General features: G+C 42.8%; 2 protein-coding genes and 1 long non-coding RNA gene across 4 annotated transcripts; 2 read left to right on the top strand and 1 right to left on the bottom strand.

The window, feature by feature from the left end:
• The first annotated feature begins 24,514 nt into the window (after positions 1-24,514).
• Positions 24,515-29,411, top strand: S100a11 (S100 calcium binding protein A11). 2 transcript variants are annotated; one of them, XM_070013978.1, is made up of 3 exons: positions 24,515-24,619; positions 28,299-28,454; positions 29,102-29,411. In XM_070013978.1, the coding sequence occupies exons 2-3, from the start codon at positions 28,308-28,310 to the stop codon at positions 29,258-29,260; spliced, it is 306 nt and encodes a 101-aa protein (XP_069870079.1). In that variant the 5' UTR covers positions 24,515-24,619; positions 28,299-28,307; the 3' UTR covers positions 29,261-29,411. The 2 variants fall into 2 exon arrangements, with proteins under 2 accessions (XP_069870079.1, XP_069870080.1); XM_070013979.1 differs by lacking the exon at positions 24,515-24,619 and adding an exon at positions 24,710-24,771.
• A 14,082-nt stretch (positions 29,412-43,493) lies between these two features.
• Positions 43,494-56,299, top strand: S100a10 (S100 calcium binding protein A10). The gene is made up of 3 exons (XM_070013710.1): positions 43,494-43,609; positions 51,409-51,561; positions 55,896-56,299. The coding sequence occupies exons 2-3, from the start codon at positions 51,430-51,432 to the stop codon at positions 56,055-56,057; spliced, it is 294 nt and encodes a 97-aa protein (XP_069869811.1). The 5' UTR covers positions 43,494-43,609; positions 51,409-51,429; the 3' UTR covers positions 56,058-56,299.
• On the bottom strand, positions 46,635-60,162 carry LOC138821465 (uncharacterized). The gene is made up of 3 exons (XR_011370159.1): positions 60,003-60,162; positions 53,489-53,584; positions 46,635-47,016 (listed from the first exon to the last, which is right to left on the bottom strand). It is a non-coding gene; the product is annotated as an uncharacterized lncRNA (long non-coding RNA).
• Positions 60,163-71,809: the final 11,647 nt, after the last annotated feature.

The following is a 71,809-nucleotide window of genomic DNA, read 5'->3' as shown; positions in this document are numbered from 1 at the left end:
CAAACACATGGTTGTTGTTTTTTGTCAGTTATGGGACTTGAACTCAGAGCCTGGGCACTGTCTCTGAGTTCTTTTGTTCAAGGCTAGCACTTTAAGCACTTTTGAGCCACAGCTCCACTTCTGGGTTTTTAGTAATTAATTGGGATAAGAGTCTCATGGGGACTTTTCTTCCCCGGGCTTGCTTGGAACTGTGATCCTCAGATCTCAGTATCCTGAGTAGTTAAGATTACAGGCATGGGCCACCAATGCCCAGTCTCTGCCCCACATATTTAACTCACCAAAAAAATGTACTCACATCTCAAAATGCTGAGATATTCATCCCAGCACTCAAGAGGCTGAGATTGGAGGATCATGAGTTCAAGGCCAGCCTAAACCTTTTTTCTTGCTATGCAAATAAATAAGACATGTTCTAAAATACTCATACCATCATGGTTTACAGCTGCTCAGAAAAGAAGAGAATCCAAAGTCCACTGACTGAAAAGAAACAATATATGGTGCTGATTTGTACAGTGGACTATTGCACAGCTATGAAAACAAAAGAACTGAAGTACATATATGTCGCTACCGCCTCGACCAGCAAGGAAGACGCCACACCGGACTCTTCTCTCTGCAGTTTATTCAGGACCTTTGAGTAATCTTCTGACCCCAACCCCGGGGAGAATTCCCCACAGCCTTAAGTACCCGCTGGGTAGCCAACCCTGATACGCCACGTGGGAACCACCAATAGGTTCAGGTGCGCGGAAGCAAGCCAGATTCTTTGCCTTAGCCATATAAGGAGTTGTTTACCACGAGAACACTCGCCATCGGGAAGGCGGAGGGCGGAAGCCGGCGCCATCTTCCAGGTGTGGCCTCTCGCAGCTCTCTATACATATAACAACATAGAACTTCATAAGAATGATGTTGAACAAAATAAGGCCAGATCAAAAGCCTTTACAGTAAGTGATTGCATTTACAAAATACTCAAAAAGAGAAAAACTAATCTGTGTAATCAGAAGTTGTGATGATGGCTAGCACTGGAGAAGAGAACATGGATGGAATACAGCGGATACTGGGGTACCAGTTAATACTCAATTTCTTGACTTGAGTGGTGATTACATAGAATTGACCACTTTATTACAATTTTTAAGCTGTACAATTACAATTTATTATATATCAGTAAGAAAGTTTGCTTAAGCCAAGTGCTGGTGGCTCATACCTGTAATTTTAACTACTTAAGAGGCTGAGGGTTGCAGTTCAAGGCTAGCCTGGGCAGAAAAGTTTGCTAGACTACATCTCCAAAATAGCCAGAAAAAAAGCAAGGCTGTAGGTATGGCTCAAGTGGTAGAGGGCCAGCCAAGCAATTATGAGGCCCTGAGTTCAAACCCTAGTACTATCCAAAAAAAAAAAAGTTTAATTTAAAAAAAACAAAGGGAATATGTAATTATCCAGCAAACTTCCAGGCATAAGTCAGTGTTCAATATACATGTATTATCTGTTTGACATTGGACTTAGAGAGGTATCAAACATGGGAGGAACTTATTTGCTTATTCATTAAACAACTGATCATCTATTGAACTACATACACAAGTTATATAGTTATGAACTTATATAGTTATGACAGCACAAGCCAGGTGCCAGCGGCTCACGCCTGAAATCCAAGCTACTCAGGAGGCTGAGATCTGAGGATCTCGGATCAAAGCCAGCCGGGGCAGGAAAGTCCCTGAGACTTTTATCTCCAATAAACCACCAGAAAACGGGAAGTGGCGCTGTAGCTCAAGTGGTAAAGCGCTAGCCTTGAGCTGTAGAGCTGAGGGACAGTGCCCAGGCCCAAAGTTCAAGCCTCACAACTGACAAAATAGCACACACACACACACACACACACACACACACACACACACACACACACACACACAAAACAAAAACAAAATATTATTTCAATCTTTGATAAGCACAGCAAAAGAAATAAGAAGACAAAAAATAAGGTTCACAAAAGACCTTTCTGAGAAAATGGCATGTTGCCATGATGATTACTAAATCCCAGAATAGCAAGGTTGAAAAGATCAACCCTTGGCGATCAAGGAATCAGAGAGCACTTGAAGGCATGTCTATACCAATTCAAGGTATATTACTACTACCTACTTATTCCTCCTACTCCTAGTTTGACAATGATGAATAGCCATTCATAATTACTCCTCAAAGTATCAGAAGACGAGTATCTAGGCAGAGAGAAAATGAGAAATAATGGCAGAATGGAGTAATGATTAAGACCACAAACTCAGAGTCATACTGTATTCAGAGTAGACTCAGTACTACGGCTACTGACTAGATACAGTATATCCATAGGCAAGTCCTTTAACCTCTTTGTGCTGCATTTTTGTGTATCTGTTATAAATGTTACACAAAATCTCAAGTTTACAAACTATCCCTGAATATAAGTTAGAAATCCCTATCTTAAGATTCCTGAATTTCAAGCTCGGTGCTCATGGCTCATGCCTGTAATCCTAGACACTCAGGAGGCTAAGATCTGAGGATCGAGGTTCAAAGCCAGCCCGGCCAGGAAAGTCCATGAGATTCTTATCTCCAATAAACTACCAGGAAACTAGAAGTGGTGCTATGGCTCAAGTAGTAGAGCTCTTGCCTTGAGCTGAAGAACTCAGGGACAGCGTTCAAGCCCCAAGACAGGCAAAAAAAAAAAAAAAGATTCCTGAATTTCAGTTCACAGTCTTCAGGAAGACTGGATGAGGATGTTCCAGAGAAGGGAAGTGACAAGCCCATTCCTCTTGAGGGGCAGAGCTGAGTCCAGTCTTCCTGAATTCCCAGCTCCAGCTTCTTCTAGATCTTTAGTTTGGTATCTGGGCACAAAATACCTCAGTCTATTACTTCATTGTCCCATCTTTGGAGGGTGGGAGGGCATTCAATTTCTGGATCCACATGTTTAAATCAAACACAACCCAAAAGCCCAGGAGTAGTGTAAAGGAAGTTGCCCTACAAATCCACCTTTTTTTCCAAACCAACTTCCTCTACAGGCATCGAGCTGAGTCAGTGACTGTACCAGGATGCTGCCCAGGATGCTGACAGCCCTACAGAAGATACCAGTGGCCTGAATAGTCCCCCCTAATCAAAGACTTCAAAGAGAGTAGGTGGAGGCCAATTTCCCAAAGCCAATCAGAACCACCTCATAATTACTTCTAATACCCGTTCTACATGCCCTGCTGATCTACACACAAAAAAACCCACACTGCTTTAAGTCATTTCTGATGCTGATTACTCATTGAATGCAGGAAATCAAGGACTCTACTAATGAGAGAAAATCACCCTTATAGCCCATCTCTGTGCAGAAATGTGGCTCTTTTATCCAGTGCCTTGATTTTCACATAATCATGTCTGACATTTATTCTGTTTCTTAATGTATAAAGTCCAGTTTCCAGGACAGCATCAAAAGAACAAACACATCAAAGATGACAATCCTGGGCCCTCCTATGGAGAATGGTGTTTATGGAAACTTGTACATGACATCTAAATCCCTTCACTTCTCACTACGCTAATTTTCTTTCCTTGTTTGAGTTTAAGTCTTGAGGCAGCCAGAAGAGGAACCATATTTATCTATGTTTCAGTTACATGTTAAAGTCATATGCTCAACAAAACTCCCCATTTTGTGTAAACTAAAAGAAATAGGCATGCCCTGAGTTCAATCCCCAGTACCACCAAGAATAAATAAAATAAAATGAACGTGTATAAGAAACTGAGTGAATTCAAAGAGGCATAAATAAACATGTGAATGAATTTAGGAAATTCAAATGAAATGAAGAAACATAGTAGGATATGAAAAAAAGAATTCAATAAAGATCCTGGAAAAAATCATATTGAAATCCTGAAAATGAAAAGCTCAATAACACAGATAAAAACTTTAATTAAGAGTCCTCTCCTGGGGCTGGGAAGGTGGCTCAGTGGTAGAGCTCGTGCCTTGCATGCTCGAGGCCCTGGGTTCGATTCCTCAGCACCACATAAGCAAAAAGAAAAAAAGCCAGAAGTGGTGCTGTGGCTCAAGTGGTAGAGCGCTAGCCTTGAGCTGAAGAGCTGAGGGACAGCGCCCAGGCCCAGAGTTCAGGCCCCACGACAGGACCCAAAAAAAAAAAAAAAAAAAAAGAGTCCTCTCCTCTGTACAGTATTTTTACAATAAAAAAAAATTTTTTTAAAGAGAGAGTCCTCTAGTTTTGGTACAACAAAGAAAATAATCACTAGAATCAAAAGAAAGCCTACAGAATGAGAGAAAAAATTGCCAGTAATCCATCAAAGAGTTAAAAAAAATAAACAGTTCAAAAAATAAACAACCCAATTGATAAGTGGACAATTGAATTGAACAGTTTCCAGAAGATATACAAATGATTAAGAAATACATGAACAAATGTTCAACATCTTTATCCACTAAAGAAATGAAAATCAAAACATAATTGAGATTCCATCTCCCTCAGTCAGATGGCTATCATCAAGACAAACTAACAAATACCAGTGAAAATGTGGGGAAAATCAACCCTTTGTAAAAGTGTAAATGTAAAGTAGTGCAGCCACTATGGAAACTAGTATGAAGGTTCCTTAAAACACTAAAAATAGAACTCCTATATGATCCCTATACCACTCCTGGGAATATATCTGAAGGAATCTAAGTCAATAATCCTGCAGCCAGGACATCCACATACCATGTTTACAGCAGCACAATTTACAACAGCCAAAATATGGACTCAGCCTAAGTTCCTACCAACAAATGAATGGATAAAGAAAATGTGGTCTTTTGATATAGGATAGAGTACTACTCAGCAATCAAGAGGAATGAAATTACATAATTTAGAGGGAAATGGCCAAAAGTAGAAATCATGATGTTAAACAAAATAATCAAGGTAATATCTTGAGTTTTCCTATGATGTTTGTCATGAACATTTTGATGTTTATTTTATGTAGTTTCTCCTCTGAATATCTCCATTGTACCAGGCAATTTAAAAGAATTCACAAAGTATGTTATTTACTCAAAAGAATACAAAAACAAAAGGAGGCATTGACCCAATAATATTTCATTATTTCTGAGTTTGTGTAGAAAACTTTTTCCTGCCCATAATGAGAGGGTTCCAGGCATGGGCTCAAATATTCTTGCTACTGAAGGAAAAGAAGGGATATTGGGTGGCTACTGTGTGACCACAGAGGAGATGGTGTCGAAAGGGAAGGGCCTCTGTGGTTATGACTGGAATTGTTGGAGCTAATTAATGGCAGTAATACAATTATAATTTTTGCTTTGAAAAATCTTCCTTTGAAAGGAATTATCCTTGTATAAACATCTCCCCACCTTTTAGGTAAATCAGTCTCTGGCAACAAGCCCTGCCGCTTCTGGGTTTTTTCATACAGTCACGGGCAGTAGCTGTTGGTGACGCTGTGGACTGCTGACTTGCTCTTTTAAGTTTGAATATCTAATACCTAGTATCCTCTTGCTGTTTCTCTCGCAGTCGCTTTCCCATTCTCTTATTGCTACTATCGATTTTCTTTCTGTATTCCTCTCCTTTCAGCATTTTAACCTGCTTCTCATAGTCCTTTTCTTTATGTCTACCTCTGTTCCTCCCTCCCTTCTTCCCTCCTCCTCTCCCTACTCTTTCTCTTTTTCATTTCTTCCCACCTCTCCTTGCTCCTCCTCCAAGTTCAGAAAGTCAAATATCATGTTTTCTGCCATATACAAAATCTAGACATACACACATACATATATGACACTTATGTGTAGGACTATTTGTAGAGGGCAAACAGGAGGGAGAGAGGAAAAGAAAATGATGTGGGTTGAACAATATTATTACATTATGTCTGTGTATGAAGATAGCAAATGAAACACATTATAAATTGTTTAAAATAGGGAAGGGGGAAAAAGAACATGATCTAAGGGGTTAATCTGGTCAAAGTACAATAAATTCATATATTGAAATAGCAATCAAATCCTTCTGTATAATTAAAATACATTAAGAAGATGAATAAGTTATAGAGATCTAGGAACAATGTCATACCTATAGTTATCAATATGGTATTGTATACTTCAAAATGTATTAAAATGATAGATCTCATGTTAAGTGTTAATAGCAAAACTGAATAGTAGAAGAACACACAGAAAATTTTGGAGGTAGCTGATATGTTTAATGTCTTATTTATGACAATGGCATCACAGTTTGTGAAAATATCCAAATGCATTGAGATGTATATATTAAATCTGTGTTGTCTTATGTATTAGCAGTTTTTAAAAGAAAGTCACCACCTGCAATCGTAGCTATTCAGGAGGCTGAGATCTGCGGATTGCAATTCCAAATCAGCTGAAGCAGGAAAGTCTGTGAGACTCTTATCACAAATTAACCACCAGAAAACTGGAAGTGGTGCTGTGGCTCAAAGTGGTAGAGCACTAACTAGCCTTGAACAAAAGAGCTCAGGGACAGCGCCCAGACTCTGAATTTAAGCCCCATACCAACAACAACAATAAAAAGGAAAATCAGAAAAGAGAAAAATATATTTCAAAGTAGACATTTATGGTCTAGAAAAATGAATAGTAATGAAATTTAGTAAAAAACAAAAGAACTTACACATTTGGTAAATAATTAAAATAAGCAAGAAAAATACTACACAGACAGATAGACCATAAACAGCTATAGAAAGATACAAATATAGGAGAATACAATTATAATAACTTTTTAAAAGGTGATTTTTTCTAGAAAAACTGATGCTAAAGAAGATAGGACTATAACCATTAATAAAATCAAGAAGGTCACCAAATAGCTATCATTCCAAAAGCATTACGCAAGTGTGCTTCACAGTGAATATTTTCAAACATTTATAGAATGAATCACTTCTATGCTATTTAGATCAGAGAACATAAAAATAGTTTCTTTTCAAAGACATCATAACCCTAATATAAATATCCCAAACTCAGGGAGGGTACCAGTGGCTCATGCCTGTGATCTTAGCTACTCAGGAGGCTGAGATCTAAGGACTGGGATTCGAAGCCAGCCCAGGCAGGAAAGTCCGTGAGACTTCCATCTTCAATTAATCACAGAAAAATCCAGAAGTAGTACTGGCTGGAGTAGAGTAGCATGTAGCTAGCTCATGTAGCAGAGTGCTAGCCTTGAGCAAAAGGACCTCAGGTAACACTCAAGCCCGAGTTCAAGCCTCAGGACCATAAAAGAAAAACTCCTGTAAAACACAGATCAATCCCATATATAAATATATATCAATATATAAATACATATATAGATCAATCCAGTATATAAATATGTATATATACATATATACATATATGTATATGTGCATGTATATATACATATATACTTATATATGTGTGTGTACACATATATATGATATATATGTGTGTATACATACATTTATACATATATATTCAAGCACCATTGTTACTTTAACAAATGAGTCCTGACTTCTCTCCCTATTTCTTCATGCTGCACAACCCCCACTCCCCTTCCAGCCTCTTTCTGGAGTCTCTCTTTACCAAACTGAGCCAGCCCACAGCCATTCAGCTGCTGACTAATCATCATCCAGAGAGGACCTGCTCTGGGCACTTGGTGGGCCTGGGACACCTGTGTGTCTTCATAGATAGGGTTTCCCTGCCACCTTGTGGTAAATGAGTGCAATGTTATGAGCAGACTCCATTTGGCAGGAGGGAACAGAGAAAGAACCTTATTTTCTTCCCTAGCCCTGCCTGAGTTAAATGTGAAGAACTACATCTTCAGTTCTTTTCTTGAGCTACACAGGAAACATGTACAAGGCCATCTAAAGTGACTATAATCCGCTGCAAAGGGAGCAGAGTGGCCTCCACATTTCTTAAGCCAATCATCAAGCCTGTAAATAGCTAAGAAGGCAGTCCAGGGACTCTCAATACCCCAATAACTCTTTCTAGTTCAATACCCCACTCCCCTTGGGCCCTCCTATACCTGGGAGGAAGAGAAGGATCTCCTTTCCCAACAGGGAACTAAGGAGAATAATTGGTGGTATCTGCAGACTCATCTAGCTTTATCAATCCTCATCCTCTATCCCCAAATATTTACACTGCCTATTTCAGCCTAACCTATATTCTTTAACTTCCTTCCTAAAAACTCAGGTCCATCTGAGCCCCATGGATAATACAGGGTTGCAGGAACTAAATCTTGCTCTGTGTGTCAAAGATCCCACGCTAATTCCATCTAAAACCTCCTTCCTTCCCTACTCACCAGGCCAGAGCTTTCCTCCTCACTGCAGACCGGCAGCTCCCTTTTACTCACATACTCCCAGCAAAGAGGTTTAAATATTTACTGGTCCTGGTAGACACATACTCTTGGTTGGGTGGGGGCATTTCCCACTACCAACAAAAGAACTGCTACTGTGGCTTCTTTTTCTGTTTATGTAAAAATGTATCGGACCAAATACAGAGGGAGAGAAAGGGAGCAAGCAGGGAAAGAGAATTGGGGGGGGGAGAAGAGGGGGTGATTAAGTTGCTCAATTGTTTGTGCAAGTTTCTTTCCTGGTGTTGTGATGCTTATTAACAATAAATAGGTGTTGGATGGGAGTCGAAAAAGCTGCTAGAAGCAGGGTGACTTGATGTTGAGTTGTAAACTTGAGCTAGCCTCTCCCCCCCACCCTTCTCATGCCATTGTAATGCTTGGGTTGTGAGATGTCCATTGAGAAATTAAAAATAAAAAACAAAGCCGAAACTAAAAATCACATAGTACATTAAAAACAACAACAAAGAAAAACCTCTTGTGTCCGTGTCTTAGAGTTCATTTTGCTTAGCATCATCTTATATGGTCATATCTACATAGCTATTGAGCTTTTCTGCTCATATGCTAAGATTCTCCTAGACATGTACTACTTATTGCAAATAAGGGAAACCATGGGAACCTATGTTTCTTTGGGTCTGGCTTACTTCACTTGATATGATTTTTTCCAGGTCTTTTCGTTTCCTTACAAATGGAGTGGTGTCATTCTTTCCGATGGAAGCATAGAATTCCATTGTATACATATACCACATTTTCTTGATCCATTCATCTACTGATGGGCATCTAGGTTGGCTCCATATTTTAGCTATGGTGAATAATGCTGTGATAAATATAGTTGTGCTGGTAGCTTTAGTATGACCTTGTTTATGATCGTTTGGGTAAATGCCCAGAAGTGGGATTGCTGGGTCATAGGAAACTCTATGTGTAGTCTTTTTTTTTTTTTTTTTTGTCATGGGACTTGAACTCTGGGCCTGGGCACTGTCCCTCAGCTCTTAAGCTCAAGGAAAGCACTCTACCACTTGAACCACAGTGCCACTTATGGTTTCCTGAGTGGTGTATTGAGGATAAGAGTCTCACAGACTTTCCTGTCCAACTTGGCTTTAAACATGATCGTCAAATCTTAGACTCCTGAATAGCTAGGATTACAGGCATGAGCCACTGGCACCTGGCTGTTTGAGGAACCTCCATACTGCTTTCCAGAGTGTCTAAACAAGTTTACACAGTAATGTTCACTTTTCACTATATCCCCTTTGATTTTGGTATCCTGGTATTGTATATACGTTTATTTGAATTAGAGAAGGGAAGGGGAGGGAAAGTTGAAGAAAAATGAGGGAAGGGGTAACAAGTTTGACAAGAAATCTACTTACTACCTTACTTATGTAACTGTAACCCCTCTGTAACATGACCTTGATAAAAAAAAAAAAAAAACAAGGTCGAGTACAGGGTCCCCTACCCCCACACCTGGGCCTGAGAGGTACCCCAGGGTCCAGGTCACCCAGGTCACCAAGCTTTTATGAGCTTGGTGCAAAAGGAGGAGTTGAAACACTCAACTTCCTCTTCTCTAAAATGAAATCTGACCAATCCCATCCTCTCCCTGAAATGAGATGAAATTTGGCCAGTCCCTCTTCATTGGGTCTTTGATTTGGGTCTTACAGGGGGAGGGGGGTTGTAGAGATTTGAGATCAGGGCTTTTGGCTTAAGTTCCCCCCTCCCCCAATATGTCCTCTGACTCCAGACACTTCTTTCTGCTATTTAGTAATAGAGGAAAAAATGCTTTTGTACACAAGATGCTGAGGCTCCTGTAATCCCTGCTACTCAAGAGGCTGAGCTCTGAGGACCAACATTTGAAGCCAGCAGGGACAGCAAATTCCATGAGACCAGATTCATCTCTCTGGGGTTTTTGATCCTAAAATCAGGGTTTTTAAGGAATCCTGGAATTGTCTTCAGATTAGCTTGGCAAGAAATATGGTGAGCAAATGATGAATTCATGACCAAATATTTTGTATCAGACAAGCTTTGAGCACAGCAGATTCAACTATATCCCTTCCTTCCTTTCCTCCCTTTCAATGGTACCAGTTTTGTTTTGCTAGCTCTGTTTTTATTCCACTGCATTTCTTCCTTATGCAGGGTTGATTTATTCTCTTCAAATTGGACTGTGAAATGGTGAATATTATACTGTCAGGAACATACCAACTGGAGACTAGAACCTTTCTCACTGCTGGCAGTGAGCAAGGGGTTTGAATTAAGGATCTTGTACTTGATAAACAAGTACTCTTATCACTTGAGCCATGTTACATATACAGTTATTTGGTAACAATCAATTGTGTGCTCTCTTTTGGGAAGGGAAAATAGTACTGGGATTTGAACTCAGACATACATTTGCTAGATAGACTGGAGACATGCCCTAGCTTTTTCTTTTTTCCTTTTGTACAGGCACTAGAGCTTGAATCTTGGACTGAGTTCCTTAGTGTTGTTGTTCAAGGCTAGCACTCTACCACTTGAGTCACAACTTCACTTCTGGCTTTTTGCTGGTTAACAGAAAATAAGGATATCATAGACTTTCCTGCTTGGGCTGACTTTGAAACTCGATCTTCCGATCTCAGCCTCCTAAAGTGGCTAGGTTTATAGTTGTGAGCCATAACTTAAAAGTTATTTTTGCCAAGCGGTAGTGGCTCATGCCTGTAATCCTAGCAACTCAGGAGGCTGAGATATAAAGATCGAGGTTCAAAGCCAGCCCAGACAAGAAAGTCCATGAGACTCTTACTTCCAATTAACCACCAAAAAATGAAAAGTGGAGCTGTAGCTCAAAATGGTAGTGTTAGCCTTAAGCAAAAGAGCTCAGAAACAATGCCCAGGCCCTGAGTTCAAGCCCCACCACCATCAAAAATTTTAAAGTTGTTACTTTTTATTGTTCTTTTAGAAATTATTCATAGAAATTATGAGAGAGAGAGAAAAGGAGGAGGAGGAGGAAGAAGAGGGGGAGGGTTGGGAGGAAGGCTAAATAGTACTTGTATATTGAGGATTAAGACCTGTCAAGAGTCCTGTAACTTGCCAAGTTCCTCATTTGTGAAGAAAACCAGAAACTCTATGTGGTATAAGACATGCCCCCCTTGCCCAGCCAGGGCAGGGAAGCTTAGTTCCTCATTTCTGCTCTGCAGGTGAGACCATGCAACAGCTTCTAGAATCAAAAGCCATGAATGTGGGAATCACAACTCCGTCAGTTTCTGGAATGGGGGTTTCTTGGCATTTTTATAGCCTCCAAATATCTGTCAGAGATCAGGCTGTAAAAGTCAATCTCAGGACAGCCCAGCCTACAGTACTGTGGCCTGCAAGCCACATCCCAGCACCCACCCACGCACTCCTCCCCCCTCAGGAGACTGAGCCCCTGAGCACCCTCAGTGGGTCCCTGAGTCATTTCCTGGGAGTGGCCCTGAGCCCCAGCTCTGCTGCAGGCCCCAAACCTTACAGGAACAAGTACATTTTTTTCCTGCTATGTCATCAAAACCCCTGCAGCTTCCTGCTCACAACTAGATCTCCCTGCTGACAGCGGCTCCCAGGAGGCACATGGCAGCAGACCTTTCTCTGAGGAGAATAAAGTTGGGAGTTGGGGTAAGGTCAGAAGTCCTAACCAGTCCTGATACATTTACTGGAAGCCCAGGCTTCAGCAACCACATGCACACATTTTGTTCCTTGGCCCACTGGATTGGAACCCAGTAAGCACACAATGGATATTTCCTGAATAAATCATCTTCCCATGCAAATACTGTGATGCAAACACTCTTTCATCTGCTTTCTTCTGTGTCTTGTTTGCCTTTTAAAATTCAAACCACCTTGCTCAGGAGGGCATTTTCTTTTCTCATTTCCTGGAGATGACGCCCAACAGACCACAAGAATACACTGTCTGAGTGAGGCGCTGGCTAGGACTATGTGTTAATAAATATTGAAATGCAACTTTAAAAAAAATAACCGAAAAGTAACAGATTGAGAAACAGGTAATTCCTGTTCATGGGCTGACTGGTTTTTTCCTGTTGTGGTTTGCTGTTTTGTTTTGGCTCTGTATCAAGGGGTGACTAAAAACAGCAGGATACTACCAAGTGCTAAGGGTGCCGAGTGGAGCCCAAGGATCTTCAGGGGACCAATCCAGAAATGAGGAGGGGGAGATGAAGGAGGCAGAAAGTACCAAAGCAGCACTCCAGGGAAGGATTGCCCCCCCTCCCCCAAGAAGTGTCTCACTGGATAGCACCTCAGCATAGAGCCCTGCCCTTCCATGTTCACTGTCTCAAGTGAACATATGTGACTTATGTAACGAAAACAGTCTTTTCTATCAAAGGGTGTCGCCATCTTAACTATTTTCAGTTCCAAGCTCTTCTGGATTCTTGTTAAGCCCCACTTGCTAGGGGAAGCTTGCCTGTCAATATGTAAGTGTTAATTCCTCTCCTTCTCTTCAATTCTAGCCAGTCTCGAGCCAGTCTCCAGGACCTGAAGTTGGCCAATCTGAGTAGAGGAGCCGGGGCCTGCTAGGTTAGGGATAAAAGGGAAGCAGACAGCCTGCTTCCTGTGCTTACTTGCCAGATTTTGGTTGGTGGTGCACCCTTCCGCAGAAGTAAACTTTGTCTTGCCTTCCCAAGTTTCTTTTGAATTGTTTCCTTCTTTCCTACCAGACACACCAATATCCCCAGGCATTTTTAACACTTACAAGCCTAAGGAAAAACTTGTTTTCCTTCTCAAAAAGCAAAAACCCTTGAGGAATTATTTGGCAATGGCTGTCAATACTCATATCCCAGAAACTATTAATACAGTTACCAGTTTTTCCTCAAATACTCCTGTGCATGCACAGGATTTCTGGAACATTTCTTAGGGGAATAAAATAAAACCACCTAGTTCTCTTTCAATAAAAACCTATTAAAAGACATAGGCTATTATATCTGTTAGAGTATATTAGACTTTTCCAGAAAACCATGCAGACATCCAGGTACAAAGAACAAAGAAAAGGTTTATTGCCAGTAAAGGGACCAGCAAGACCCCTTCTCACAAGAGAGAAGTGAGAAGTAGTGCTGGCTCAGCTACTATTATTACAGTCGGTATGTGTTTGATCTGTTTGTGCTTGATGCATGACCTAGTCCAAATCAATGGCCTCTCACTGGCTCTGTATAGCACCGAAAGAGCCCAAGATACTGGTTACAGAGGATAGAGAGAGAAAGATGTGCTAGAAATTGCCAAGGCATCTGTGAACACTGTGGTGTTTCCCTTTGGCCTATCCCAGTGCCAAAGCTGCCCCAAAAGGGTTGGCAGGACAATTCCCACAAGACAATACCCTAAACCTTCCCAAGATTGACCATTTGAGAATTAACATGAAAGAAAAGGAAGGAAGGAAGGAAGGAAGGAAGGAAGGAAGGAAGGAAGGAAGGAAGGAAGAAAGAAAGAAAGAAAGAAAGAAAGAAAGAAAGAAAGAAAGAAAGAAAGGGAGGAAGGAAGGAAAGAAGGAAGGAAGAAAGAAAGAAAGAAGGAAAGAAAGAAAGCACGCACTACTTCCAGGGCATGCTGACACACAATTGTAGTCCCAGCTACTTGAGAAGCAGGGGCAGAAGGACTTTTCAAGCCCAGGGAAATCCTGGGCAACATTGAAAAACCCTGTCTCAAGAAAAAGTAGAGGGGCTGGGAAGGTGGCTCAGTGGTAGAGTGCTTGCCTTGCATGCATGAGGCCCTGGGTTTGATTCCTCAGCACCACATAAACAGAAAAAGCTGGAAGTGGCGCTGTGGCTCAAGTGGTAGAGCGCTAGCCTTGAGCTGAAGAGCTGCGGGATAGCACCCAGGCCCAGAGTTCAGGCCCATGACCCACAAAAAAAAGAAAGAAAAGAAAAGAGAAGCAAGGAAAAGAAAAGAAAAGAAAGAAAGAAAGAAAAAGGAGAAAGAGAGGAAAAAGAAAAAAAGGAAAGAGAGAAAAAAGGCAGGGAGGAAAGGAGGGAGAAGGCAATCAACAATAAAGTTGCTCTCCCTAGACACACAGGAATACAGATGTCAAGAATAAAGTTTAAAGATTTGGCTTAGGGCCTGGGCCAGTTCTTTCAGTGTCTGGGATATCTATAGGGACATATTTATTTGATCAGTGCGTGGAAATACTCAAGGTCGCAGCTTGGGCTCAAGCTTGCCTGGAAAGGCATGCAGCTGGCTAGGTCATAGAGTAGCTGAGGTTCTTGGTAGTTCCCATCATAATATAAAAATATATAGGAAGGGACTGGGAAGGCAACCTCACATACCAGGTCAGTAGTCAGCTTGACAAGATGGAGAGAGGAACACAGAAGCTGTGTAGGAAAGCCTCTAGAAAGGAAGGGTTGCTCCACTATCTTAAGATGAGTAAGTATTTTCCTAAAGCGAGGCGTTCCAGTTCTGGGCCTGCCTTTGATTCTCACAAGTCCTGCAACCCACCTGACTTCATTTTCTGTATCTCAAATGGAGACAATATTCCAACCTGTATAAAATCATTAATTCACCCAACACATACTTATTGTCTTGGTGAGATACATAGAAAAAACCTTGAAATAATTTAAACAACAATAATAAAAAAACATAGGATCAAGCAAAGCCATAGTGATATCTGGTCTTATAATTTCGATGCAACTAAAGTTCCTCCACACTTGATAAGCAAAGGATGAAAATTCTTGGATAATGTTGAATCTGAAAGTTGTTTTCTTCATATCAATGGCCTGGATGTTCAATAGGTAGATTGCAGGGCAAAGGCTGTGCCGAGAAAGAACCATTTTCAGGAATAGGCCACCACAGCCAAAACATATTTGACATAGGGGATAAATCTCCTGCTTCAAAAATATTCAAATCTGCAACTGGAAGTTAGCTGGTAACAAGAGGACTTGTAGGATTTGAACTTTAAGAATTTTAGGGAGACTCTGAGATGTCTCTGTAAAAACTGCTTCACCAAAAAGACAGTTTTAAATATAAGGAAAGAACCAATCTGGATTATAAAATAGAGGAACTGGGGCTGGGAAGGTGGCTCAGTAGTAGAGCGCTTGCCTTGCAATGTATGAGGCCCTGGGTTTGATTCCCCAGCACCACATAAGCAAAAAAGAAAAAAGCCGGAAGTGGTGCTGTGGCTCAAGTGGTAGAGTGCTAGCCTTGAGCTAAAGAGCTGAGGGACAGCACCCAGGCCCAGAGTTCAGGCCCCACAACCGGACCCAAAAAAAATAAAAATAAAAATAAAATAGAGGAACTGCAAGGCAGGGAGCAGAGACAGAGAATATAAAAATTTAGAGAAACAAAGCAAACCCAGAATGGAAAAACAAGAAGTTCAAGATAGCAATAGTTCCTTTAGCCACACTTAATTAAGGAATTTCTTCCCAATTCCTATGTCCCTATCAAAATCACACATATAGTATTGTTTTATTACTTATAATCTATGGTTACATTAATAAGAACACAAGCTATTTGTTCTAAAGTGCAAACACAGTTATTCTCCAGCTAAAATAAATAAATAAGTAAATCCCTTTGAGAAATGTTTACTTCTATCAACTGCAAATTTTTGACAGCTACAGCAGAATCTTAGGTTAAGTAAACAGATAGGGAACTCTTCTGAGAGAGAGAAATGTCCTAGCAAGGTTTTCTTCCTTCAGAGTGCCCACACTTGAAAGTTAAAAAGAAGTACATATTAATTATGACTGTTTTCCTTGGACCTCAAATGCCTAATTACAATCAGGTGACTTCTATTGTACTTCTAAGCAAAGACATTATGCAAAGTAACATCATTATTATAAATCTTGAACCCCAAAGCCCCATAAAGAGTTTCCAAACTCAGTGAACAACTTGAGCTAAATAATCAGATTTCTTCTGGCTTTTAATTTTCCTCAAGCTTCTTGCCTGTGACCTGTTCTCAACATCTAATCCAAAAGGTATAAGACACAAGAGATAATGATGAAGTAACACTAATATTCCTACAGTGGTCTCCAATTATAGCAATCTACTGCTGAATAACAAATTACCCTAAACTGTAGCTAATGAAACAGCTGTCCTCAGCTTCACATGGTAGCACCAGGGTCAATGAGACTGGGTCTCATCCACTTTTCAGACCCTTCGCTCACAGGGCTAGCAATCTGATGCTAGCTCCTGATACTCTCCATACGCACTGTGGCTTCCTCACTCCATAGTGCAGGTTCCATGAGTGAGTATCCTGAGAAAGAACCAGGAAGAAGCCACATCATCTTTTAATATTCATTTTCATTTTAATCATGTAGCTTCACTTCCAAATCGCCACAAGTCCACCCAGATTCAAGGGGATGAAATGTAGATCCCAGGTCTTGGTAAAAAGAATATGAAGGTCATATTATAAAAGAATATGTGGGAAACAGAGATATTGTGGTCATGTTTGGAAAATACAATCTACCACAGCTCCCCAATATGCATTCTACTAAAAAAAATACTTGTCTCAGCTAATTTAGGTAATTCTGTTCCTTTGTCTTGATACTGGTTAGTGATTGACAGCTCTAAGCCATTTTGAGCAGAGAGACTCAAGAGAATACTTGCTCAGGGATTCTGGGGAAGTCTCTTTCAATTGGCTTTGAACAAAGAAATGTATGCACCTTGTGTGTCACCTGCTGCTAGTGTCTGTCCCATGATTACAAGGGTAAGAATAGATTGAAGTCTCATCTCTGATGGCATCGCAAAACTGCTGAATCGAAGAGCTTTTGCACCTGCTTTGCTTTGGGACTTCCTTTTTTGGATATATAAATAATAATTCAATAAGTTTTAAGCCAACTTGAGTCAAGTTTCTATTATGTTCACCCCCAAAGCACTATAACTTACACAAGTTCTTCTAAAGACTGAAAACATTGCTTAGCTAACCTGCCCATCCCTAAGCCATCTAACAGCAGGGTTGGGGTAGAAGTCAGGAAAAGACAAAAACCAGAGGAAGTCCTGTTGCACAAAAATGCTAAATTATCAAAGAGATCTCAAGAACCTTTCATTCTTCATTTGTTTTGTTTTGTTTTTATTTTTGGGGGGTCCAGTCATGGGACCTGAACTCTGGGCCTGGGCACTGTCCCTCAGCTCTTCAGCTCAAGGCTAGCGCTCTACCACTTGAGCCATAGTGCCACTTCTGGCTTTTTTCTTTTTTCTTATGTGGTGCTGAGGAATCGAACCCAGGGCCTCAGGCATGCAAGGCAAGCGCTCTACCACTGAGCCACCTTCCTAGCCCCTCATTCTTCATTTGTCACCAAAAAGTCCTCATACCTAATACTAACCAATCACATCTTTATCCTAAAAAAAAAAAAAAAAAGTGTGAGTAAACAGAAGCATTTTGCCACCAACACAAGGTATTATGGACATTGCTAGAGCCTGTCCTCAAAGAGCCAAACCAGGGGAGAAATGGCATAAAATTAGCTGTAATTCAATATACACTGAATCACATGCCATACAAAGAATGCAGTGGTATATCAAAGAAGAGTCAGGTTTTCTTGGTTGAAAGAAATAAGTGAATGCTTCATGGAAAATGTACTTTTTGAGTTGAGTGTTCATATAGGTAATGAGTTAGTAAGCTCTGCATTACTATAACAAATAACTGAGATGATCAACTTACAAAGACAGAGGATTATTTTGTTTAACAGTTTTGGAGCTTTCAGACCATGGTCAATTACCCTTATTACTTTTGGGTCTATGGCAAAGCAGCACGTGGTGGCAGAGAGAGCATGATGTCCAGTAAACAAAAACTAAGAAAGAGAAGAAAGAGGAAAAAGATTGGGATCCACAATCCCCTTCAACAACATGTCCTCAATGACTTAAAACCTCCCACTAGGTCTTGCCTCTTAAATTTTTCTACCACTGCCCAATAGCACCAAACAAGAGACCAAGGCTTTACCACACAGACCTTTGGGGGACATTTAAGATCTGAACTATATAGCAGGTAAAATTTTGACCTGAGAAGATGGGGAGAACATTCCAGATGGAAGGAAAGAATCACAAGAACAATAATTGGGGGAAAACTTAGGGATTCTTATAAACTAGAAAGCCTAGGACTGACCAACCAGAGCAGTTGCCAGGCCGCAGGGCTGGAGCTATCAAGCTATGCATCAACCTTTAAGTTACTTAACTCTGGAAATGGAATGGCCCAGGAGAGAGAGTGGGAGGGATAAGGATTCAGAAGCTCAAAGGCCTTTACTGCAACTGTTTGAGAAGTATTCAAATATTTTAACAAACCAAATGCCTACCAACCAGTAATCAGTGGAAAACCAACATCCCCGCCTATAGGTAGTAGTGAAAAATTCGGTTTAACTTGAGTTCACAGTGAATGACCTGAAATGAAAGAAAGAAAAAAGAAAGGAAGGAAGGAGGGAAGAAGGAAGGAAGGGGTAAGGCACAAAGAAAGACTTTGAATTCTAAAGTGAAGAATTTAGACCCCCCCCAAAAAAAGCAAGATGGACCATTGAGGATATGGCTGATGAGTCATTCAGATTACAATGGATTGAACATATGTCTGACACAGTGTAACCTCCTCCAAGCAGAAATTTAACATGAGACAATTTTCCTGTGAGACCTTGTAATTTCCTGTGGGTTATTGTGAAATTTTTTTAAAAAAATGACTCAATTCTGCCTAACAGTTGAAGACCTCAAATCAATTCTCCAGGAATACTTTAGTGGCTTCTGACCATCCACATGAGAAAGGGCTAGAAAAATATAAAAGTAAATGTGAATAGAGACAGACTGCTGAAGCTTTGAAGATGCCCTGTTAACAGGAGAAATGAGAGAGTAGTTGGGTGCTAGCAATTTGGACAGAGGCTGTAGGAACTGAGGGGAGGAGAGGGCTTGTAGGACAATAATAATAATACTCCAAGACTGCAAAGTACAGTTTACAACGCACACTTTCATTTCATCTCCACAACAATATTGTGAATGGTAATTAACATTTGCATAACACCATACCATTTAAACAGTCCTTTTATACTTTTTATCTTCTTAATTATTATCCTGATTTTAGTCATGCGAAAACTCAAAATCAGAATTACAGAACCGCTTATCTAGTCAGGGAAAGAACCAGAATTCAAACTCAGGTCTTTCAATTCCTTGCCCAGCACTCCCATTTACATCAGAGTGACCTCAGGGAGCGGGAGATCATCACTTATTCTTACAAATGTGGCCTTAGATAATAAAGAAAACTTCAGATTCTCTCCTTACAGTTCTCATTAAGAATCAAACTTCAAGCACCCGTGACACATGCTTATAATCCTAACTGCTCAGAAGGCTGAAATCTAAAGGATCTTGATTTGAAAGCCTACCCTGACAGAAAAGTCTGCTGGACACCATCTCCAAAATCAACCCCACTCTGAAAGCTTGCCGTTCCATTCAATCCCATAAACATCCACTGGATTTTCCTATGTGCACATTGCTATAAATAACACAAAGATGAGCAAGACAGATCCATAATGTCAAGGAACTCACTTGCTAACTAGAGAGATAAAACATCAATGTGAGCCCTGTAAACTTATGAAAAAACATATTCTAAATGCTTCCCCCAAAAGTTTGTTTTCAAAATAGACTGGTAGTACAAAGGAGAGGGGAAGATGAGCAACACTTCATAAAGGATAAGCTTCACTGAAGAAGCCACTGAATTTCATCAGAGGGAACTGAAATTAAAGACTCCAAAAGAGAAAACTTGAGCAATGGCAGAGATAAGGAAAGTACAGAGTTCTTTTGTGATAATCAGTGGTACCATTTGATTAAAGAAAAAGGACATGAAAGAAAATGAGATGTGAGGTTTTGACACCCTTTGTACCTGCCTATCAGTGTCACATACCAGGTCCCTTCTGACATTCACAGTTCAACACCTGTTTGGATGAGTTGCCCATTGCCCAGCCTTCACAGCTGCATAATCTCTTCTATGTCCACCACTTAACCTGAGTCAGCTTAATCCCAATGGCAATACTTGGAATTTAGTAGTATTTATAAAGGATAGACCTACAAGATAATAAACACACTGAAAAATTACACTACACTAAAGTCAACTCTCTCCATCCGTCCCTTATTCCACTTTCTTTGATTTGATGAAGACTTCCTGCCTACTCACCTCACATTTCAGGTCCTGTTCCTTCCTTCTATGTCCTGCCCTCCATGCCTCTAAGGTGAACTCCCTTCTCATTCACCCACTCTATTTCTTCACCCCCCTCATCCTTTGTTTATACCCTTCTTTATACCCCTAGCCTTAAATCCATTCCTTTAGCTTATTTCTTTGATCTGATAGCTAGACTTGTAAACCTACCTAGAAAAAAAATCCATATAACCACATACATAGTCACGAAGACTACAAAATTACAGCTTCCTAAGTATTTACAACACTCAGCCATTCTGGGTCAGCTCCCCTTCCATTGCCTGTAAGACAACATATCCTCGGCAGGTTCCTGCTCAATGTCTCTGCCACCTCTGCCCACTCTGCCCTACTCAGGGTGGGTGCTCACAGTTCCTGGCCCTAGCAGAAGTGTGAAGAAGAACACTTTTCAGCAGCCCTTCCAGATCTATACCGTCTTGTCTCTCCTGCTCTGTCTCTCTGTGGAGGAAAAGTGATTCAACCACTATGACCATTTATCCTTCATATCCTTTAATGCCTGTGCATTTGACTTCTCATCTTAATAATTTCTCTGCAAACGGTAAATGTGCTGAGCTTCTCCTGTATACTTTTAAAATCTCTCAGTCCCAGATCCTCTCTGCCACTCTACTCTCCTTCTTCATATATATGTGTGAACATGTTTTATACATATATGTAGATATATTTACATAAAGAGAGTGATATAGATCTGAGGCATGCTATATACACTGCACTGTTCTTCCCTTGGCTTCACTGTGGCTCCTATCCAGCTGGTGATTTATTAGCCATCCTTCAATACCCATCTCAAGCCTCACATGACACTTTCTCTGCTCTCCTAGAGTTAACCACTCATTTCTTTCCTAGCATTGTCATTGTACCTTAGTCACAACTCTGTCCTTACATTTTTTACATTCTTTCATGCCCATTTAGAAACCCAATCTTCTAACACAGATCATATTGCACGTAAGAACTATGGGAATTCCTGAACTTTGGGAATTCCCACCTTTACTTCCCGAATAGCCCTTTCACTCATCTATACCTCATTTTTCTCTTGCTATCAATTTACCAGCACTTACTTACCCATACCTCCTTGCTTGCATTACCCCTTCAGCTTGACTCATTGTTTATCCACTTTGCTTAATCTCTTTGTCTTTCCTGAACTCTCTTCTCCCTCCTTTGATTGATAACATAGTAATGAATTCCTTTCGCTTTACACTGGAGAGTGGCCACCACAGCCCTATGTGATCCCTCAACCAATTCTGAACAATTTATGATTATTTGACTTATCTCTTTTCATGGCTTTATTCCTGCCACCTAATCCAAACTTAGCCATTTGGATGCCTCTGAGCAGTGTTTCATGAAGGAGAAAACCTAGCCTTGCCAGTGAAGTATGGATGCATTGGGAATAGTTTGGAATAGTAGTATAGGTTATATATAGTAGTATAGTATATAGTAGGAATAGTAGTATAGTATATAGTAGGAAGAGTTTGAGTCTTCAATAATATTTGTTGTGGGATAATAAATCAATTTTTCCAGTCATCAGTAAACACTGAAAGATAATCCTTTTTCAAAGATTATAAATGTATCTCAAACCTGCAGTTCATAATGTGAAACTGGGGGTGTTGAGTTCTAAGGTCCTGGAGTAATTAATAAGCTTAATTAGGTGTAATTGATAGGCTTCTGTGAGTGTATAATCTGTGTTTCAATGAAGCATCACATACCGGGTGTATGGGCACTTAATTTGTTGTAATTAATTTCTCTTACTAGGGAATGGTGTTTTAATATTTGAACTCTGAATGTCAATAAATGAATTACGAGCCTAAAAAATAAAACAAAAGCCTTAGCCAATTGGTCCTTCAGCAGAGGCTGTAAATGGCTTCACTTAAAAAAGACTATATTGTGGAAGATGCCAGGATTGAGGTATGAAGCATTTAACCTAACAGTTCTTTACTATTTTTATCATAGATTTTCCTGATAATCAAACAAAAACTAAGCTCATTCCCTAAGGGAAACAATATCTTTTATGCAAAAAATTTCTCACAAAACTTTAGGGTACCACCCCTACTACCACCAACATAGGACTGGTCCACTCACAGGCTTAAAGTTAAGCAATATACTGTATTTGTCTTTGTATCTAAAGCACCAAGCACTACAATTGGCACGTAGTGGGTTTTGAAATACTCATCAAATAAAATTTAACTATGCGCTAACTAAAGTCATTAAGCGACACAGATTCTAACAAATTTGGATTTGACATCATAAAGGTATAAAGGGAGCCATTTTATTTGCTTCTTTTGCAGTTCTTTAGGGTAGACAATAATCACAGCTGCACGTTAGGAAAATAAATATGTCATCAACAGTCAACAGAACAGACTGGAGGGCAAGGGTGCACTTACAAAATTGGGAGGAAGAGGAAATAAGATCTAAAGTAGAACAGTACAAGTGGGAATCGAATAATGAGGGATGGATTCAAGAAAAAGAGAGGGAAAGAAAAAAGAGGGAGGGGTAGAAGGAGAAAGGAAGAGAGAGAAAGGAAGAAGACACCAGAGAAAGAGGAAGGAAAGAGGGAAGAAAAGGGAAGAACACAGAAAAAAAGCAAATAAAACTAATATCACTTGGAATATGATAAGATTTCCAGTAAGAAATGCATCTCAGTGACAGGTATGGTTCTAACATTCCTAAGTAGGGAATATGGAAGAACAGACACATCACTGGCCCAAATGCAGAAGCTGGGATACAAACAAGTAGAAAAATGAATTGTTTCTTGAATTCCTGAGTCTGAATCACAAGTGGGTTTCTAAGCAAGCAACAGATATTGTGGATCTGGAGCAGATGAACGCAGAGAGAAAAATTTGGCCTTCTATGCACAATGAGTTACAGAGGTACAGTGCCAGTGCTCAGCAGCCCATTATCTTTGGTTCATGTCTCTTCTGCAGCTTTTGAAACCCCAAAGCTATCATTTTATGTGACATTCATAACAATCTTTTTTTGGGGGGGTGGGCTGGTCGTGGGACCTGAACTCTGGGCCTGGGCGCTGTCCCTCAGCTCTTTAGCTCAAGGCTAGTGCTCTACCACTTGAGCCACAGCATACTTTCAGCTTTTTCTGCTTATGTGGTACTGAGGAATTGAACCCAGGGCTTCATGCATGCAAGGCAAGCACTCTACCACTGAGCCACCTTCCCAGTCCCTCATAACAATCTTAAGAACTAGAAAAGGCAACATCACCTGCTTATAGATAAGGAAATGGAAGCACAGAGTGGTGGGACTGGAGGCCTTGCCCAATGAAGTTATAGACCTAGGATTAGAACCAAAAGTGTCTGCTTCTTAACACAACCCCAAACTCTATTGCAACTGCACACAGGCAACTGCCCAAGGCAATTTTTTAATTGCAATAGTTCAGTTTGGTGGGTTTTATCTTTTTAACTAATGTCAAGAAACCCTGAGCTAGTGGCTCACACCTGTAATCCTAGCTACTCAGGAGGCTGAGAGCTGAAGACCGTGGTACAAAACTTGGGCAGAAAAATTTGTGAGACTCTTTGCTCCAGTTGAGCACTAGAAAATGGGAAGTGGAGCTGTGTCTCAATGTGGTAGAACAGTAACCTTGAGCAAAAGAGCTCAGGGAATGCGCAAGCCCCACAACTGACCAATAAAATAGAAAAAAAAAAGTTTGAAAAAAGGGTTGGCAATAGTACCTTGGCTATAATCACCAATAATCCCTTGCTCATTTACTTGGCAATAATCTCCACTTGTTTGGCATTTTCAGTGTGACCAAATACATAGATAGTCCTGACTCCCCGGGAATATCTCTAGTCACTCAGTCATAACACTCCTGATGTGTGTGTGTGTGTGTGTGTGTATGGAACCTTCTACTTATCTAAACTGCATAGTGAATTCAATCGTGCAAAAGATGCACCGACAAGGTCAGACTTCCCTGAGATGCCTATGAACTGTTCCCAGTCTGAAAAGCCGACCATCTTCTAGGTGAGCGAATAAGGAAGTAAGCGAGGTTCGTTGGGTCTGGGAGAGGACGACGGGTGTGAGTGTGTGTTGGTTTTGGGGCACAGCCGCGCTTTCAGCGGGGCAGGGGGTGTGGGGGGAGGCCCGGGGTGGGCGGGGCGGGGCGGTCCGAGTCCGGCCCCAGCAGCCCGGGCCGGCGGGGCGGGGCGGCCGGCGGGGCGGGGCGGCCGGCGGGGACCGCGGGAACCCCACCCGCCCGGAGCTCCGCACTCCGCCGCTCCCAGCCGCCGCCGCCGCAGCCGTCCGGGTCTCGCTCTACTCCAACTTGGTAAGCCTCGCTTTTAACTCGCTTTCTTCCTCTTCAATGCAAAGGAACAGGGGGTGGGAGGGGTGGGGAGCGATCTAGCCGCGCCCCAGGCTTTATCTTCGATGTGAGTGCGGACGTGGCAGAAGACAGATCAGGAACGTCTAATTGCGGAGGTAATTAGACGGCCGGGATTGGAAGGGCGAGCCCTGAAATCACAGCAGTAGAACGAGCCTCGGGGGTGGAAACCCGAGGTCCTCGCGGTCTGCCCTGCGAAGGGGAGGCCTGAGGCCGGGGCAGGGCGGGCGGGGCCGGCCCGAGCAGGGCGCCCCGGCCGGGTGGGGCCCGACGGACTCCCCGCCTGGGCCCGGGAGAGAAGCGAGCGGCGGGGACCTTGTTGTCCGCCCCCCCCCCCGCCTCTGAGCCACCGCCCCTCTACCCTCAGCCCCCCCTGACCCCCGACCCAAGGCCTAGGAAGCCGGGGGGGGGGGGGAGGTCGGGAGTTGGATTATGGGAGGCGGCCAAGAGGTATTTCTGGAAAGTGGAAAGGGAACTTGGGAGAACTTAAAGTTCTGGGGGAAAACCAAAGTTTTGGTGAGCAACCGGCAAAAAGCCAGGCCGGAAAGGAAAGCCCAGCCTGCGCCACCTCCAGCAAGAATGTGGGAGGGGCGCGCCCAGCCCAGCCCTCCCCCCCCTCTGCCCCCCTCCTGCCCCCCTTCCTTTTATTCCTTCTTTTTCGCCTCCCACCCCACCCTTTCGCTTCCCTGCTCCTGCCACTCCCCATGTTGAACTCTTTCCTGTTAATTCGCCTCAGTGAAAGGGGGGGCGGGGAGGGGGGGGATCAGCACGCTTGGACCCTTTTGCCAGATGAGGTTTCTGTACAGTCCAAAAGCTAAGAATGCACTTTACATACTCAAATGGCTGAAGAATGATACTTCGTGGCAGATGAAACTTTCATGAAAGTCAAACCATACATAGAGTTTTACAGGCACAGCCACACCCATTGGCCTACGCATGCTCTGCTCTTTCTTGCCGCCTGGCTACAGCAGATTGACAGAGACCATATGAACCACAAAGGTCTGAAATATTTACAGCTGTCCTTTAAAAAAAAATAAAAAACACTTGCCAATTCCTGCTTTAATGTGTTCATCTATATCCCCTCCTTCTTACCCTCTTCTATCCAAGCAAAATGGAAATCTCTGTCATGTGTCTTGTGGTGGGAATGGTGAGCAGGCAGCCCTAGCACCAGTCTATGGTGAAGACATGGATTGACTGAGGCTGATGGAGGAGACTATGAATTCCTGGGGAAAGGAAAGTGCTAGTTAAGGATAGGAACTGTCAATAGATGCGCTTTCTTTTTGTAGCTTAATTTTCATGTATATACTGGGTGTATATATACCTATATATGTCTATAGATGTTGGTGTGTGCTTGCACTTTTTCAGATTCTTTCATGGTATTAGTTTATCGGATTGTTTCATTCCTACCATGTAAAACTCCAAGGGTGCTATGAGATGTGGCAAACTCTGTCCCCCTTTTCTTCTGCCACTGGTCCATCATGGGCAAAACCTTCCAATCTCTGGGCCTCCTCAGAAACTGGCTCCAGAGTTCCGTTAAGCTCTACAAATTACACAGTTTCATTTCATTAATTTGATCGTTGTCTTTCTTTTGCTTTGGAGAACTACCTTCAAGGCCAGAAATTTTAATTTTCTCCTTGTGTCTTAACAGCAACCGTTTTCAGGAGACAAAGAAATAAAAATGATTTAGGTTATAGTCAGTATTAATGTTGAAAGTCAAAAACCATATAGCAAAATGGCACCTTTAAAAATCAAGTCTATCTGGTTTCTGGGGGGAAAAAATGGGGTAGGGGAAGAGGCTGTAGGTACAAGAAAAAGGTCACAAAGCTGGAACCAGCCTGGAACCTTCTCCCCAGTCTGGTGTACTCCCCACAGCCAGCCTTCCTCCCTTCATCTCAGGTACTACTAAGACAGTGAGATTTTAGTTCTGATAAGAAGGGCATGTTGTGCAAACACTTCGGTTTCTAGGCTGTGGTGTTTTGTTGTTTTTTCTCCCAGTCCTGCCTACCAACACTTTTTGTTTGCTTAAGTAAAAATTCCCTTTGGGGGAAAAAAATGCTCCAATCTTGTGACTGTTAGAAAGTGATCCACTCCAGAAGGCACAAGGGCTCTAAATGCTCCAAGATACAATGAGTAGGTGAAGCTCAGTAGGCTGATAAATCGCCTATAAAGTCCGAAGGGAGGAAAGGCCACTGTGTAGCGGAGGGCACAGGGCAGTTCTTAGCGCGTGTAAACCTCCCGAATGAGGATCCAGGAAGTATATCCTAAGGAGAAATTAAAGACTAAATGCTAGGTTGCCTATGTCTTCATCCAAACATCATCGTTAATGTCAAAAGATAAAGCTTCTAGAGGAAGGGTGTGGCCCAGCAGGTTCCCAGAAATCCTGCATTTGCTGCTCTTGTCCACCAGAGGGGGCGCAATGGCTCCTCACTTCCGCCCTGGGTCCTGTCTGGCAGGACCCCCTCCACCGCCCCCCCCCCCCCCACACACACACACTGCCCAGTAGAATTTTCTTAAGGAATTTGCTAGGAGAAAAGCAGCCCATGGGAAGGTGGCTCAGTGGTAGAGTGCTTGTCTTGCATGCATGAGAACCTGAGTTCCATTCCTCAGCACCACGTAAGTAGAAAAAGCAGGAAGTGGTGCTGTTAACTCTAGTGGTAGGGCGCTAGCCTTGAGCTGAAGAGCTGAGGGACAGCGCCCAGGCCCAGGCCCCGCGCCCAGGCCCAGGCCCAGGCCCCACGACCAGACCCAAAAAAAAAAATCAGCCCAGCACAAGATCTGAAACTACTTCACAATTCTGTTGCAACCGTACCTGTGGCTCTGCCACCCACAAGTGGGAATTCCAGGGGCATTTGGAAGTGGAAAGAGCAAAGGCCTGGAGGCCCAGATTCTAGAGGTATCTCTACCATGCTACATCTCTCCTCATGCTCCACTTTCTGCATGTGTAAAATGAATGATTCTTAAGCCTCAAACATGCAGCATACTTCCATTGTTTCTGTTCTTTTGCAATAAGGTCTCACTAGGAAACCCAGACTCCCTATGTATCACAAGCTGGAGTGGAGGAATTTGAGATCCTCCTGTCTCAGCCACCTGAGTGCTGGGATCATAGGCATATGCAACCATGCTTGGCTGAAATCTGCTTTGAATGTCTAAAATGTTCTCATCTTCCATCCCATAAACAATTACAGCTGTGCTCCTAGTTTTATTCTAGAAAGAATATGAATATCAATTTAGTATTACTTTCAAAAGAACTGCCATTTTCATGCATCACAGAATATCCTACACATTCATAGAAAGTTGGAGACAAATTAATCTCCAGCTAATGCTTGGTATGTATGTACAGGTGTGGATATGTATAGCTACATTTATATTTACCCGCACGTTCTAAAAGCATCAGTAATCATTACCATCATCCAGGCAATCTATTGCTTTCAAGCACTCAGTGCTCTCTATGTGCCCTCACTTCATTTTACCATGGCAGTGTTGGACCCATCAACACCCTGAAAAATGACCCAGTCTCTTATGAATGCTCCAACTCTAAAGGAGATGATATTCTCTGGCATGCCCTCAAGCATTTAGCCCTTGTTATCTTTCCCTTGTCTGAACCCTGCATTGTTTTTCTTCAAAGGAAAAAAAAATGTCTCAACCTACAGAGACTGAGAGATGCATCGAGTCCCTGATTGCTGTTTTCCAGAAGTATGCTGGAAGGGATGGGAAGAACTCAACTCTGTCCAAGACGGAGTTCCTAACGTTCATGCGTTCAGAACTGGCTTCCTTCACAAAGGTACTAGTCCCAGCCTTCACAGTCCACTGTCCCCCGTATGAAACATGGCCAGGAATAAAGGGTCAGCAGCTTAATTCCCACACTTCTGCCTCCTCATTCACTCCAAACCAGGTGATCCGTATAGCAGCCCAGGCAAAGCCCCAGGAGCCTCAGAGGTGCTCTGCATGACTATTAAAGAACTTTGTCTTAGAGCAAGGCACTGGTGGCTCATGCCTGTAATCCTCACTACTCAGCAGGCTGAGATCTGAGTGATTTAAAGCCAGCCTGGGCAGGAAAGTCCATGAGACTCTTATCTCCAATTAACCACCAGAAAACCGGAAGTGGCTCAAGTGGTAGAGCGCTAGCCTTGAGCTGAAGAGCTCAGGGACTGCGCCCAGGCCCAGAGTTCAAGCCCCACGACCAACCTCCCCTCCCCCCCCCCAAAAAGAAAAACTTAGAAATACCATGTGGTTTAAAGATCACAGTGTGTAAATTGCATGAAATGGGGAATGGTCAATCATGTTTCTATGAACTAAGAGTCGGTTTCTGTGTGTGAAAAATGGGAATATTGGTAACTCCCTTCTTTATACTTTATATTCCATATGGCAGCATACTGGAAAGCAGTTTAGAAAAATGTGACATAAGCATTCTCATTATTATCTTTGCAGAACCAGAAGGACCCTGGCGTCCTTGACCGCATGATGAAGAAGCTGGACCTCAATGCTGATGGTCAGCTAGATTTCCAAGAATTTCTTAATCTTATTGGTGGCTTAGCCATAGCTTGCCATGAGAGCTTCCTCAGTTCCCAACCTCAGAAGCGTATCTGAGCCTCCATGCGCCTGGCCTCAAACCTTGGTCTTCCCCTCCATTCAATTGTCATCTCCCTCTCCCAATTCACATTTACCCTGAGCCTAATACACCTGCCACACGGTGCAGCCCACTCCTGGTGGCAGTAATAAAATAATACTTTTAAACATACACACTGGAGAGTAAGTAAATTTGTGCAAGGAAGGGTGGAGTATAGGAGGGATGTAAATTAGATCAAAGGAAGCCATTACCAGAAGTAGCCAAGTAAACAGTAAAAATGCCTCTTGGTTGTGTGCATAATCATGACTAAGTAAGAGTTAAGCTGGGCCCAGTGGCTCACACCTGTAATCCTCACTACTCAGGAGGCTGAGATCGGAGGATCAAAGTTGGAAGTCAACCCAGGCAGGAAAGTCCATGAGAATCTTATCTCCAATTAATCACCAAAAAGGTGGACGTGGAGCTGTGACCCAAGTGGTAGAGCTCTATCTAGCCTTGCTCACAAAAGCTCAGGGACAGCACCCAGGTCTGAGTTCAAGCCCCAGGACTGGTACCAAAAAAAAAAAAGAAGGAAGGCAGGAAGGAAGATAGGAAGGAAAGAAGGAAGTTAGTTTCCATTCTCTCATTTCCTGTCCTGTGAAAAACATCCTACATTCTGCCTTTACAAAACTGATAGTTCTACATAACTCATATAAATAGAAGTAGAATCAGTGTTTTTCCTTTTGTTACATATTTCACTTAGCATAGTCCTGGATGAGTGAACATGTTATAGTGTGCAACAGGATTTCTTTTTGTTGTTGTTGTTGGTCATGGGGCCTAAACTCTGGGCTTGGGCACTGTCCCTCAGCTCTTCAGCTCAAGGCTAGCACTCTACCCCTTGAACCATAGCACCACTTCTGGCTTTTTCTGTTTATGTGGTGCTGAGGAATCGAACCCAGGGCCTCATGCATGCAAGGCAACCACTCTACTACTGAGCTACCTTCCCAGCCCCGGATTTCCTTTTTAAAGTAGAATGATATTCCATTACATCTAAGTCCATTTGTATAGATATTTTAAAAATACCCTAGACTGAGCAATTTACAATGATCAGCAGTTTCTTTCTTGCTGTTGTAGAGGCTGGGAAGTCCAGGATCAAAGTGCCAGCAGGTTCAGTGCCTAGAAAGGAACCTGTCATCTCCTCCCAAGATGGTCCCTAGAATTCTTGCATTCTCTGAAGCTGAGGCCACATTGTACAGAAGAAGAGAAATCACTTACAGACTTGTTTAGAGTGACATTAACTCATAAAGGCAAAATCCTCATGACCTGAATACCTCCCATTAGGCCCAAGCTCCCAACACTGTTACATTGGTATTCATTTTAACCTGTGGATTTTGGAACACATGGTATGTAGCTACCACATTATATGCATTCATCTGACATTCTTGAACATTTGGATGGCCTCCACTTTTTGGTTATTATGAATTACAACACTGGGGCTGGGACCGTGGCTCAGTGGTAGAGCACTTGCCTTGCATGCTTGAGGCCCTGGGTTCGATTCCTCAGTACCACATAAGCAGAAAAAGCTGGAAGTGGCACTCTGGCTCAAGTGGTAGAGTGAGGCCCAGAGTTCAGGCCCCACAACCGGCAAAAAAAAACAGAATTACAGTACTATAAATATGGGTATAAAAATATTTGCTTATACAATAAAAAACTTATTTTAAAAAAAAACAATCTACATTAACTGTCCCAGCCTTCAATGTTGTTACTCTTGAATGATATATTAAAAAGAAAAGCTTTAAAAAAAAATGTTGCAGGGCTGGGAAGGTAGCTCAGTGATAGAGCGCTTGCCTTGCATGCATGAGGCCCTGGGTTCAATTCCTCAGCACCACATAAGCAAAAAGAAAAAAGCCGAAAGTGGCGCTGTGGCTCAAGTGGTAGAGCGCTAGCCTTGACCTGAAGAGCTGAGGAACAGTGCCAGGCCCAGAGTTCAGGCCCCACGACCAGACCCAAAAAAATTAAAAAATAAAAAAAAAAATTGCTCAATCCCTGTTTTCAGTTTCTTCCAGAGTATAACCCAAAAGTGGAATTGCTAAACCACACACAATTCTATTTTCAAGTTTTGAAGAAGGCATATTGTTTTACACAGGGCCTATACCATTTTACACTACCAGCAGGGCATCAGGCTCCAATTCCCCCCATCCTTACCACTACTTGTATTTTTTTTTTGGGGGGGGTCGGTCATGGGGCCTGAACTCTGGGCCTTATCTACAATTAACCATCAAAGAAAAGTGGAGATGTGGTTCAAGTGGTTGAGCACTAGCATTTGAGCAAAAAATGCTCAGCCCCAAGACAGGCAAAACAAAACAAAAGCACAAGTCATCTTAATGGAGGCAGTGATAGCTCATTGTGGTTTAGATTTGCATGTTCCTGATGGTTAGAGTACTTAAGGATCATTTCCTGTATTTATTGGTCACTTGTATAGTTTCTTAGGAAAAACTATAGATTCAAGACTTTTGTCCATTGTTTTTCAAGTGTTGAGTATGCACCCCAGGACCCAGACACATTAGGTAATAGATTTACCACTGAGTTAAATCTCCAGCCCCCACATTACCCAATTATTTATTTATTTATGTCAGTCGTGGGGCCTGAACTTTGGGCCTGGGCGCTGTCCCTCAGGTCTTCAGCTCAATGCTAGTGCTCTACCACTTGAGCCACAGCACCATTTCCGGCTTTTTCTGCTAATGTGGTGCTGAGGAATCAAACCCAGGGCCTCATGCATACAAGGCAAGTACCCTACCATTGAACCAACTTCCCAGCCCCCATATATTACCCAATTTTTATTCAGCTTTTGTCTCTGTTGTTTATTGAGCTATAAGAGTTTTTTATACACCCAAGATTTTAAGCCTTTATCACATATATGACTTGTAACTATTTTGTCCATTTTATGGGTTACTTTTTCAATTATTTATATTATCATTTGAAACATAAAAGCTTTTATCTTTGATGAAGACCAGTTTATTTTTTCTTTTATCACCTGGGCTTTTGGTGTGAAATCCAAGAAATAATTGCTAATCCAATATATGATTTTTTTAAGAACAAGTCAAAGATTTATCCTTTTGATGAAGATGTAGGCAATAATGGTATGATTTCTGTCAACATTGAGGATGGAACAGAGTCAGAAAACCCTTTTCCTACTACAGATAATACTGCATAAAATACCCCCCCCCCAAAATGAAAACACTTTATCAGATAAAAGGAGCTAAAATAAAATAAATAAACTTGACTGGGCACTGATGGCTCTCGCCTACTCAGGATCTTGAGATCTGAGGATTGTGGTTCAATGTCAGCCCAGGCAGGAAAGACAGTGAGACTCTTCTCTCCAACTAATTACAGAAAAAGCCAGACGTGACAGTGCTTCAAGTGGTATAGTGCTAGCCTTGAGCAAAAGGAGCCTAGGGATAGAACCCAGGCCCAGAGTTCAAGCACCAGGACAGAAAAAAAAAAAAAAAAAAGCCACAGTTGCTCCAGCATTGGGCCAGAGCTTATAAGAAGACCCTGCTAAAGGATTTCCCTGATGGAACCTGGAAAACTCAGTCCACCATCTAGAAACAGGACTCAAAATTAGTCCTGGGAGGGGGAAAGAAATATCTACTGATCCCTACCAAATCCCCAGACCAAGAAATCCACTAAGAACTCGTTTAGAGCAGTAAGTAGCATAATGCAAAACAATGCAAAACAACCTCATGAAGATGCCTCCTGCCAGTTAGAGAATTTCCACAGGTGAGAAGACCCACTGAAGGAGGCTCAGAGGCCAACATTATCCAGCATAAGGGATGAGGTGTACCTGCAACGAACTACAGACTTCACATACCCTTAAGAAAGAAAAAGATTAGAAAAGACTTACCATGAATATAACTAAAAGTCCAAATAAGAAATCTAATGCATAAAATAAAAGCGAATATATATACATGAAAAAAAACCGAAGAGGTTCGATTGATAAAATAGTCACGAAAATTATAAAGGATCCTGATGCTGGCTATTCTACCCCAGTTATCACTGGCCCTGTTCCAGGGATAAGGGGGAGAAGCCAGCCCAGCTCCACTGCACCCCAGGAAGACCTGGGTGACTCACCATACCCACTTCACAATGACCCTATTATATATCCGGGAAGCTGGTGAGAGATGTAATGGGAATTCAGGCAGAGATGGGAGGGCCACACCTGCCATAAATTCTGCTTTGTTTTTGGTCTCTAATCTCCTAAATCTCTCTGTGTCACCACTAAAAGCATTCCTGGATGACAGCAATCAAGGAAGAAGACTAGGAGGGAAGGCAAGTCTGCACTGGCAAGTAACTGCCTTCTGAGCAGCCTGTGCGGCTAGGTGGGTGGGGCAGAGACAACACTGCCTTCTTTGCCCCACCTCCTTGGCTGAGCAAACAACCAAAGCTGAGAGAAATGCTTCCATCCCAGATATACTCCCCACCTTCCATACCATCTGTAGGAATGAAAACAAAGTTAGGTACTCAAACATCTTGCAAGTCCAGTCCACAAGCCGGTTAAGCTCTAGCAGAGGAAAGAAATGTGGAAAGTTGAGAAAGGTGTAAATGAATAGTAACTAAGCAGCAGAGGTTGCTTCCTCAATGCCAGCTCACCCTCCGCATTTCCTCACTACTACACTAAGCTGAGCTGGTCTGCCTTCTGCTCCCTAGAGCCAAAATCACTTTCCCCAGGGTAAAACCAGTCGTCATTCTATCATCAAGCCTGCTCTCAGCCTTCATCCTCAAGGAAACTCAATGGCCTGACATTATCTATTCTTCCCAGGATACCCACACTTGCATAGTGTATTCCTGGTGTCTGAGAAAACATTGGATTCTGGTCCCCAGCCTGCCATCCATAGAGTATGTGATCAAAGGCAAATTCTGAATCTCTTCTTCCTTTCCTGGAAAATTGAAGATAAGCTTGATACAAATGATTGATTTTTTTTTTTTTTTACTGCTGGTCACTTTTCTTCTTTTTAATCATAGAAAATAGCTACAGAACAGTATAATCTGGCTCATGGGTATTCAGTGTTGTACTTTTACTTTTAGTGTGAGCCACCATGTTTATTTTTATACAGGGTAAAAAGACAGTGATCTATTTTCCCTCTTCTACATGTGGATATCCCATTTTACCAGCACCACTTACTTAAAAAATCTCCCCTCTACCCCCCCACCATACACACACCCGAAGGTATACGTCATCAAGAAAACAAATGACCACAAATGCCAGCAAGGATGAGTGGTAGGGTTGGGTAGAAGAACAGAACACACACACTATTATTCACTGCTGGTAGTAGGATGTAAATTAATCCAGCCACTATGGAAATCAGTAGGCATTTTCCTCAAAAACTTAAAAATTGAACTGTAATATGATCCAACTATATCACTTCTGGGTATATGCTCAAAAGAATCAAAGTTGCTTACTATAGAGCTACCTTCTCACCCACACAGCCTATAGGCATGTTTGCATCCATTCACTTTTCCCTTCCCTCGATGACCCTCTGAGCAAGAACCACTTAGCAACCTCTGTTGAAAGCTGCCTTCCACTACCACTGGTTTTTAGTTCCTGCTAGTCTCCACTAGGGGGACACAATACAACCAAGACAAACCTCCCCAGGAACCTGCAGGCCTTCAGGGAGACAAGCATACCCAACCAAAGGGGATGTCTCTACTCTGTGATAAGGGCCTGGAAGTGCCCAGGGAAGCAAAGGGGCAACACTCAACCGCAGGCCTGGGGAAGTCAGAAAGCTTCCCAATGGAAATGATGTCTGACCAGAGCCTTGAGGCTATCTGGTTCTAAAATGTGTTTTCAGCCAACATGTCTACCTCTACTTCCCTCTCCCCTCGGGTCATTGCCTTCCCTCACTGCCTGCCTCCTTGCCCGGAGTATGAATTCCTCAAATACAAAGTATGTGTCACCCCAGTCTGTGCATTCCTACAGCACCCTGCCTAGCAGCTGCTCCATCTCCCCATTCGAAAGCTCTCATCAACAGACAAATGGTTAAGCCTGGCAGCCACCTGGATCCCAGCCTGCCTAAGTGAGTGCTAGGAGCCAGGGGGTGTCCCCAGAGAAGCTCTTCCCTGAAAAGTGACAACTGGGAGAACCCATGATACTGGCTACCATGCCAGAAAGAGAGATGCCATTCACAACGAACCACAAAACCTTGCTGTTCCAACCTAGAAACCCCACTAGACGTTCACTAGCACACAGGATGCTTTCCTTCCCAACCCAGTGGCTCCCCATTGTATGCTCCCCATTGTATCTGGCCCCAGGTGTCTGGGTCTGGAAAATTCCAGGTGGTTGGGCATTCAGCCCTGCAGATTCCTTCTACAATTTCTCTCTAATTTGCACCTTCTGGTCCTCTCTCTTCACCATCATTCTGGTTCGGGGCCGCACCTCATCTGGCTATCTCCCTCTCTTCCAGGCCCTCATTTTCTCTCATATCCACTCCATTCTCCCACCCTGACATCGCCATGTCACTACGCTATTCCACGGCCTGGTTCTGCCCTTTGATTTTACCATTTTAACCAAAAGCATTAGACACCTAGCCCTACATCTCGCCTGAGCCCACTTCCTGCACATGCTGATCCTCCAAATGTATCCAGTACATTCTTCCCTTGACATCTCCTACCCCAGATTGCCCTTCTCTCCACCCCCTTCCCACATGTCCTGTTGACACCTGTGATATCTGACCCATCTTCCAAAACTCACTTCTAACCCTACACCCTCCATCAGGGTACTGCTAAGGGCTCTTCTAAAAGGGAGCCTATGGGCTGGGAAGGTGACTTCATGGTAGAGTGCTTGCCTAGCATGCATGAAGCCCTGGGTTCAATTCCTCAATACCATATAAACAGAAAAGGCCAGAAGTGGTGCTGTGGCTCAAGTGGTAGGGTGCTAGCCTTCAGCAAAAGAAGCTCAGGGACAGTGCCTAGGCCCTGAGCTCAAGCCCCAGGACTGGCCAAAAAAGGCCGGGGGGGGGGGGGCGGCGGTAGGGGAGCCTACAGTTCTGAGTTACTGCTATCCTTGGGTCTACCTCAAGCAATATTGACTACACATACTACCTCATGGTGGAGCTGTTTTGGAACATTCCTCATGCTCTTGACCAGATTTCTGTTATATTCCTAAGCACCTTTCATTGCCGCTGTTCCACCTAAAGACAAATGATGGCGGCCAGAGGGAGGGGCAGCTTCTGACCAGGCTAATCTGGGCTAATGCCTCTTTTTAGTAATACACTCATTGCTCAAAATTATGCATTGATTGAATCTGCCTTTTTCTTTATTTGTTGTTTTCTCTGAGGTTTATGATTGCCATTACTTTTGCTTATTGAGAAAGGACATGCATGTCTTTATGTCTCGCTTCTTCATCTGAAAACAGACTTAGCATCTAACTGACAGGGCTTTTATTTGGTTCAGAGAAAGTATACAGAAGGCATAATAAATTATTACTATAATAGTAACAGTAATCAATTTAAAATACCTATTTCAGCACTGGTATTAAACCTAGTGCCTCGGGAATGCTCTCACTGACTTCAGTCCCTATTCACTGAAATACTTCCTGAGATGATCATAGAAATAAAACTCTGTGGACTTAAAATTATTGTTTTAACTATTGAAGTATATTTTGTATTTATATAGTATGACCAATAAAGAACCTCAAAGATGCCCCACTGATTACCAGCAAGTACATCCTCCAATAACTATGCACTTCAGCTTTCAGAATATCTGTGTTCAAAACTGTATACATTTACTTTAAAAATCCACCAATAAGGCAGACAGTGGTGGCTCACACTTGTAATCTTACCTACTCAGGAGACTGAGATCTGATGATTGCAGTTTGAAGCCAGCCCAGTCAAGAAAGACCTTAAATTCTTATCTCCAATTAACTACCAAAAAAAGAAGTAGAGCTGTTGCTCAGGTGGTAGAGCACTAGCCATGAGAAAAAGAAGTTCAGGGGCATTGCTCAGACCCTGACTTCAATTTCCAGGATAGATGCATGCACACACACAAACACACACACTCACACACACACACACACACACACACACACACACACATAATCAACCAATAAGCCAAGTGCCAACACCTCACACCTATAATTCTAGCTACTTAAGAAGCTAAGATTTCAGGATCTTGGTTAGAAGATAGCCCATACAAGAAAGGCCATAAGACTCTTATCTCCAATTAACCAGCAAAAAGTCAGAAGTGGTGTTGTGGCTCAAGTAGCAGGGAGCCAGCCTTAAGCGGAAAAAGCTAAGTGACAATGCTCAGGCTCTGAGTCCAATCCCCAGTACTGGCACCAAAATTTAAAAAACCAACCAATAAAGCTGGTAGAATTGTATGACCAAAGTGAGGTTTTGAACCATCTAGCACCAAACATAGCTCAACATAACATTTCCATTTTCACAACTATAAAAAATTAGGGCTGGGAATGTGGTTCATGTCTAGAGTGCTTATCTAGCATGCACAAAGCCCTGGGTTCAATTCCTCAGTACCACATTGACAAAAAAAGCTGGAAGTGGCTTTGTGGCTCAAGTGGTAGAGTGCTAGCTTTGAACAAAAAGAAGTTCAGAGACAGTGCTCAGGCCCTGAGTTCAAGCCCCAAGACTGGCAAAATAATAATAGTAATAATAATAATAATAAAGTAGCATCTGTACACAGACCATTCTTTCCCAACTGCTCAGAAATGCTACCAAAGGTATGTGAAATAAGGCAGAGTAAAAACCTAATGGACAATCGCCTCAAGCCAATTGGGTCATCTTTCAAGCCTTCTATTCAATCCTCTGGTTTCTACACATGACTTTCTATCCCTTATTCTAGCTGAACCAGGAGGAAGCAAACCCCACTGCAGAAGTAGTCACTCTGTGACCACTAGAGGGCTCCACAGCATCAGCTAGAAAGTAAGGACACGCCCTTTCTCAGTATAAATCTCTGGACTTAAATCTCCGGATCCAGCTTCCACCAAATAGGACTGCCCTGGAGCCCCAGAGCTAGCTGCTGGCTAATTCTGTTAAGGCATTATCCCATACCAAGCAGTCCGAATTTCACAATAAGTTTGAGTCATTGAGGCCTCACCAAGTCAAATTTCAGTCTGAGCCCTCCCCACCCACATTCCAGTTCATCAATGAACAAAGAGTGGCTTAAGTTAACTGTTTCCCTTTGACCCTGTCCCCAGAATTTCTGCCCAGAACACCATTTGAAGAAAAGAGAAATGCTTTCTATAGACTGCCAGTTTACAGCCCATGATGGGCTGGTCAGGTCATGCAGAACTTCTGACCCCCAACACAACACACTGGGATTCAAACAAGCCCAAGCTGGTTTTCCATTCATGTCTAATTACTCAACTCCAGGTGCAAGGTTAGTGTCCTCCTCCTCAAAAGAAACTGGGAAATCATATTCCTTTATGGTAGGAACACTAGAGAAGCACTAAAATCCAATCTTGGATAACCACTTCGACCTGTGATGGAAGCACATCCAAAGTGTATAACTGATTCTTTTTCTGGTTCTGTCTCTTTTTGGAGGGCTCATCAAGACATGTTGAGGAAAACATACTTTTGTGCCAATCTTAGGGCTTGAACTCAAGGTCTACATGCTGTTCTTGAGCTTTTTTGCTCAAGGTTAGTGCTCTATCACTTAAGCCCCAGCTCCACTTCTCCACTTCCAGATATTTATATATTTATATAGCGCTTAATTGGAGATAAGAGTCTTACAGAGCTTCTTGGCCCAGACTGGCTTCAAACTGCAACCTCAGATCTCAGCTTTCTTAGCAGGTACCAGGAAAGACACCTCCTCTCCAGACACTTTCCCACCTAAGGTTCACAGGACTCTACACTCCCCTAGGTAGAGGTGGAGCAATTCCTTGAACAGATGCATTCACAAGTCTGTGCTCCACACTTGCTTTATTCTCCTGTCTGTCCCAGACAATGTGCCTTTTTCTAGTGGTCCTTTAAGGCCCTCATAAGCACTACTAGATATCCGCTAGAAGAAATCTGTCCTAACAAAATAAGCATGTGGGTAAATACGTTTATTCAAAAGTAGTCCTTTCAGGGCTGTAAGTGTGGCTCTGTCAGTAGAGCGCCACCCAATAAGCAAAAGCAGCAGGTACCAAGTTGGAGCCTTGGTCTCAGACATAAGAAAAAAAAAGTTACAAAAAATGTTACAAGATTATAAATTAGAAACAACGTGGTTTTTTTTAATGTAGGAAGACTTTATCTGAAAACTAACAACAAAAGGACTGAGCTCAAGTGATAGAACACTTGCCTAGCAAATGCTAGGCCCTGAGTCCAATCCCCAGTTTAGCCGCCCCCTCCCCAATATGGCATATGTTAATGTTCCATGTTAATATTAGAATATTTCTTTGTTTTAGGGTATGCTAGTACATTCATAGTTCTTTTTTTTTTCTTTTCCTTATTGGATTGCCGGCAAAAGCATCTAAACTATATTAAGTGAAGCTCAATGAAGTGCTGTGAAGGACACTGTGACACTTTACTAGGGTATTGTTACTAATGGATAAAGTTTCCACAGCTCTGATTCATACCAGTGTCTGGGGAGACATGATGGGGAGCTAGGCCGCATGGATTTCTGGTTTCTGTGTGGTGCAGGGCACTACCTGCTACATATGGAGAGGTGGGAGATCGGGGAGGGGGGAGGGAGAGGGAGGGAAGGAGGAAGGGACGGGGAGGGGGGAGAAATTGTATTTGCCAGCACCTGCCTTATTTGGAGCACTCTGCCTTATAAATGTTTTAGACATGGTGATTTTCCTCAAACTACACTTTGCTAATATGATCTGAATAAGTGTGTAATTACTACACAATCAAATTAATCCTCTCAAATATGTGGCTAAAAATACTCGCACTCCATTTATTAGGGTTATGCTGTAGCAAATAAACCCTCAAAATCTGGGTTTCTTTCTCACCCACATAACTAGTCGAGTGAGGCGTTCCTGATCACCAAATGGTTTTCCTGCATACTGTGATTCAGAGACCCGGGCTGGTTCTGGCTCTTCCAAGTCTAGAGCTTTGGAGTCCTGCCATCAGAGAAAGAATGTAGAAAAGTCACTTCTTGTTGTGTGGGCTTGCAAATAACATACATTATTTCCAGTTTCAGTCTTTGTGTGAAAGCCACATAGTCCCAGGGAGATACAGGAGGTGCTAGGAACAAGATCCCTGGCTAAGATGCCACTTTTCAGCAGCAACTCTACCTTATGGAAGGAGAAACATTTTTAGCCCACAGTCTGTCCTCTGTGCTCCAGCCACAATCTCAAAATAGTTGAGAATCACTAGGTAATAAGGTTTTCTTGCCTCATGAAGAAATAGGAAAATGACCAATATTGCCTCACTAGTGGAACAATTCTGCTGCTCCCACCCACACATTGGAAGATTCTTCAGGTCTAGTGGAGAACTTGTACACTCCGTCCTCTTCATTCCAGTGTCCACACTAGATCTAGCCCTTATTCCCATTTTTCCAATACCACCTGCATCTGTCTTCATATTTCTCCTCTAAGATATCATCCTTGCTAGGCAGCTCTGACTCAGGCCCTGGCTCTTGCTGTAATCAGTTGTCACAAAGGAAGCAGAGCAAGATTGACAGCATGCATGAGACTGATGAGGCGTAACTACTTCCTAGAGAGAGAAACTGCCTGGGACCACTTTTCCTAGAGAGGGACTTACAGGTGTGGCAAGCACTTGGAGCCTAGGAAACTATCAGTATGTAGAGTAATGAAGCCACACATAAGGTGGGGCTGGGGGTGGGGGATTAGCTCAGTGCTGGAACACTAGTTTTGCATCCATCCTGTAGGCCATATTCCCATTGTACCCTCAGCACTTAGCCCAACATTTCAGTAACTCATCTCCTGCACCAACTAGGGCCTTAGTGTTTTGGAGTCCTTCCAGCGGACTGGAGGAGAGAGAATACATGTTGAATGAAAAAAGAAAAACAGAATGAATGACCAAGTATTCATGCCCTTAATACTATTTAATGAAAAAAAAAAACGATTAAGAGAGGGCTGGGAATATGGCTTAGCAGTAGAATGTTTGCCTAGCATGCACAAAGTCCCGAGTTCAATTCCTCAGTACTACATGAACAGAAAAAGCTGGAAGCGGTGCTATGGCTCAATTAGTAAAGTGCTAGCTCTGAGCAAAAAGAAGTTCAGAGACAATGCTCATGCCCTGAGTTCAAGCCCCAGGACTGGTTTAAAAAAAAAAAAAACTGGAACAAAAATAGAATGTGACATAATTTTTTAAATCAATGTAACCACAATTATGTAAATATGAAGATGTTTATCTGTGGTTCACTGTTTTGTTTTGTTTTGTTTTGTTTTTTGCCAGTCCTGAGCTTGAACTCAGGGCCTGAACACCATCCCTAATGCTTCTTTTTGCTCAAGGCTAGCACTCTACCACTTGAGGCATAGTGCCACTTCTGGCTTTTTCTGTTTATGTGGTACTGAGGAATCCAACCCAGGGCTTCATGCATACAAGGCAAGCACTCTACCACTGAGCCACCTTCCCAGCCCTATCTGTGGTTCACTGTATATATAAATAATTTTATTTTCTTCTTAAAATTGTGTTTTCAAGCCTTCTGCAATAAGAATGTAAATTTTCTGCAAATTAGAGTTACAGCAAACTGGGTGCCAGTGTCTCACACATATTGTCCCAGATACTTAGGAGGCAGAGATCTAGAAGATCATAGTTCAAGGCCAGCCCAGGCAAAAAGTTGACCAGATCCCTTCTCAACAGAAAGAGCTAGACTGGGTGCTGTGGTATTTGCCTGTTATCCAGGCTTCACCAGGATGGTGGTCCATGCCAGGCTGAGCAAAACGTGAGAGTTGTGGCTCAAGGGATAGAATGCTTGCCAACCAAGTAGGAAGCCCTGAGTTCAAACTCTTCACACACACACACACACACACACACACACACACACACACACACACAGTAAGGGTAATTAGGGTTTTGTTTGTTTGTTTCTATCAAATGTTGCCTTCTCCAGAAACAATGCCACGAAGGCTCCAAAGGATCTTAGAAGCCCTTTCTTCAACATTCTTATAGTATCCTGTACCGTTCACGAATCACATTCAATTTTGCGAGTCTTTCTCCTAATACGATTTGGTGTTCTTTTTATCTCTGAATCCCAGGGCTCACCACATACTAAGCATTCCTCAAGGAATGTGGACCTTGTAAAGAAAGCAAACCATTAGGAGCAGACAAACCCTGGCATTCTCTATCTAAACCAGTTGCATCTCCCCTGGGTATGGGACTATCTAAGAGATCTGCCTGCTTGAATAGTCAGCACTGGCGTTTCGGAGACCAGGGGAAGTACTAGCTGAAATCCAAGTTGGGTTTTCCTGGTTACAAGCCAACGTTAGTCACGTGGCAGCGCTTGGAGGATTCCCCGATTCTGCTCATTCCTTGGGGATCACTCACCCCATCAGACTCCCGCTCATTCTTTAGGATCCCTCACTCCTGGGCGGGGAGGGGGGGGACCTCCCCTGGGAACAAAGGGAAACTCCAGGACTCGGCTCTTTTCCACCAACAGCTGTGACTAATTTGCACTTAACTTCAAACCACAATTACAATAAATATGGTCTGTGTGTGTGGAGGGGGATATGACCGTCTAGAAGAAACACTTTTCTCCAAATACCTTCCAGAAAGGGCTTTTAGGGCCAAGCAGCGCCGTTATAGAGGAGGAGGTTTAGAAACAGGTTTTAAGGACATTCACTGGAATTGAACTTAAGACCGAGTAGGTGCGGACTCCGTTCTCTGCAAGACTTATGCCCAGGCCAGGAGCGGGTGTCCTCGGGGACCCCCCCCCCAGTCTCGGTGCCTGGAGGAGGTGGCTAGGCGTCCACGTGGTCCTCAGGGTCGGGTCAACTAGACCAATAGGTTGCAGAAGAGCCGCTGTGGGCCTCTGGCCTGCGCGCCCCACCCGCAGCACGGCGGGATTCTGTGAGTCCCACACTCGCCACTTCGTAGTAAAAGCAAACCCGAGAGGAAGGGCAGGGCCCTGGGTGGGGACATCCGAGTACGCGCTTTCACACTCAGAAAGTTTACACGAAGGCTCTCCGGAGGGCTGGGTGGGGTGGGACAGTGCTGGTCTCCAGAGCGAGGCGGGAGGAGGGCGTGGGCACGGGTGTGTGTGCGCGCGCGCGGGTGTCTCGGGGTGGGGGTGGGGGGCAGCAGGAAGGGGAGGAGGAGGAGGGGAGAGCCGCAGCCCGGGCAGCCGGCCCAGGCTCCTCCTGCTCCGCAGCCCCAAGCCTCCGCCCTCTCCCCACCCGACCCACGTACAAAGGCGCCCAGCCGCAGAGCTCCCCTCACCTCCCGCGTCCCAGCTTGCCCAGCCTGCGCCGCGCCCCCCGGGGGGATAAGGTGAGTTCTGCCCCGGCTCCTAGCGCCCCCCCTCCCGCCCACTCCCAGTCCCCAGCCCCGGATCCCACCCTTCAGACACCCCGCACCCCGCTGCGACAGCCCCACGGGGCCGGGGTTAGCGGGGTTACCCCTGGCGGCCCCGGGGCCAGGGCCGGGGGAGTCCGCTGTGCGGGCCCCGGGGGCCATCCTCGGGCCAGGCGCTTCCCCCAGCCCAGGCGCAGACGGGAGGGGCGCGGGCTCTGGTCCTTTACTCTGAATCTTCGGACTTGGTGCCACCGGACCTCTAATCTCCTCCCTCGCCTCGCAGTTCTGGGCTCCCGCCTTTCGGACTTGGCGGCTAGTGGAGGATTGTCACTGAGTGGGACCCCCCGGGGCCCGCGCCCCAGCCTGCGCTGCAGGTCCGGCTTCCTGGTGTTTGTTGGTCCGCTAGTCTGGAAAGCTTTTGCCACCGAGGCCGCCTTTAGTTTGTTGTTATAAAGCAGTGCTTGGTGGGGTTGGGGTATGTGAAGTGATTTCTCTACTGTAAGAGATTGCTTCTTGCTTAAATAAGGGGAACTAGAGCGAGATGGGAAAGCGCGGGTTTGGGAAGCACGGGGAAGGATCTTCCAATCCCTGATGACTTTGGCCTGATGGACTGAGAGAGATTCCCTTGGTACCCCGTTCACAATCGGAGCTTGGGCAGAAAGGAATGGTGCTCTCTATGGCCCTCTGCTAACTGAAACCAGGAGCCCTATCATGCTGGGGAGGGGCTGTGATTAATGCCAAACAACTAGAGCCAGCAAAGCAGAGCTGGAAGCCCGGTTCTGGAACACATTAAACCCACCTCCCGTTGGTTCCCCCCCCCCCAACCCTTCCCTCACTGGAGGAGCTGGAAGCATTCTGCAGGGTGGGGTTAGCACAAAGGGCTCTGGGATTCTCCTGGTGTGGTGATCTGAGAGGCCTGTGACTCAGCTGGACGACCATGTGGGTGTGGTCCTGTTGGTTGCTGATCTACTGTGGATGGTTTGGACCCAACACTCACTGAAGGAAAAGAGGAACTGTGCCATCTTAGAAGGCATTTTCCAAGAGGAAGTGAGTCACACTAGGATTTGCCACCAACCTGAAGGAGAGGTTTTTTGACTGAGCTGCCAGGGAGAATAATTAAATTGGCAGGCCACTGGCAAGACCGCTGCTCAGTTATGGCCAGGTTACTGGCTCATGTGTCCTCTAGCAGCAGGCCTCAGCTTTACTGGGGCTGTAGTTTTTCCCATTATGAGGTTCACCTCATAATGCACAGGTCCTCTCCCTACTCTCAGTCCTATTCCCCAACTCCAAAACTCCACTTACAGCCTCCAGGAATGAATTTTTTATATTCTGCACTTTAGGTGAGGCCAGGCTCATGGAAACACCCTCTCAGTGATCTTTGCCTCCCAAGTGTTTCAGCATATTGCAAAAGATAACGATAATAGCCAAGTTGTGGCAGGAATGAGTTCATATAACTTGCTTGAAATGTTCTTATCATCCATGCCCCTACAGATTCCTGGCCAATTTCTATTCAATCATTCCTTCTAAGTGGCATGAGCGTTCCTTGACAGCGAGAGGATAGGTTCTTCATGGTGATCCTTGATCTGGCATTTGGGGTTTTGTTGGTTGGTTGGTTGGTTTTCTAGGTCTGTTGGGCATAGAATGATTGTTTGGGCTCACCTTAATTTCTAGGTGATGCTTGCTTTTCCTGGAAACATTAGACTGGCCTCTGGCCAGTCTCTGAGCAGCCATCCCAGTCTGAGCGGATCCTGTGCTGGTTGGAACTAAGTCTGGGCATCTCCTGCTTTCCACTGAGAGCTCAAAAAAAAAAGTGACTTTTTAGGGTATTACCCTGTTGGAATGCCATTGGACAACAGTCCAATCTTCTAAAGCATAAAGCAGAGGGAAACACAGTGCCACTTCGGGCTTTTTCTGCCTACGTGTTGCTGAGGAATGGAACCCAGTGCTTCATGCATGCAAGGCAAGCATTCTACCACTGAGCCACCTTCCCAGCCTGACTTTATTTATTTTTAACAGTTGTCAAGACTTTTAGCTTTTCAATAAATAACACACACTCATCCAACCAAAAGATTTAATAGCAGTTGCTGATTTAATAGCATTGGCTGATTGAGGCCTAACAATATTTCAAAGAAAGAAATTGAATGTATTTTGTGGGTTTAGAGGAGATTTGTGAGCTCTTTCTTTCTGTTGAGTTGCACCTGAAACTTTCTTTTGCTAACCAATTATGTAGAGGGCAAGTTTTGTTTGGTGAAAGAAAGCCTGGATCCCAATCTATTACCTCAATTCTTTTTTCTGAATTCCTTTTAGGAATCACTCAATAATATCTTCTGTGTTAAATTCTCAAGAGGTAAAAATTATTTTTCAAAATCCCTGAAACAGAAGGAAGAAAACTTCAAACATATTTTGGGGTGGTTTTTTATTTGGTTGTTTGTTTTTGTTTTTGTTGTTGTGCTAGTCCTGGGGCTTGAACTCTGGGCCTGGACACTGTCCCTGGGTTCCTTGTACTCAAGGCTAACACTCTACCACTTGAGCCAAAGTGCCACTTCTGGCTTTTTCTGTGATTGATTGGAGATAATGGTCTCATAGACCCTGCTTGGGCTGGCTTTGAACTGTAATCCTCAGATCTTGGCCTCCTGAGTAGCTAGGATTACAGGTGGGAGCCACCGGCACTGGGCTTCAAACGTATTTTAAATAGCATGTTTATTTTTACTGACACCCTGACAATTATTTCTGTGTGGCTGTCAGAAAACTAAGGTATGGACATGATACAGAGGAACAAAGTAAATCAGAACTCTTGTTCCTTATAAGTATCTTCTTGTAAATTATGGCCTGGATCTAGGCACAGGCCCAGAGCAAACAGTTGGGACTGCTCACAAATAAACACTTTCCTAAGAGGGACTTCAGCTTCCCAGCCAAAGACAATCAAGATGATATTATTATCAGTTTCATTCTTCCCCTTCCATAAAGCAGACTCTATGAACAGAAACTCAAATAGCAAGAATTGAAGACAGACTTTTAAGCTGTATTCCATTAGCTGGTGAACTTTTCAAAGGCAAGCACCACCATAGAAAGGAAGGAATCCCTTGTGCCCCACACCAAAACTCTTTAGTTGGGACATACAAAGTAGAAGTACCAAAAAAAATGAATTTCTAACACAGAAAGAATTTGTGGAGTACAGAATTGTTTTCTGTTTAAAAAAAAAGCAAAACAAAACAAAACTTCACAGGACTTCTGAGCCTGCAGTACTAAGATCCATTGCGCAGGAAAACAAGTCGAGGGCATGCAGCGTCAGAATCAAATGATTCAGTGGCAGATGAGTGGGCAGCAGGTCCACAGAAGTGATCAGTCTCACATTCTGTGGAGTCAGCAGTGAAACTGCAGAGCTAGAGGAGAAGGAATGAGAGGTAGGATGAATGAGAAATCTACAGCAGAGAAAAGCAGTCAGTCTGACCAGACCTGTTTAGCAGGACGTATTTTTTTTTCCTTTGAGTCTGAACTGTGCTGTCCTGTTTGTTCTTTGGGGAACCTTGTTGGGGCCCCTTCCCATCCTTCCTGCTGAGCTCTGAGCTACAGGATTTTTCAGCCTCCTTTGGATAATCACATTAGCTACTGCCAAGGCAACAGTTTGACTCATAAACTGACTCATTTATTTAGTGGATATTTACCTCTGGATAAAGGCAAAATTTTTCATGGTTCTTGACCAAGAAGTGCTCAAGAGTGGTGAACAATTAAAAATAATTTGAGTGTTCCTGGTACAGGAGTAGGTTATCCAAACACTGAAAAGACATTGTTGCCTCCCAGACTGAGTTCCAAGGTCCTCTGCCAAAGTGTATCCAATGAGGAAGTAGGAGACACACCCCTGCTGGCGTGTGGCTTGTGGAGCCATTCGTGGGTGAGATGCCAGCTTCAAGTTCGTGAAGAACTTCGGCTTTAGTGACCAACTGTCAGAGCTGCTGTCAGCCTGTTTGTCAAGCCCCACCCAAGGAACTGAGGAACCATTTACCCAGCAGGCACAACCCCCATCACCACCCCGTCCAGCCCTGGAAGAGACTCTTGATTCATGCAGCCAAGAGAACAGTTAAATCACGTTTCCCTCTTTTCCTTCTTACTTAAAAACCAGTGTGTGGCTGGGTCAAAACACACTTCTTTGCTTGTAGCCCTGGTCAGTACATCGGTTGCGGATCAGACCCTCTGGTCGCCTCTGATTTTCAAAACTAGTTTCACTTCTAGTTAGTCCCTTCTCTGCATCCTCCCACTGCTAAACCTGACCAGCCAGGGAGTTGTGCTTGTCATCTGTTTACTGAATACAGCAGCTGGAAGGAGGTAGAGAGAGAGGACCTCTGATAGGAACATAGCTTTGTGGAAGAAAACCCCATCACATAGCCAGTGTACTAAAGCCAGAGCACTAAAGCACCTCGCTTCAAAGCAGAGACTGAAGAAAACATTGGAGCATCACCTGATTTCCTCAGCCTACAACTCGTATGTCTTAGTAGGTCCTAAATTTACCTATTTTCTATTGGGGGGAATCATTATCCTACTACAAACCCTTTCTTCCTTGACCATACAGTACACTCTCTGGACTCTGTTCCATCCTGTGATGAAAGCTAGATATCCCAGTTCTAATATCTGGGAATTGTGGGACAGGCTGGGAAGTGTGTGGCTCCGAGCTCCCAACACAAGTTTTTTTTGTACCGGTTCTGGGGCTCAAACTCTGGGCTTGGAGGCTGTCTCTGAGTTTTTTTGCTCAAGACTAGTGCTCTACCCTTTGAGCCACAACTCCACTTCTGGCTTTTGGGTGGTTAATTGGAGATAAGAGTCTCACAATCTTTCCTGCCCAGGCTAGCTTCAAACTGTGTCCTCAGATCTCAGCCTCCTGAGTAGCAAGGATTACAGACAAGAGCCACCAGTGCCAGCGTGGACACATTATTTTTAAATCTCTGTGGTGTCTGACTCCTTTCCTGAATTATTTAAGTGCTGAGGTAGGATCCTATGTCCTCCTATAGGTGACTCATTCCTGGGCTTTCAGATCAGCTATACAAGGCCAACTCACTCAAGCCCACACCACGGGAAACCCTTGTAGGGTGCGGGATGGATCTTCCCTGTGTAGGAAGACAGCAAATGGGGTGTGGCTCCCCTGGAATTTATCTCACACCAGAACTTTAAACATGAATTTTCTTCTGTCTCCAAGACAAACTGCCTTGCAGATGAATCATGCTAGATTCTGGTTTATAGTGTTCTCTAAAGTAATCTTCTTTGGCATGAAGGTTCTAGTACTTTTCTGGAGATTAAGGGGTATAATTTGTAATTTTTAAATACAGTTGTTCAACCCTGGCGTTTATCACTCCACGGTTCCCTCTGTAAACGATAGCATCTAAAGATCTATGTTGAACAGGCATCTGTCAACAGCAGTAACCAGAACTAAGCATGTCCCAAGCCCAAGTACTTTTCAGCAGAATTGCCAGCATTTCCTTCCACCTATGCTCATAGCTTCATAGCTCTGTGGTGTGTGTGTGTGTGTGTGTGTGTGTGTGTGTGTGTGTGTGTGGTGTGTAAAATGATATATTCCAAACTTTGACTAAGTTCACTGTTTCCTAAACAATAGTGATTTTAGATAATGTTTCTCAAAGCTCCTCTGTTCTGGCCAAAACATGTCTTCCAACTAACTCAGAATCCACTGAGCTCCAATTAAGTACCAGGCACTGTGTCTTGATGAGCCATAAGCCTCCAGCTCATTGTACCTGAATACAGTGATCTCACATGTTTCCTTTCTTATAAATTCTCCTTGACCAAAAAAACCCTCTTGTTCTGTCACTATGTCTCAGACTCTGAAAGTAGCTTTTGCCAAGAATGTGTTAGACCCCCAAATGACTTCAGATAGACTAAACTTTTAGACAATAAACATTGGAACACATGAACTCAGGCAGGGCAGCTGCATTTTACTACTAGGATGCAAATGTCTTTATTGCAATAGATACAAGTTCAGTGCTTTGGCTTTAGTAAAGAGTATCCAGCAGACAAATTCATCTTCAAGCAGCTTTCTAAATGCTAATATTATACTGAACCAGGTACAAAGTTAAGCATAGAAGGTTAAATTTTTCATATTAGCCAGGCTTGACTGTGTGGGTTGTTCAGCCATATTTTTAAAGTTTCATTGGTCAGTACCAAGAGAAATAAAAAGATAAATCTTTTTTCAATAAGTACTTTGTCAGTTTATTTTTGTTTGTTTGTTTTGTCAGTTGTGGGGCTTGAACTCTGAGCCTAGACACTGTTCCTCAGTTCTAGGAGAGCACCCTGCCACTTCAGCCACAACTCTACTTCCAGTTTTCTGGTGATTTATTGGAAATAAGAGTCTCAAGGACTTTCCTGCCCAGGCTGGCTTTGAACGGAGATCCTCAGATCTCAGCCTCCTGAGTAGCTAGGAATATAGGTGTGAGCCAGTGGTACCCAGCTACTTTATCAGTTTAAAGAAAAAAAAATTTTTTTTTTTTGTTGGTCATGGGGATTGAACTCTGGGCTTAGGCGCTGTTCTTGCCCTCTTCAGCTCAAGGCGAGGGCTCTACTGCTTGAGCCACAATGCCATTGGGGCAGGAAAGCCCATGAGACTCTTATCTCCAGAAAACCACTAGAAAACCGGAAGTGGTGCTGTGGCTCAAGTGGTAGAGGGACAGCTCCCAAGCCCAGAGTTCAAGCCCCATGACTGACAAAAAAAAGAAAGAGCCGGGCGCTGGTGGCTCACGCCTGTAATCCTAGCTACTCAGGAGGCTGAGATCTGAGGATCGCGGTTCAAAGCCAGCCCGGGCAGGAGAGACCGTGAGACTCCTATCTCCAATAAACCACCAGAAAACCGGAAGTGGCGCTGTAGCTCAAGTGGTAGAGCGCTCGCCTTGAGCTGAAGAGCTGAGGGACAGCGCCCAGGCCCAGAGTTCAAGCCCCACGACCGACAAAAAAAAAAAAAAAAAGAAAGAAAGAAAAACATTGATATTGCTTTTCCAAATGGTTAGTTTTTATTCTTTTTTTTTTTTTTTTTTTTTGGTAATGGGCTTGAACTCTGGGCCTGGGTGCTGTCCCTTAGTTCTTCAGATCAAGGCTAGCACTCTACCACTTGAGCCACAGCACCACTTCCAGTTTTCTGGTGGCTTCTTGGAGATAAGAGTCTCAAGGACTTTCCTGCTGTGGCTGGCTTTGAACTGTGATCCTCAGATCTCAGCCTCCTTGGTAGCTAGGATTACAGGTGTGAGACACCGTCGCCTGGCCTTTTTATTCTTTATTAGGTGGTTTATGAAAATTTAGCTGGCAACCAGATAAGCTTTTTAATAAAACTCTAAGACTTGAAATGCCTATTTCATAAGCAAGAGACCTCCAAAACAGAGATCACTTTGTCCTTAGATTCATTGAATTTTATAGCTGGAAAGGAATAAATGGGTGATATACTCACAATTCTTTCAATTATTCTTTAAAGACTGACAGTAAATGTGGCTTAAAGGTTGCCAAGCACCAATGGCTTATGCCTGCAGTCCTAGCTACTCAGCAAGCTTAGAGCTGAGGATCATAGTTCAAAGCCCACCCAGTTAGGTAAGTCCATGAACTCTTATCACCAATTCAGCACCAAAAAAACTGAAAGTGGAGCTTTGGCTCAAATGTGAGAGCACTAGCCTTGAGCAAAAAAGCTCAGGAGCAGCACCCAGGCTCTGAGTTCAAGCCCCAGGACCAACACCAAAAAGGTAAAAAAAAAAAAAAAAAGTTAATGTAACCCATTTCTTCATGCCCTTTAACAGATTTCAACAGACCTTGCCAAGATGCCATCTCAAATGGAACACGCCATGGAAACCATCATGTTTACATTTCACAAATATGCAGGGGATAAAGGCTACTTAGTAAAGGAAGACCTGAGGGTGCTCATGGATAAGGAGTTCCCTGGATTCTTGGAAGTAAGTATTACAACTCTCAGAAAGAACTAGATATAAAAATTAGTACTTTCAGCCAGGTACCAGTGGCTCACACCTATAAGCCTATTTGAGAGGCTAAGATCTAAGGATCACAGCTTGAACCCAGCCCAGGAATGAAAATTTTGAGACTATTATTTCCAATTAACCACCAAAAAGGCAGAAGTGGCTCAAGTGGTAGAGTGCTGGCTATGAGCTAAAAAGCTAAGGACTGCCCAGGCCCTGAGTTCAAGCCCTAGTATACAGAGAGGGGGTGGAGGGAGAGAGGGAGGGAAGGACAGAGAGAGAAAGAGAGAGAGAGAGAGAGAGACAGAGAGAGAGAGAGAGAGAGAGAGAGAACTTGGGGGCTCATTCCTGTAATCCTAAATACTCAGGAGGCTGAGATCTGAGAACACACACACACACACACACACACACACACACACACACACACACACACACACACACACACACACACACACACACACACACACACACACACACACACACACACACACACACACACACACACACACACACACACACACACACCTACACCCCTGTACTTTCTTCCCCATGTTATTTTATCTTTTCCCTGTGGAGGCCACTACTAGAAAGGTGTTTTGTCTATTTATTTATTAAAAGTATTGGGTACCTACTTTGTGTAAGGTATTGCATGGGAAACAGTGAAGAAGACACAGCCCCTAAGCTCAAGGAGTTTATGATCTGCAGATAAAGTACAACTTATATGCAAATAACCACTACATGAAGTATTAGAAAACTCTATCTTGAGTTGTATGCGCATCCATTGCAACATTGGAAAGAAGGCTTTTCCAGAGGGAGCACTCAGCCAGGGAATGGCTAGGCCCTTTTTTTACTTTAGTTATTTTTTTGGGGTGGGTCCGGTTGAGGGGCCTGAACTCTGGGCCTGGGCGCTGTCCCTCAGCTCTTCAGCTCAAGGCTAGTGCTCTACCACTTGAGCCACAGCGCCACTTCCGGCTTTTTTCTTTTTGCTTATGTGGTGCTAAGGAATCGAACCCAGGGCCTCAGGCATGCAAGGCAAGCGCTCTGCCACTGAGCCACCTTCCCAGCCCCTACTTTAGTTATTTTTTAGATAGTCTCACATTTTCAATCAAGGCTGGCCTTTGATTATGACCATCCTATCTATGCTTAATGAATACTGAGGATGACATATGTGCCATTATACCAAATTTGTTAGTTGAGATGAAGGTCTCACTAACTTTTTTCCCTAGACTATCCTAGAATCTTGATCTTCCCAATCTCTAACTCCCAAGTAGCTGGAATTATAGGTGTGCACCATTGTGCTTGGCCCCTCAAATTCTTTCTCTCCAATTCTAGTCCATAAAAGAATGGTGTCAATCATCTGCTGAATAGGCCGAGTATTAGTGCAGAAATAACTGCTTTTCACACTGAAAATCCTACTGAGCACAGGAGCAGAGTCTGGTTTATGTATCACCTTGACAGATGAAGCAACACCCAAAGACAACTTTTTAGCCAGTCCAGGTATATTACGAAGGACATTAAGTGACAAGGCACCATTGCCCTATAACTTTGTAAGCCATCAAGAGGAGCTTGTTACATTTCATGATCGTGCAAGGCAAAACATTTCAGATTAAAATACAAGCCCATCTTCTATCTCTCCATGCTATAACTGTAGTCATTTGAAAGGATATGGGTGATGGATAACTTATTAACCTCCTGAAGGCTGAAGGGAAGCCATGGTAAAAAGCCTGGATCCTGCCTCTTGTCATCTGCCTTTAGTCAGATCCCTGACTCCTACACCTAGTAAACATGGAGCTTTGCAGAACACTATTTGTACACATCATCAATATCAGTTAAATAGCCTAACTCCTTTCTTCAAGTTCCAGTCCTACCACAATGCTATCCTAGAAAAGAGCTGAAATACAGTTACCTGCTGTTGTAGGGCCCTGGACCCAAAGTCTGGAGATCTGGCTCTAGTGTCACAAACACTGGAGATTTGCTTCAGCTCTGTGACCTAGTTTCTTTTCTGTAAAATGAGAGACACGTATGATTATCTGCAAGATCACTCTCATTTTATGAACCTTCTATGCAAGCATAAAATGTAAGGACAAAATGTGCTCAGGCTAAGGCAGCTCACTGACAAAAGTGTTCTCAGCATTTATCACATGTTAATTGTGCTAAAAGTTAGAGGCAGAATAAGCATCATATATGTCGTAGACCCTTCCTCTAGGCTTTGTGGCATGAGAAACATAAAGGGAATAGGTGATATAGAGTGCTAAACATGGCAGGATAATTTATTCCAGGAACCAGGGCATAATTCCAGACACACCCACACTCACTGCATTAACAGAGCATTTTGTTTCTAAAGCAGACCCCTTATGTCATCCAAATTTCACTCATTCCGACCACAGCCAGGAAGCTGGGGGCAAGTCCAGAATTAGCTACATAGAACAGGTTTTAGTTGATTGTTTAGGGTAGAAGATTTCATTCCTCATGAAGGAAATGGAACTGCTTTACCTTAAGGGATTCCTGAGTGCATAAATATTAAGTGCACTTAAAATTTAGTTATTTTGCTGTTGTTATTGTTGGTCATGGGGCTTGAACTCTGGGCCTGAGCGCTGTCCCTTAGCTCTTCAGCTCAAAGTGAGCGCTCTACCACTTGAGCTACAGCACTACTTCCAGTTTTCTAGTAGTTTATTAGATATAAGAGTTTCACAGACTTTCCTGTCTGGGCTGGCTTTGAACCTCGATCCTCAGATCTCAGCCTCCTGAGTAGCTAGGATTACAGGTGTGAGTCACCCTCGCCCGGCTAAAATTCAGTTCTTAAGTCACGTACATATGGTCATAAATACTTTTAATAGCCTCTAATGGGTTAGAGGTTATTTCTGGTTGATGGCATGATCTATAGAAGTAATGTACATATAGTCAGTGGAATTCACAAATACTTTAGGTAGGCCTTTTAATAGCCTCTAATGAGTTAGAGGTTATTTCTGGTTGATGGCATGATCTATAGAAGTAACCAAATTTCTACACTTCTAACCAGCATCCTTGTGAAAAAGTGATCAAGCCAGTTGTTATAGAAACAGGATAAAGGGATCTTGCCTGCCCATCCTTGCTCTACACATTCATGCAAGGCATTAGAGAGTTCATGATTCCATTGCATATATTCCTTTTGACTCTTGTCTAATATACAGCATCCAGTGACAACTATAGAAAGATGTAGACTTACCAACTCAAAATGGAAGTAGAACTAGGGTGTAGATCAGTGGTAGGGCACTTGCCTAGAATATGCCAGACTCTGGGTTCAATTCCCCAGCACCCACAAACAAAAAGTGGGGGAGAGAATTCCAGAGACAATGCTGGGAATGTGGCTTAGTGGTACAGTGCTTGTCCACATGTATGAAGCCCTGCATTTGATTCCTCAGTACCACATAAACAGAAAAAGCCGAAAATAGCACTGTGGCTCAAGTGGTAGAGCACTAGCCTTGAGCACAGAGGGGCTCAGGGACAGAGCTCAGGCCCTGAGTTCAAGCCCCAATCCCAGCAAAAAAAAAAAAAAGAATTCCAGAGACAACATTCAAGCCAATGCCTTCACTCATAGTTGATACATGAAGTCACATTATTAGCTATGTGACTTACTCAAGGTCACAGGGCTAATATGATATTATGACACACTAGTGTGCCAAAGAGAAAAAGCCATCTCTCCATCTTCATCATGAAATCCTCAAAATAAGTAGGACAAAGATCTAAAACTCCCTAAACAATTTTATCTTTTTTTTTTCATTAAAAAATTCATTTTAAGCCAGGCTCTGGTGGTTCACACCTGTAAGCCTAGCTACTCAGGAGGCTGACATCTGAGGATTAGAGTTTGGAGCCAGCCCAATCCAGAAAGTCCATGAGACTCTTTATCTCCAATAAGCTACTCCGAAAAAGCTGGAAGTGGTGTTATGACTGACGTGGTAGAGCACTAGTCCTGAGCACAGAGAGGCTCAGGGACAAAGCCCAGGCCCTGAGTTCAAGCCCCAGGACTGGCAAAATACACAAAAAGTTTCCTTTTAAAGGCTTGGACCATGCTATCAGAAACATATTAAGAAAATGTAAGTTTGAACAGAAAACAGTAAGTGCAGAGTCATTCTTGGTCAAAATCTAAATATGAAATTACTGAAATGTGTTTAGATGGTGCCCATAAAGGTCACTGATTACCTAAGAAAAGAGCCCAGATAATAGTGAGATTATGTGCTTGGTTGACTGTCCAGTATAAAGCAGATAAAGTTCAGAGTTACAACCCTTGACTGGTATTTTCTAACCTTTGCTCTTTGTTGTTGTTGTTGTTTTAGAACCAAAAAGATCCTCTGGCTGTGGACAAAATAATGAAGGACCTGGATCAGTGCCGAGATGGCAAAGTGGGCTTCCAGAGCTTCTTTTCACTAATTGCAGGCCTCACCATTGCATGCAATGACTACTTCGTAGTACACATGAAGCAGAAGGGAAAGAAGTAGATAGAATCCAGCACTTATTTCTGCCCACTGCATAAGAGTTCTCCTGAAGGGTCATGTAAGGGATCCACCCACAAAAGATTTTATGACAGATGAGGACCCTTTAGGAAAAATTACAGATAGCATCCAACTCCCATTTGACAAGCAGAGCAAGGAACGTTAATTAAATGCCAAATAAGCTTTTCATTTTTATATTGTTTGCATCCTCTTGCCCCTAACAATAAAGTCTTTTTTTTTATTCCAAATTTGAGATAGCATGTTTGTGGCTTCTTCCAAACTACTCCAGATTTCTCTAGATCACGATGAGTCAGCTTGCCCTTGGGCAGCCAGCACACAGCACAGTTCTCTACACAGAACAAGCAAAATAGGAAAGCGCTTTCCTTTCAGGCTTAGGGTCTAACGTTTCTAAGTGTCCTGCCCTTGTAACTATGTCTATATGAAGAAACAAAACTACTATTCTAGAGGATAGTAGAGGGCTTCAGGAGTAACAGAAATAAAGCATCAACTCATCCACACACTGGGTGTTTTCATTCGGAAAAATTCTGAAGCAATGTGTTATTCTCAGAGGATTACCCCAGACCCTGGCATTCAGAAAGGTGCCCACTGCCAGGGACTCATCACTGTTTGGGATGGGTATATGTCATCTATGTGTACTGAGGGGAAGGGTGTGATATCTTCCTTTCTTTTACTCAGAGCATTTATCAGGGAGCTCAGAGCATGTAGTACTACAAGTATAATAAAAAGGGATATTACAGTTTGAAATCCTTTGTGGTTCTATGCCAACAAAAATACACAGCTCCCACAGTCTGACCTGCTGAAACAGCCATCTAGGCTTTGGGGCTGCAGCCTAATGGTTCCCAAAGGGCAAAGCTGCAATTATGCCAAGAGCCAACAAGAGGACCTGCCTGGAAAATTCCACTCATTCTGCTAGAAGGCTGAGTTGTAAAAGCAGATTCTGTCCCTCTCCACCCAGTTGTGAAGGAAGAACAGACAGAAGTAGAGAAAGTCAATTGCAAACATGCTGCAGAGCTGACCCTGAACACTTAACTCATTTTCTCTCTTGGACCCATTCCTTGTTCAAGTCTCCCAAACATCTGTGATTTAATACTTTTCAATCCATCTCTCTGACAGACCCGAGAAACAAATCTGTAAGCCTGATTCTCAGTTTGACCAATTTGAAGGTGATTATTCAATACTCCCTCTGACTCTTCACTCAGAGATAGTCATGAATTTAAAAATCCGTTGTTTGGCAAATATTAACAAGGACTACTATGACTAACACAAAGCACAGTTTTGTGGCAGGTAGGGAGAAGCAGATAGCTAGCCATAGGACCTGCTCAAGAAGATTACAATCTAGACTGAAAGACAGTAGATAAAGCAGACCAGAAGTTAAGTAATAACACAATGGAGATCAGCAAAAGTGACATGTAATGGGCACCCCACTTGCATTAAGAATGTCATATATACAACCTTTAGGGTGGCAAAAGTAGGCAAGTATACCAAAATCCTTTAATGTAAATTTCTTCTTTTTTTTTGAGTAGGAGAGGAAGGATAAGTGTTTCTAGGTATGGGGTTTGAGCTCAAAGCTTTGTGTTTGCTACAGTCATTCTACCACTTGAGCAATGCCTCAGCTCTTCTCAGTTTTAGTTATTTTTCAATTAAGGTATGATTTTGCAGGGATGGCCTAGACTTTGATTCTCTTATTTACAACCCCCACATACCTGGGATGAGAGGCATGGGCAACCATGCCAAGCCTATTGCTCAAAATATAGTCTTATTAACTTTCTGCCTTATTGCCTAGAACTCAGACCTCCTGAGTAGCTGGAATTAACAGGCATGAGCCACTTTTCCAGTCTAATGTATTTTCTTTGCCCCAGTATTTCTCATCCCAGGAATTGCCTTAAAGTAATCAAGGGGTTGGAGGCATGGTACGTGGCAGAATACTAGCCAGCCAATAAGAAAAAGAGTAAAGTAACAGAGAGAGAGAGAGAGAGAGAGAGAGAGAGAGAGAGAGAGAGAGAGAGAGAGAGAGAGAGAGAGAGAGAGAGAGAGAGAGAGAGAGAGAGAGAGAGAGAGAGAAGGAAAGAAAGAAAGGAAGGAAGGAAGGAAGAAAAGAAACAAACAAACAGAGGGGGCAGAGAGAGGGAGAAAGAAAGAATAAAAAACAAAATTCAAATACAAGGAGGAGGCTGCAATGCTTGGTAAGAAATGTATGCATTATCCTGCCCATGTAATTGTAGCCCCTCTGTACAGTATGTTCTCAAATAAAATTAAATTAAATTTAAAAAAATTCAAATACAAAGCCATTGATGCAGCATAATTTAAGGTTTTACCCAAGTAAAACCTTAATGTCTTTTGAGCACCAGTAGCTCATGCCTGCAATCCTAGCTACTCAAGAGGCTGAGATTTGAAGATGGGAGTTCAAAGCCAACCCAAGAAGAAAAGTCCATGAGACTCTTCTCTGTTTAACTAGGAGGGAAAAAAAGCTAGACTGGAGATATGGCTGTAGTCATGGGTGAAAAAAGTCAAGCAAGGCTATGAGGACCTGTGCTCAAGCACCAGTAATAGCAAAACACACACATACACACACACACACACACACACACACACACACACACACACACACACATACACACACACACACACACACACACACACGGGCGGCAGGGGGGGGAGGGGGGTGGTGAGGAGAAGGGAGGGAAGAAAGAGAGAAGAAATAAAAGGAAGTATATCCAGCTGTCTTTACTTTCCAAAACTTTTTGTGGCTTAAGAATCACCACCCAAAGGATAGTTATTATAATTTTCTTTGTATGCACTACTATGTTATCCAGATTATAATAATTTTACTTTCATAACCTGGGAGATACAACTTTACATAATATACTTTCTTTTTTTTTATAATAACAGTTCTCCAATTTTATTTATTTTATTTTATTGTCAGTTATGGGGCCTGAACTTTAGGCCTGGGCGCTGTCTCTCAGCTCTTCAGCTCAAGGCTAACACTCTACACATGAGCCACAGTACCACTCCCGTTTTTTTCTGCTTATGTGCTGCTGAGGAATCGAACCCAGGTCCTCATGCGGGCAAGGCAAGCACTCTGCCACTGAGCCACCTTCCAAGCCCTACATAATATACTTTCAAAAAGCACGTGTACTTACTGAGAGTCTATAATGTGTCAGGATCTATATGAGATACTTCTTAAGCATTGTCTTACTTAGTCCTTATAATAACCCTTCTAAGCAATCACAATATCCACTTTACAGATGACCAAACTAAGATTTAAACAACTCCACCATCCCACAGAACTTACTGCGTCAAGATTTGAAACAGAGACTGTTTCTTTTTATTCTACAGCTGTCTCAAAGTGCTGTTTCAGTAAACGGAATAACAAATGTAGTATTCTCTCACAAGAATAAAGGATCATGTGTGTGGCATGAGACTAGTCATAAGAGGCAGATTGGTGGAAAGTGAAAAACAGGAGGACTTCAGTTGAGGCATGTACCAGGACAGGAAACAAGACCCTATCTCAAAAATGAATAGTTAAAAAAAGAGGGACAGAGTCATGGCTCATTGGTAAAGCACCTGCCTAGCAAGCTTGAAGCCCTTAGTTCAAACCCCAGTACCAAAAAAATATTTAAGGTTTAAAAAGTTAATGGAACTCAAGGACCAATAAAATGGACTGGACATAGAAATATCAGATGAACCTTAAAAATCTATGCAAACACAACCATTGAGGTTGTAGATTGGCATGACAGATTTCTAAAATCATTCCTGTAATAATTTATAATGAGTCCTAGTATACAAGTTTTCTAAACCAAATCCTCACTTTCCCTGGCATTAGCACACAGACTGCACATTCCCTATTATGATCTGTCGACCACATTGTGGGGTCAGGGATCATACCACTGGCCTCCAGCCCCCAATCAAGTCCTGTTGATACCTCCTTACCACAGTGGGATGGGAACAAAGAGGGGCCAATGACACTTGAATGAACAGGGATTGACAGGTCCATTGATGGCATCGGGAAAGTCTGGAAGAAGATGAGCAGAGGATCCTGGGGACAGCGTGGACAGGGGCTATGTACTGGAGCTCTGAAGTCAAGTAGATCTGTGCTCCAATCCTTCCTCTTATGGACTTTGGGACATTTTATAAGAATAAGACCTGGGTGTGGTAGGGTGCACCTGTCTGCCCAACAGTCAGAAGACTGGGCGGAATGATCAAGTTTGAGCCCAGACTAAACTACATAGTGACATTCTGTCTTGAAAAAAAAGGAGAAAGAAAAAAAGGTGAGGGAAGCAATACCTAGCTATTGCTCATATTGAGTGGGCCAAATAGGCTACTAAGTTCTCAACTTATCTTTTCTCATTTAATCTTTACAGCAGCCCTTTGTGTTGATTGTTCTTATTTCCTCACATTTCCAATAAAGAAACTGAGCAACAAAGAAGAGGTCTATCCAAGGCCATAAACATTTTTAAATAGTGGAGTTGTGATTCATACATAAGTCTGGATTCAAAGTCTGCCTTTAACCAAATAATTATTAAGTGGATTCGGAAGAAGCCAGAAAGTCCAATTTGGAAATCAAGTCTACTCATTCTCCTCATCAGAGACCAACAGTCCTTGCCTGACAATGAGCAGCATAATCATTTAAGGATCCAGACTCAGGAGGCAGATTTTCTGGGCTCAGATCCCAACTTGGATACTTACAGGAAGAGCATCCTGGAACATGGCCTCTCTGTGCCCTGATCTTCCCCTGTGCAAATGGAGATAATACTAGAACCTCTCAAGGCTGCTCTAGGATTAAGTCATTACACCTGCAAGAGTGGGTGGCACTATATAAATATTTACTATGATTAGTCCTGAAACTCTTTCTAAGTTTAAGTTCAAGGAGTTGAAAGAAGAAGACAAAATCCTGGGAAGCAGGTTAGAAGCCAGGGGATATTACAATGCCTCATAATTCATCCTCCAAATAACAAGTCCCTTCCTGTCCCCAAGCTATAGAGAAACAATGCTTTGTTGAAAAAGCAAAAGCTTTGGAGTCAGAAAGACATTAGTTCAAACTGCTTCCTACTCTTCTGAGGCCGTGGGCAAATTACATGACCTCTTTAAGCTTCAGTTTTCTCATCTGTAACACAAACACAGTAGTATCTATATGACAGGAGTGTGGGAAGGATAATTGTATAAGATATACATGTTGGTGCATCACAGCCACACACAGAAGCAAAGGCCAGGTTATTTATTCTAGTAAAGTCTCACTTAGGAAGAAAGGTCAGTTCTTTGTCATTGAGTTGGTAAAACATTAATAAAGAGAGGCTCTTTTTCTAGATGTCTACCAACTGGCACTGCATGTTTGTTCTGGTAGAAGCTCTTTGCATTCTGGCTTATCAAGTCATAAAGCAAGAACTCAATTACATTTTATCCATTTTTTCATTCCCTTCCTATGGAGAAATTGAACTTAAAATACTGCAGGCAAATTAGCATTCCAGTTGGGCAAGCATTGACCTTGGATCAGGCCTAGGTTTTCCTGTATGACTTTGAGCAAGTTATCTAACTTTTCAGGGTCTTTACTGCCAGTTAGGGAAAACTACCCTCAGAGAGTTCAGTTAGGATTCAATGACATAATATAGGGCCTACACTCTCACTTTTTGCTTTTCTCCTATTAAAATGGCCAAGTCCCCCTGATCCCCTCTAAAGTTAGTCCCTGTTCCTGTGCTCTGCCTCTGACCTTCTCCTGGCTTTCTGCATCTTCCTTTCATTGCTCCCTCCACCAGGTCATTCTTCTTCCCACTCAGATTTGTATATGTCTAAGCCTGTCATTAAAAGAAAAAAATAATACTCTTTCAAATTCAGAGCCACAAACTTCTTGGAAGAGTTCTTGTTTCATAATTCAGGCTTGTTCTCCCTGTTATCTTTTTCAAGGACACTGACTTGGCCCTTTCCTCTTCCCACCTTGACTCTATATCCCTGGGCAATCTCATTGACCATCAGCCCCTACCCCCATTCTATCATTAAGAGTACAGTGACAAGCCACTTGCATGAGCCAAAGACCCCTCCAACTCACCACAGAATAGACGACTCATCATTTTCCTATCTCACCCCTCTCCACAAGTGAGAAAGCTAACCTTGTCAAGATTTTTTTATTTCAAACAACAAAACGCAGAGCAGATTCTATTAAAAATAGCTTGAATTCTTCTGTTTATCCCATTTCAAATGGGCCAAACTGAGCTTTTGAAAATGCTGCAATAGATTCCATTCATTATTTGAAGATGTTGCCAGTGCCCTAACCACATAGCCCATTCACTGTTGCCTTACACAGATGGCTTGCTGTGTCTGTTGCGTGAGGGCATTCTCTGAGGGGTTCAAGGGCAGGCCAATACTGCCAGGGAGTTAACCCTAGGAACAACTCCAAACCAGTGAGGGATGAGAGCTTGGGATCAATGCCTCCAATCCTCATACCCAGTATGACAGCTCAGAGGCCTGTTCTACACAAACCCTCAGAGGTCCCCAGTGGGACTGGGCCTTAGTAGGAAAACTGAGGCTAATGGATTTTTAAAGGGCTTTCTTCCCTTTTCTGGCTTGCTTTCCATTTCTTCAGCATTGCATGTATCACCTTTCAATATAAACTAATATAAATAAACTACCCAAGCCAGGCACAGTGGAGCACACCCACAGTCCCAACTACTGGTGAAGTTGAGGCCTTATCATCCACCAGAGGATGATTTGACGCAGGAAGTTTGAGGCCAGCATGAGCAAAATAAAGAGACCTATCTCAAACAAACAAAAATATATAAATGTAAATAAGTAAATAAATTCCAAACCCTTGGTTTCTGGTTTTGGGATACATCAGTCTAAGATAATCTCTTGAACATAGCTGACAAGTCTTTTCTTTTCTTTTTTTTTTTTGCCAGTCCTGGGGCTTGAACTCGGGACCTCAGCACTGTCCCTTAGCTCTTTGGCTCAAGGCTAGTACTTCAGTCATTGCACCACTTCTAGCTTTTTCTGTGATTAATTAGAAACAAGAGTTTCACAAACTTTCCTGCCTGGGCTAGCTGAGTCGTGATCCTCAGAGCTCAGCCTCCTGAGTAGCTATGATTACAGGGAGGAACCACCAGCAGCTTGCACAAGTCCTTTTATGATCAGATCCTGATTCCTTCTCCAAAATCAGCTTTTGCATTTCTCAGTTTGCACTCTATTTACAAGGTCCACAGACTTTTTAGGATCCTTTCATGTTCTTTCTTCTCCAGACCTTTGATACACCTTTCTCTTCCTAGAACACTATCCTCTAGTCATCATCTGACTGCTATTCAGATTTTTTTTTACAATTGCTGAAATGTCGTTTCTTGGCTGGTGGTACAGCTCACTGGTAAGGCACTTACCCCAACATGTACAAAACCCTGTTCAGTCTCCAGCAAAGGAAAACAACGGTCACTTCCTGATCTCTACAGTTCAGGTTTTGTGCTATTTCCACCTTCCTTCAAAGATATCCTGTTCTACCCCCAAACAAACCACTTATAACATCTGCTAAAATTTTCCATAATTCTCTGCCTCCACCAGTACTCTAACTTTCAGGAGGGCAGAGACTAGCTCTTTCTTGTACAATATTGTACCAGAAAAAAGCTAACGTATTTCCAGGAACAATGTAAAACTTTATGAATAGGCACAGCACATATTAGGTGACAGAACTTTTTTGCATGAGTGAAAAGGAAAGCACTCGCACAATCTCAAAACAAGTGATAGCATAACTTACCCAAGCAAGGAAAGTGTAGCTTAGAAAAGGAGCATGCCATGGTCAACTTCCTTCCAGCCCCCACCTGAGTCACTGTGGAATACATACCTCCAACTCAAAAATCATGGCAACAGTTTCCAACAAACATGACAGAAAACACCTGGATTTATGGATTGTAGCAAGGTCAAAAATCATCCATACTTTTGAACTGAGCTAGAGTTATTCTCCATAAGTTAGCAGCAAATCCTCAAAGTTTAATAACAAAGGATGTAGGTTAACTGCAAAAGACGAGGAAGAAAAAGAAGAAGGAGGAGGAGGAGGAGGAGGAGGAGGAGCAGGAGGAGCAGGAGGAGCAGGAGGAGCAGGAGGAGCAGGAGGAAAAGGGGGAGGAAGAGGGGGAGGAGGAGGGGGAGGAGGGGGAGGGGGAGGAGGGGGAGGAGGAGGAGGAGGAGGGGGAGGGGGAGGAGGGGGAGGGGGAGGGGGAGGAGGAGGAGGAGGAGGAGGAGGAGGAGGAGGAGGAGGAGGAGGAGGAGGAGGAGGAGGAGGAGGAGGAGGAGGAGGAGGAGGAGGAGGAGGAGGAGGAGGAGGAGGAGGAGGAGGAGGAGGAGGAGGAGGAAAAAAGCAATACAACTCTGGAAGCTTTCCCTCCAATGGTGACCAGGGACTTCCAGTCAGCAAGAGGAGAGGTAAAGAGCATCATATCTGATTCCTAATCTACTTGGCCCTGCAGTAGGCCTGTCCCTTTCATTGCAAAGAACTGATGACAGGCCCCACTGGGATGTAAGGTGGGGGCTGAGTAATGCAGTCAGTTCCCATTAGGGCATCTGCTTCTCAGCAGCTGCTCTGCCCATGGAAGCTGCCACCTCTGCCCCCCAGCCATACATGTGATTTCGTTTCAGGAAACCAAATCCATCTGGTAAGAGTTAAGATTCCTTATTAATAACGCTACAAAGCATTATGTAGTTCGGTGAAAGGAACACAGTTAAAGATGGATACTGCTAGCCTCTCTCTCAGGTGGATCTTGGCAATATTCTGTGCTCTAGTTGATCTTCTGCCTCTGAGTTCTCCCTGCTCTTCCTCACCAACCCTTCCAACTAATTAGTGTGCTTTCAAAACAAGTGTTCTAAATTCAAACCTGCTTTGTTTAAAGCCCCTTGATGGCTCTCTAAGACCTGTAGGCTGGCCCACCATGCCTGCCTCCTGTCTATCTTTCCCACTTAATCTCTTGCCAGACCCTCCCTTATTCTATACTCGCAACAACCTGCACATGTCACGTTACCACCTGAAATATCTTCCCTCCCACTTTTCTGGGAATACCTACAGCATCCTTCAGTCTCTCTCTCATCTTTCCTTTTTTTCTCTTTCTTTCTTTAAATCCAGTTCCCAACTCTACTTAACGATTTTCTCCTTTCAGTCACCACTTTCCTTGGTACATGCATTAGTCGCACTTCTCACATTGCACTATGGTTGCCTACTTTTACATCTCTCTTACCTATTATACTGTTAATGCCAAAAGTGCAGGGACCAAGTCTGTACTGTGTTTTCAGGGCCTGATGAGGTATTCAAGCAAAAGTGTGATGAATGGATTATATATGTATAAACAAGAAGGAATTATGAGTCATGCAGCGGGAACCTTGAGTGGTAACATTCTTTTGTTGCTAGTGGAAGCCAACAAGCAGATGAAGATAATACATTTCCAAGCCAAAATTATGCCTCAGGGCCTCTATTTTCAATGCAGTTTGTGACTAGAAAATGCATGAGCATTTCATTTCAATTCAGTTGGGGAGAGAAAACAGTATTTTCTTGTTTCTGCCAATCCTGTTTTATATATGCATAAGTTCAAACCAAACATTAGACATCCAGATGGAACAGCTAATAAGAACAAGTTCCTAAGAAAGCAACACAACAGAGAAGTTTTGCTCAGACTAAACAATTTTATGAATGAAGATGGATTAAAAGTTTAATTTTTCATTTTTCATTTGCCTTTTACAAGAACTGATAAAAATAGGTAAGCTAGTTTTATTAAGGAACTCTTTTGGAAGTATTGCATATTTATTACTTTTTTCAACTAAAATGTCAATGCTTATACCAAAAACAGAGATTTTTAAGCATCAGAAAACAATGGCTTTCTTATCTTGCCTGATAAACTTTAAGTCTGCCTGATAAACCTGGCATTGATTGTTTATGCTTATAATCCTAACTACTCGGGAAGTTGAGATCTGCAGACCACAGTTCAAAGCCAACCTGGACAAAAAAGACTGTAAGAATCTTATCTCCAATGAACCACCAAAAATCCAAAAGCAGAGCTGTCATTCAGGTGGTAGAGTACTAGCCTTGAGCAAAGAAGCTCAGGGACAGTGCCTAGGCCCTGAGTTCAAGTCCTAGGATCAGCATGTGTGCTTGCATGCACACATGTGCGCACGCATGCACACACACACACACACACACACACAAATGAGATCATGAATTGAAATTTAAATGCTTATGTCTGATTCTTCATGATTTAGTCCTGTTTATTTGATTAGTCAGCTTCCTGGATATACCAGGATATATTGGGATATACCAGGTTGAAAAGCCAACAACATCTGCAATAATATTTAGGAAGAATTTATTCCCTATAATGTTGAGGAAGAACTCCACGCTTCATTTTGTTTTTGGTGGTACTAGGGTTTGTACCTGACAGGCAGATGCTCTATCACTTAAGCCACACTCCCAGCCTTGTGCTTTTGTGACTTTTCCAATAGGGTTTCAGACTTAAGCCCAGCAAGTTCAGACTGCAAATCTCTTATTTCCCTCAGAGCTAGAAGGACAAGTGTGTTCCATCATTGTTTTTCTTTTCTTTTCTTTCTTTTTTGTCCAGGACTTGGACTCCAATTTGTTACCTGATGCTTTTGCTCACTGGCTAGAGCTCTACCAACTGAATCATTCCTCCAATCCCCCCTCCGCCCCCATCTCAGTTTTTATTGGTTGATATGGAATCTCCTGAACTTTTCCCCAGGCTTTGAATCACAATCCTCCAACTTTCCATCTGAGTGGCCAAGATTACCGGTGTGAGCCATGTCCAGTTGCTTTTTGAGACAAGGTTGTGCTATATAACCCAGACTGGCCCTCCCAATCTGCCTCAGACTCTCTCCATTGCTTGGATTCCAGACATGTGTCTCTACACTCAGCCAAGAAATCAGTCTTAAGATAATGAGAATATTTGGGGCCTTATTGTGTAGAAGTTGCCTATAGATTCGATTAAAGTGTTCCCAGAGATTTCCCTTCACCGAGACTTTGAGAAATACATTGTGATAAAAAATCATGATCCTTCAAAAGCACTCTAATGATTGTTCTACAAGTGAGCTATGCCAGGGGGCAACTGCAGCTGAAATAAGCTTCCTGACCTCAATGAGAATACGAGGAGTAGTCCTGGGGCTGCAGAAGCCAAGTAGCAGAATTTTCCTGCCAGATGCCAAATGCATACAATAAGCAGATGGGTGGCAATGTTATCAGAATAGTCTGGCTTATTCATTATAGACTCCCTTGACCAAAGTAGTTCAAACTCCACTTGTATATTCTAAAACTTTATAGGTCTGAAGACCACAGATTTGATCCAAATCATTGCAGTGGAAAGTCCTTGCTCTGTACCAACACCCAGGCCAGAGGCAGTATGTGGGCACCAAACCCCTTGAGTACACATGAATAAGGATCCTACAATAACAGCCCAAGCAAACAGTGTGCATCTTCTTCCTCACTCTCTACAAGCACACTGTAATCATTCGCCAGGATCATCTTTCAGGAATACTGACCTGAGCTCACCCCTAACTTCTAGAGACCTAGAATACCATTGAAATCTACTAGCCAGATTAGACTCTTAATGGAAGTGCCTAAGTTTTTTCCTTTATAAATATTTATAGCATGCTGGAAGCAGCTAACATATTTTTGTCTTTGCTTTTGTTATCTAAAATTTCTAAAGTATACAAAATTAAGTGCATTTTAAATTAAGTATAATTTAAAATTGTGATACATATTTTTATATAAAGCTAATGAAGGAAATACCACTATCCTTCAACAGTTATGAACTCAAAGCTAATCATCTTTCTCCTATACTTCCTACCATCTTCTCTCCTCCTTCGATTATTTTGCAACTAATCTCAGAAGCCTTTTTGTCTGTAAATATTTCAGTGTGTACCTCTAAAGGAAAAAGGTGCTTCTTTTTAAACATAACCACAATACTATTCTTACACAAAAAAATCAATAGATTAATGGACTTCTAAAAAATAAGCTATTACATCTTTCTTAGATACTCAAGCATCTAAGAAAAATGTTCAATGTCTGATGACTTTGTCAATCAAGGAATAGTCAAGAGACAGAAAGTATCAGTTATTTAAGCAGAGGAAGCCTACTATGAATAATGCTTAATAACAAGAAAGTAATTAAAGGATAAAAAGAATCCTAAGTTCATTTTGAGAAGTAGCAGATACAGGGAGAATCTATTACATCTAGATGTGAGACAGAGTATGTCTGGAGATAAGAAAACCAAACGCAAGTGATTTTTTTATTCTTTCACTCAACAATTAGTTTGGAATATTTCTATGATCTCTGGTCACAGCAACCATCTAATCTACAACAGATTCTCCAACAGTTGAGTCCAGCTCTGACACTATCTTCCAAGAGATAGATAGCATCAGACCCACTGGAAGAGGACTCAGTTCTATAAGAACCCCCCCCCCCGCCCCTTCATATATCATTCACAGCACAGACTTTGTTTCTAGCTCAGTGGCTATCAATTAGGGCTCACACTATCTATCCCCTCCTAAGGCTCAAATGATTTGGTAGAACATCTCAGGGAAACACATTACTTATGTGTATTCTTACTAAGCAGATGGACAAGATGTGACCTACCCTTGTGGACGTTGTTCAATATCTTTTCTCATCTCAATGAGAGTAGGTTCTGCTGTTTTACAGGTATTGATATCCAAAGGATGAATGATCCTAGGAAGACCAGCAAAAGTTTTAAAATTTACAACTAAAACTGCCATTTGAGTTTCCTCGTGCCACAGGAGACCAAGCCTTATTCTGGCTACAGTGGCTGGTGAGTTGATTGGTTGGTTGAAGCAATCTCACTATGTAGCACTAGGCTAGCCCTGAATTAGGATTCTTCTACCAAGTGCTGGGATTATAGGTATATACCATCATGTCCAGCTACAGTGTTGTTTTGGCTGATCCTTAATATCAAGAGGAAATAGAATTTGCTGCTACATAATAAGGCAAGGAAGGACATGGTTGGTTCCAGAGGTGGCTTAAGACTGTCAAGGGCTTGGATCTTCCACTAGTGGAGTTGGGGTCATGCCTCTGTATGAAGAATGTCAGTCAATCAAGGGAAGTGCTGAAGGTAAAGGGATAGAGAACAGGAATGGGAATAAAGGAAGCAAATTTTAAAAATACTTATTTGACCTTGTGACCTAGTGCATAAGCATGAAATATGTAATCAATGTTTTCTTCCTTGCTGTGTGATGCATTTACATAATTAAACATGTTTTTCTCTCTCCCTCCTTATATAGGCTATGCTAGCTTATATATTTGCAATTCAGTCTAAATATTACAGAACACTGAGATAGATATGATCAGAACTGAAGGAAGACCAGGACCACGAAAAGATCTTGAACTTGGAAATGAGCATAGTAACTGGTAAGACTGACACCTATGTGCCCTTGGAAGGAGAGATGGCATTGTCAATTACACAGAATCTAGTTGTGTTAGGGTGTATGGGTCAAGATTTTTCTTTTGGAATGGTAAAGATAGGTTGTAACACATATTTAAACTGCTTTGGCTGAAAAGCACTGACTATTTACTTGGGACTATTAATTAACTAAAAGCAGGAGAAAAACTTGGCATCACTGTCTCCATTTTATATCTGTCTTTGCATTAAGCCATTCTCTCTGTATTCAGTTTGCAATTATCTTGGAATCCAGGAAAGACCAGACGTATGGATGGCATCTTTATATGAAGGATGGAGGGAGCTTTGCCCAAGGAAAGGAACAGCACAATTTCTCCTCAAGACAAACCACCCTCCAGCAACAATGACTTATTTGTCCTAAGTTTTCTCTCAAGTGATATCAATGTTAACAACTTCTCTGAACCCCTCCCACAAGAACATATCTGCAATCTACTGTTTAATCATTATATATACCTCTCTCCCCCATCCCTCGTTCTTTGTGTATTTAAACCCTGAAGACAGTTGAAGATGGACTTAAGTGCTTACTTCACCTCTAATAAATCTTCTTCCTTCCTTCTTCCTTCCCTTCTTTCCTTTCTTCCTTTCTGCAGTGGTGAGAGAAGCCTACTATCAATGGCTCCATCCTATATTTGGGAAACTTCTAGTCTTAGAAGTTTCAATGATTGGGAAGAATCTTTACCTCTGCTTATAAAAACTGAAATATTTGCTTCCCCAGATTCCTTCACCACTAAGGAAGAACTGATGACCGAAGTTCACTCAACATATATATCCTGCTTGTTATACAGAAGTAGAAACAAGTGACACTAAAAAGCAGAGTATTCAGCAGACAGGGCTGGAGGGTAGCAATCCTGAGGTTTCACAAGCAGAGGGGACAGGAAGTGCCACTAGCATCAGTTTCTAACTACAGCACTATTTCAACCAGGAGAGCTTTGTAATTTTTTTCAGCTGCCATCCTCATGGCTGCCTGGCCTATTTTGTTCCTATTGTTCCTGGAGATTCTATAAGCTACCCGGTGCCTTTCTGTATATTGTTTTGCTTCAAGGTACAAGTTGATATGTAATTGATTTTTGTTGTTAAAAAACACAGGACTCTGCCTAATACAGGGCTATATTATTTCATTTCATGGTCTAAACTTTAGAGAGGTTATGTGGTCTACAAAAAAAAAAAAAAAAAAAAGCTGTACTAAAGGTAACAGTTTAAGGCTGGATCCAGGCTGTTTTCCCTTTTATGTTTGTGTTCTTTTCTTAGTATTCGCTAGTATCCAGAACTGAAATGTGTTCCTCTATGAGGGAAAAGTGCTCATATTAAAAGTACTGTCAAATTAGGCCAGGGGTGCTAAAGGTTCACACTTGTAATCCTACGCAGGAGGCTGTGATCCGAGGACCAAGGTTCAAAGCCAGCTCGGGCAGGAAAGTCTGAGAGAATTTTGCCTCCAATTAACTACCAAAAAGCCAGAAGTGGAGCTAGTAGAGCTGTGGATCGAGTGGTAGAGTGCTAGCCTTGAGCCAAAAACCTCAGAGACGGTGCCCAGGCTCTGAGTTCAATTCCTAGGAATAGCACACACATGTGCACACACGCACAAATACTGCAATTTAATGTACAAAAAAGTCATGTACCAGATTTAGTGGAAAACTGAAGGGAAAATTAGGGTGTTTTCCCTCAAACAACACTTCCCCAATTCTGCTTATCAAGAATCAACCACCAGAGTAAAAAGCTTTAGAGTGTAGTATTTCCATCCGCTTCACAACAAAATCTGTTTCCTTTCTCTGCCAGAGCATGACAGAAAAAAAAAATAATATTGTTCCAGAGAAATGCTAAAACAAAGTTACAGATCAATGTCTTTTTTTCTTTCTGCTATAAAGCAGAGACAAACCTTTTGAATAATTAATCAACCAAATGGATATAACTCTAAGGGAAACTCTGGGTCTTGTCTTATCATTAAACAATTATGGGCCAGGCACCAGTTCCAACTCAACAAGGTCAACCTTTTCTCATGAACATAGGTTTGGCTAGATCACTGTTTTGATTAGAACAGCCTGCCTCATCTTCAGTGATCTCTGAATTGCTTGAGTCCTACATATAAGAAGCATCCAATAAATACATACTGAATGGATCAACTTTCACTCACTCTTGTAATGAGTTCAGAGCTGGGGCTCAGGATGTAGCTCAGTCGAACAGCAGCTCTTTTACATGTGTGAGGACCTGGGTTTGATAACCAGCACTGAAGGAAAAAAAAAAACTTCAAAGGTATCTAATCTGAAGTTCAGATCCTACATAGATAGAGGATCTGAAAAACAGAAATTAATTAGC

The sequence above is a fragment of the Dipodomys merriami genome, unplaced genomic scaffold (assembly GCF_024711535.1).
Source record: "Dipodomys merriami isolate MVZ:Mamm:240054 unplaced genomic scaffold, mDipMer1.0.p SCAF_92, whole genome shotgun sequence".
In the NCBI taxonomy this organism is placed as follows: Eukaryota; Metazoa; Chordata; class Mammalia; order Rodentia; family Heteromyidae; genus Dipodomys; species Dipodomys merriami.
The sequence above is the reverse complement of the archived record's forward strand: the minus strand, read 5'-3'. Positions and strand labels throughout refer to the sequence as shown.

Excerpts from the sequence above, each read along its gene's own strand:
- S100a10 (XM_070013710.1), top strand. The coding sequence starts at position 51,430 with ATGCCATCTCAAATGGAACACGCCATGGAAACCATCATGTTTACATTT. Across the intron at positions 51,562-55,895 it reads AGTTCCCTGGATTCTTGGAA|AACCAAAAAGATCCTCTGGC; the intron begins GTAAGTATTACA and ends TTGTTGTTTTAG.
- S100a11 (XM_070013978.1), top strand. The coding sequence starts at position 28,308 with ATGTCTCAACCTACAGAGACTGAGAGATGCATCGAGTCCCTGATTGCT. Across the intron at positions 28,455-29,101 it reads AACTGGCTTCCTTCACAAAG|AACCAGAAGGACCCTGGCGT; the intron begins GTACTAGTCCCA and ends TTATCTTTGCAG.